The 72,089-nt window shown below is 40.3% G+C and overlaps 1 protein-coding gene across 3 annotated transcripts; it reads right to left on the bottom strand.

Annotated features, from left to right (window-relative positions):
• Positions 1-19,157: 19,157 nt before the first annotated feature.
• On the bottom strand, positions 19,158-47,593 carry CDC42EP3 (CDC42 effector protein 3). 3 transcript variants are annotated; one of them, XM_042895105.1, is made up of 3 exons: positions 32,072-32,319; positions 21,050-21,229; positions 19,158-20,968 (listed from the first exon to the last, which is right to left on the bottom strand). In XM_042895105.1, exon 3 carries the CDS (start codon positions 20,959-20,961, stop codon positions 20,200-20,202), a length of 762 nt encoding a protein of 253 aa, XP_042751039.1. In that variant the 5' UTR covers positions 20,962-20,968; positions 21,050-21,229; positions 32,072-32,319; the 3' UTR covers positions 19,158-20,199. The 3 variants fall into 3 exon arrangements, with proteins under 3 accessions (XP_042751039.1, XP_042751031.1, XP_042751025.1); XM_042895097.1 differs by lacking the exon at positions 32,072-32,319 and adding an exon at positions 47,515-47,593 and having other exon boundaries at positions 19,158-21,229; XM_042895091.1 differs by having other exon boundaries at positions 19,158-21,229; positions 32,072-32,318.
• Positions 47,594-72,089: the final 24,496 nt, after the last annotated feature.

Genomic DNA, 72,089 nt, shown 5'->3' with positions numbered 1-72,089 from the left:
ACCCAGAAACAGAATAGTTTTTGTCAGTGCTGATGGTAGATTGAACAGTTTTTAGTATCAAGACATATGCATGAGAAAACTCAATGGCTGAAGATTACTTCAGCACGTTTTAAGCAGGAAAAAAAAATTAACACCAAGGGAAATTGCTAGAGCAGTTCACCAGAGGTATGGAAAATTCAGCAGGTTTTGCACTCCTTAAATTTGAATTAGCTGTCTTTATAAGAATATGTTTTCTAGTGGAGTTTTTTGAGGAAAATTGCTACATAGGATAGGCAGGAAGTCAGGTCAGGCCAGGCCATTACGACCATCCTTTTTTACTACAAACCATGATTGCTTTTCTCATTAACTAGTAGGCCATGGATCAATAGCCTTCCAGAAAAGCAGAATATTTTCTAACAAAGCTGAATTGAAACCTGAAGCTGGAGTATTCCTTTCCTGATAACTCAGAGATGTAAATGTACTGAGACCCTTCAGAGAGCTGTGTGTTTGTAAGTCTATAGTTAACTTCATGGCAAATATCATATCACACAACTAGTGATTTTAGAGAAAATAAAGTACCCAGAGTAAGGCAAGTAGTATACAGTCACGCATCTTTGTTTTCCTATTTCATTTATCAGCCATTTACAAAGTTTATTTGGAAAATGTTTTTTTTTTTCAATATTGGCAATTTCCCCAATGAGCAATGAAACAGATGTCATTGATTTTAATTTCACTAAGTGTGCTCACTGTAATTATCCCCTACCAGAGTCTACATTTCAAAAAAAGAGATTAGAAACCTAACTTTAAAACAAAATTAAGTGTTGAATCACATTACCACCTGACTTGAATAGCTTCACTTGATATGGGATATTTATTTTCTTTAAAGCCCAGCTAACAATAAATGTTTTGAAGGATAATTTGGTAGAAAAGAAATAGAAGAAAAGAATAAGCTGCAAATGGCAATATGTAATGTAAGACTACAGGACTGCTTAGCAACAGTAATGCAGTTAAATCAATATTCTGGCATCAGTGCTATACATTTCAAGATGACAACTTTTGCTATTTTCCAGACTCCTTCACCTTATAGCTCCCATTAATTACATTCATTTGTCAGCTGGCAGTACAAACAGGGTACAAATGTTTAGTCTGCTGCTTGTGTTAATATCTAAGAGTTGCAGTAGACAGAAGGTTTCCAGAGCTCTGCCCTGTAACCATCTCATGAAGTTGTTTAGCTCTGATATTTGCTAGCACTACTAGCTTGTTTTCTTTTTTTCCAAATAGTAACAGATGAAAATATTTCAAGGTAACACTATCTTGATTGCATTTTTAACAAAACTGTTCTATAGCAAAGCAGAAATTCCACTTCGGTATCAGTTTTAGAGGTGTTTACATGCAAATTAAATTTTAGTATTCAGTTTTAGGGCCAGACTTACTTAGGTAGTGGCATATTTGCATAAGCCATCCTGTGTTCCCACATCATGAACAGCAGTGTGGGAAGAGGCAGAGGTAACGTTGTGTCTATAAAGCCTGCATGTTGTGTAGGACTTCTCAGGCAGAGACACAATAGAAGAAAGAGGTGAGAAGCATGCTGAGTGTTAATGCAGTGCTCTCACCAAGTGAAACAAACCCGATCCTAGGCACTGGATCATTCAGTCACTTGTCGGGGTGGAGAATGAGCCAGAGTATAAATATATATACGCAAAAGAGCATTGCATTAAGCCCGGCATTGAACCAGGCTTTCTCACTGCCATGTAAGCCAGCCAGCATCATGCATAATCAAAACTCTGTCTAGAGATAGCATATCATTCCTTTTCTGAAGTAATCATTTATTACCACATTGCAGCACAAGGCAACAACTAGGACCCTGTGTCAAAATTCCTATGCTTGCTTTGCTAGAAAGTACTCTCAGCCAATTTAATCACATTATTGGGACTCCTCAGACTGGAGTTGGTCTATGAGCAATAGCCTCAATTGCTCTTACTGTTGCTTCATGTAGAGCTTTTTTTTCTTTAAACCAGCTGAGAAGTTATGAATATATACAGGTAGCATTCAGCCCTGTTCATCAAAGGTTTTCCCAGAGCTCAACAGTGTGAATTTTTTTATTTATGCATGCTTCTCAGGCTTTTTTTGCACTGCAGCTGCAGAAAAGCTGTAATTCAATGACCCACTAATATTTTCCACATAAAAAGCCAGCAACGTATTGCATAATTCGTCATGTTGCAGTAGGCTGGCATGGATGTAACTGACAGATCTCAGATACCTGGTCTTCAGTGTTTTATGTATATGTTTATTTTTATCTATCATCAGTAGATTCATGTATTTGAAATTAAACACATGTAAATATGTGTAGGATTGTTGTTCAATACAGCTATAGGCTCTGTACGAAAAAAAGAATGTAAGTGGCCTCTGCTTTCTAGCCTTGTGGAAATACATACTTCACCTTGTTTGTAAGAACTACTATAGACAGCAGTAACACCAAGTTACTTGATGCTATTTGTTAATGGAATGTCCTGAAGATCTCTATCTTCTGTGTTGTTGCTTCCAGCTCTTGCTGAGGCAGCCTGCAGGTTTATACAGCTGAACTTTCCTCATTTATTTTATACAGATTCTTTTTGTCAATATAAACACAGATCAAAGCTAAAATGTTTTAAAACTGAAGCTAGAGACAAAAGACAGCAGCTGATCCTCATAGAGAGGGCTCCAGGTCAAAGAGACTGGGGAATTTTTTCCCTGTCTTTCAAAGGCTGTTGCTAAGGAGACTTCAGTGAGGCTGTGGGATGGGCCTGTTGATATACATGCAATATTTCTGCTCTTAAGGCAACAGAGAAGCACGAGCTGTGGAGTTTTTTCAGGACAGAGCATAGAAACCCATTTAGGATATCTTTTTCAATTACTACACTTGTTCCTACTGACAAAAGTTGGCAGCATCACCTTTTTTGCTCCTTCCTTCACAGTCATATTCATTGCAGATGGGAAGGAAATTGACAAGGAGATGAATCCTTCCTACCAGCAGAAATCTGAGGAAAGCACAAGCTTCTCAGAGGAATGCCTCTCTAGCTAGGCATGAACCTACCATTTCAGGTTCAGCAATTATAATTCTAAACTTGGCACCATCTGTATATTCTCTAGCAGTATTCTCTAACAATAACAGTAGTAGAGATGAACCTGGCTTGCTTTACCCAAATAGTGCTACCGCATTATTAAGTAGTGTCAATGGTATTTCTAAGTAATTGGCTTATTTTAGAGTTATGAATTACTATTTTTGCATTTAACCTTTCAGCATTCCCAGCTTTGATAATTTTGAGCTTCTTTGTAGTGACTTTTGTACCAGTAGATTTGACATTCACATCAGTTGTGCAACAGCAACAGGAAAACTGAGGTCACAAGTCCTCCGTTGTCCAATCTATTGTTTCCCTGTGATGATCTCTCTGCAAGATAAATTAATCTTGAAAGGCATTTCTTAAAAAGGAAGAGAGAGAAGTTTCCACTGAAAGATTATTAAAATCAAAAGGTCATTCAAATCTGATATACTTAAGGAGTTTTGCTGTTGTTACATTACTGTTTTGATTAAAGGTGTACTTTTTTTTACCAAAATAGTAACGTACAGGAAAGGCTGCTGGGTGAACACCCGTATGTAAATGCAAGACATTGAAATGGCTATTACAGCTCCTGTAATAAGAAGTTGTGTTTGGATAAGCACATTCAACTGCACTGAGGGAACTCAGTAAAACTAGCAGCAGTAAAACTAGTATAGATAGATCCCTCTAGAAATGGCTCATCTAGGGATAATAAACACTAAGTCCCTTTCCCCGTTCTCTGAACTTAACTTTACATAACAGTAGTACAGTGAAGACATCGGTGATCTTCATCTTACCAGACAAAGCAAAGGTGATAACAGTAGTATGTTGTATTTGTTAGTTGGCACCTGCTCTTTTAAATCAGTGATGTAAAGTGGCTTGCAATATATATTGGAATGTCATGGATCTTTCATGTTTAAGGAAAATCTAAGCACATTATGCAGGTGAACATCAAAAGAGGATCCAGGAAGTCTTATTTATTTCTTTTCAGTTAATTTAAGCTATTTTCTTTCATCGTAATCATGGAATAATTTGGGTTGGAAAGGACCTTAAAGATCACTTAGTTCCAATGCTCTTTCCATGAGTGGGAAACCCTTTCACTAGATCAGGTGCCCAGGGCTCCATCAAATCTGACCTTGAACACTCTCAAGGATGTGGCAATAACAGCTTCTCTGGGCAATCTGTTCCAGTGCCTCACCATCCTAGGAATGAAGAAATAATAACAGACACATTGATACTCGGTTATTCTTCAAAACTCAATCCACAGAGAAGTAAAAGTATGGCAAGAAAATGTAGAACCAATGTGCTTTATTTCAATCATCTATTTATAATTCTTTGTAGAGAGATTAAAGTACCTGCTCTAAATAACCAGTTATTTTTTAAACAAGTGTATTTATTTACATGTATTCATATTTACATCTTACATAAATTTACACCAGTTTATTACTTCTCTTAGAGAAATGTTGGCATTATTAATCTTTTCTCTAAACAGGAAACATAAGCTATTTGATTCCCTGTTGGTTTTTTTGCTTTGCTTCCTTGATTTTTTTCCTTTGCACTCTTGTAACTTGAGGGAAGGGAACAGAAATATTTAAGATGGAACAAAAAGGGTGCCAAACTGTGAAAAATGCACCTCCTCCTTACCACCTATATTCCTCCCTCTGAGGAGCAAATTCCAAAGTAGGCAGGTGAGTGAGAGCTGAAAAAGCCTCATTTCTTTCAGTGTGGATGTGGCCAGTTTCCCAAGCTCCAAAACTGCAGCAAGAGCCCCAGGAAAAACCCTTCAAATGACCTAATGTGACAAAGTTTGCATGTCTTTTGTCTCTTGAAAAACAAGAGGTAATTTTCTTCTTTCTTTTCTCGTTACTTTTTATTTTGGGGAAGATATAATCACGTTCTGCAGTACATTGTATTTTTATGGAGCATTGTTTCATAAAATCATCACCTCCTCAAGACTGAGTTAGGAGGGAAGAATGAAATTTCATTGTAATGTCACTTAGATCTATCACCAGTCAGCTCTGGTTTCTTCTCACTTAATTACTCATCTCATCCTAAACTATTTATATCTTAGAAATGCTTTATTTTTCCCACTCTGAAAGAATGCAACTGTAACAAATTGAAAACAAAAGGAAAAACACAAAGTTGCCTCAAAAAGACTGAGCATGGAGTTGTTCTTCTGAAAACCCTTGAGCTTCCTGATAAATTACGAATGCTTAGCATAGAACAAGGCCTAAATCATCAGAGATTAAACTGCAGACTTTTTTTTGCTGAACCTATTTCCTTTTTAAATGCTTATAGTGAAAGCACTGTTTTGTTCACAATGCATTAATTCTTAGTGCTTGTAAAAATTATTTTGGGAGGTATTATATTTTAAATACTAGTTTCCAGTACTTTTTCCACATTACTTCTTTGCTTGTGGGTCTGTGCCTGCAGCCAGTACTATATAACAATGGCTTCATTTCTTTCAAAGTTTCAAAGATACATTTCACATTCTGAGAGTGTTATTCAATTCCCTTAATATGGTAATACTAAATCAAATTGAACCATTAAGTTGTTTCCCACACATTTAAATTTCCTAACACCTTAGCTATTTTTGTATTCTAAATGTGTGGGGAGCATTCTTTGCTAACACATGATTTCAGCTAAGCTGTGACAGTTTTCAGCAGCCGAAGACTTCTTGCTCAGTTGTCACATAGTGCTATAATTCAGCTTCCCTGCAATAATATTTGCATTACAACCATTGAAATCCATTAAAAAATAAACCTTGTGCAAAATTTTTGTCTTTACTAAGAAGGATAGCAAACAGAAGCAGTGATACTACATCTTGTGCTTAATATGCTGGCTATCCTGGGCCCCAGGAAAGTCACTGGGCATTTTGCCATTGATTTAAATGACACCAGGACTTCACTTTGGTTTCAAAACAAGTTCTGGTTTGTTGTTGCTGTTTGTTTCTCCACTTCACAACAGCATGAGATTTTTTTATTTATTTTTTTTTTTCTCAGAAAACAAGGATCAACTCAATACAGCATATCCATACAATAGTTTTGTTGCCACTGTTTCTAGAACGGTGAGGGCCACCTCTGTGGGATGCATCCATTTCCCCACGTCCTGAAGAAGACTCTCATGGTGGTTTAGCTGTATCAGATTCCAGACTTACCAGACCCTTGGGACCCCATATATTATCAATATAGGGCGTGCTGGAAACTTCATGAAGAGATTTCAGCCACCGCAAATGCACAGTTCAGACCCTCTCTTTTACATCATGAGGATTTACTGGTGGCAGCATCTCTGTGCTTTGTAACAGAGCCGCAGAGAACTGACTGTTTGGCTGCAGGAGGGTATGTGGCAAGGCAGCATACAGTACTAACGGAGGGTGGATAGTAGTATTATTTGGGTCTTTGAGGTCTTCTCTTCAAATGCGCACAGCACAGTTCTCCAGCTTTGTGTCAAAAAATCAGCTGCTGGTTAGAACAGCCAGCTGGAAGTGATGGGGACAGAAAGATAGCCTTGTAGCAGGAGAGAAGTACTCAGGCAAAGCACCAAATTCACACACACGCTCAACAACTCTTGGATGCTTTCAAGTATTTCAGTGCTAATAGATATCCAAATAACGTCCGCTTATGCCTAAAACTGAACTTCCCTGTCAGAAGTAGGCCTGAACATAGTGACCTCTAAGTTCAAGAATTCAGGACAATGTTACTGTAACATTTATCCAGTAATAAATCCACACACAGCAGTGCAGCCTCTAACAGGTTCACAGAATAGGAGAGTTTCTTCTTATCAACAGTAGATGCACATTTCACTTACCTGCTTTGCTGCATGTAGCAGTTTCTCATTCCATGCAGGACAGATGGAATCCTTAATGCTGATCAAGACCCTAGACTCTAGCAGGCTCTTCCAGTACAAATTGTAAAGTTCAAGCTCTAGTGAAATCACTTTTTGGAAACTGCACAATCATCCACATACGGAAAGGTGGAACTTGAACTGAATATGTGCAGAAAAGAGCTGGAAGGGTCATTAAGGAATGAAAGGCCTTTTATGAGATTTAAATGGAGCAGTCTACCAAAACAAAGATGAGATGAATGCTGTCAACAAAGACACTGGTGAAGAAGGATAAACATTGGGAAGAAAAGTCATTTAGGGTAAGAAGCAACACTAGCAAAAGAGTACAAACAGACCTTTAATAGTTTTGGATTGGGAAAACAAGAAGATTGCTGCAAGAATGAAATGCTGGTGTTATAGAAGCAGCAGAGGAAGTAAATGCATTTAAGATGGACTTTGACATATCTGTAAAACAGACTGCATAATGTGACTAGCTGTGATCTGAGAGATTGGTCTTGATGTACTCAGTGCAGTTTTACCTTTTTAAGACCTAGTCTACAAACAAACTTGTACTGAAATAACTCCATCCATTGCCTCTCCAGCTGTGACTAGGACCTTAACTCAGCAGCTGCATTCCACAAGAACAATGAAATGAGTCCAGGCTCCCTCATGAGCAAGAGAGACAGGGACTTGGCTTTCCTACATTTGGAATGTGTTTCTTGCAGAACTAAGGATAATTTTCAGATCTCACTGCATTCATGACTATATATAAAAATAATTTTCTTGATTTCCTACAGCAAGATTTATGGGTGCATAGGCACATTCAGATTTCAATGATTTTTAACTTATTCCTTTAAATGGGGAAAGGAAGCAAGCAGGGAATAAGCGAGGTTGAGATTTTCATTTCTGCTATCTGATGATCATTTTTAATACTGCTTGTGAGAAACGTAAATTTAATTCAGGATTGTTCACCATTTCCTTAGAGCAGTTTCTTCTAAGATGTGTCCATTTTAGGAACTCAGAGAAGTTACTCCAGAGCTTCTTGAAGTTTTGCTGAGCCACGTTAATAAAGAACGTGGTAAAAAGAGAATTTGCCTTTATGGATGAGCAAGCTAATGAATGTTCCCAGAATTCCTTTTTGTTATACAACAAGCAGAGCCAGTACATAACTATTCAGACTCTTCTCGTTCCTCATATTCCCATTAAATTTATTCTGAGCATCTACTCATAAGAGATGAAAAGAATGTCTAAAAACGATGTATCTTCTTCCTGCCCTGCTGCCAAAGAGAGACTCAGAGGTGCAAACTGGGTTACAGCATCTCCACGCGACTCAGAGAGGCCTTCCTTGGCTGTGTGCACTTTCTTAATATGACTGACAGCTCCTCAGAGTTTTTAAATAGCCCAGCTAAAGTAAAGCATTAGGGCTTCGATCCATACAATCACATTTAGATTTGCTGATTTTAAATTCCTCACTGTATTTTGCCTGATGAGAAGAAACTTGATCTAGTACAGTAAATACTTGCAGGCAGACTATAAAAGTGACAGTTATCCTCTCTTTTAGCATACTCAGCTTGTGCGTAATCTTATTCAAAGATCTGATTTATTTATAAAACACAATAAAAAGAGAGATCTCTGGTGTAAAGCAGTTACTATAGGGAGGATTTGGGCCATTTGGATCTAGCACTGCAAATAAGAGAAGGGGAAAACAAACATATAAATGGGTGAGATCTGGAGTATTGTGTCCAGTTCTGGGCTCCTGAGTACAAAAAAGACAGGGATCTCTTGGAAAGAATCCAGTGAAGGGCAACAAAGATGGTGAAGGGCCTGGAGCATCTCCCCTATGAAGAAAGGCTGAGTGAACTGGGTTTGTTTAGCCTTGGGAAAAGAAGACTGAGAGGGGACCTGATTCAGGTCTATAAATATCTAAGGTATGGGGGGCAGAGTGGTGAGGCCAGACTGTTTTCAGCAGTGTTTAGAGACAGGACAAGGGGAAATGGCCAGAAACTGGAAAATAGGCAGTTCCACACAAATGTGCGCAAGAACTTCTTTACAGTGAGGTGACGGAGCACTGGAACAGGCTGCCCAGGGAGGTTGTGGAGTCTCCTTCTCTGGAGATGTTCAAAACCCACTTGGACACCTACTTGTGCAACCTGCTGTAGGGAACCTGCTTTGGCAGGGGGGTTGGACTCGATGATCTCTAGAGATCCCTTCCAACCCCTACAATTCTGTGATTCTATGAGATTGAAAAGATTTATGAGAGCATCTTGAAATTCCCTCAGGATAAACATGAAGAATAAGAAACCATAGAAAACAAGTGGTGAATATATGTTCAATAGATATCTGCTTGTTTCTGAAGAATACCAAATTATGTTGTTCCAGTGTAGTCCGGTTACATCTTATGGTTACACTTCAGATCTGTGGTCTAAAATGGGCTGAATGTGAAGATTTAGGGTCATGTATCAGTAGAAATTTAACTGGTATTTGTGTGAAGGATTTCCCAACTCATTTTTCATTTTTGCAGACATCTGTAACCTCTAGAATGATTACTAGGTGATGGCCAGAAGTAAGACTCTCGGTACTTTGCTGGAGCCTTTTTGCCTAGGGCTGGTAGGAAGAAGAAGGAGCCAAACCCAGAATTACTGGGGCATTACAAACTCACACATCCTCCTGTAGAGAATTCCATTTTCTGTTTGTTTTCTGACAACCACTTTGATCAAAAGAGAATTTTAACGTAAAAATTCTTTCATTCTACAGATACTAAACTCTACTACACTATAAAAATGGTCTGAAGATATATTGACAAGAAAGCTTCATGGAGTACCACGGACTTCACTTATCCTCAGGTCAGTTCTACAGTTTTCAGCTTATTGAACAGTTTTACGGTTCAGAAGTCCTAATTGGTGGTATGTAAATCTCTAGAATAATATATGTAAATTGTTGCAGTTATGTGGATGGATCTGAGATACCTCTTTGGTTCTTTCTTGCCTTTCCTTTGTCTAACCCACATATTATGGAGTATGCAAAACATATATAAAATCCTATTTAAAGCAACATCTTACACTGTGGGAAGAAGGAAACCTACAAAAACTGTTTCATTTTTTGTTTTTCAAGACATTCTTTTACAGCTGAAGTGATGAATTTTTGGTTTATTCAGTTAGAATATCTAAGCAGATTTTGCAGTGACACAGTTTTCTAACTGTGAAAAAAAATCTTACATTTTTGAACTCTCTTACATTATATGTACACTTGTAACTAGAAAAACACTTTAATTGTGCAGGAAAACAAGTTCAGAAGAAAGGTGGATTTAATTAGGAAATGTGATTGTATGAATCATTACATGCAGTTTTGAAATAAAATGTTGAGGTTCAATATTTCAGATTAATTCACATTGTTCCTACTTTGACTCCACCATGTACAGACTTTTAATATCCATAAAGAAAAAGATCTGGCTGATCTGAAAAGCTGGCATGTACCAGATAATAATTTTAATTTTGAATAACTTTGGTAGAAAATACAATGAATATCAATGAACAGGTACAGAAAGCAAATATCAGCACATACCAACATCCCTTGAGTGAAGACTAATGGAAGTTTGTCATATCAATAGATTTTCCCCTAAAAGGAAATAGTGTACCGAATCCAAAAAATAGCCATACACAAGTCCAATTTTACATATCTCTGCCTGATGATGACAAACTTTTTATGAGATAGTTTAAGTGATGTCTTTAAGACATTTCCTAAAAAGGAAGAGATAGAATTGTCCACAGAGGATTAATAGATGTGTTAAGAGATAATGAACAAACAGTCCAAAATTGGACTGCATAGTATTTAAGTGTTTGAACTTAGCACACATCTGAAACTCCAACACAGAGTCAAATTCAAGATGAATTTATACAACTTACTTCACCTGACTTCATACGCTGCAGTGTGGGACGCAACTTAGTGAACAATGAGCTTGGCTTTTTTTAATGTTTGCCAGACATTTGATGAAAGTAAATAACTAAGGAGCAGAAAAAGACCCTTGTATTACGTTTGTGTGCATCAAATGCAGAAAAGACTGTAGCATGAAAGGAAACTTGTTTTTAGACATGAGAATTTCCCCCCTCTCCTGAGGACATATAAATTCTTAGAAATGATGACACATTAGCATTGCTGGTTTATTTGTACAAGCGTGTGTATTTATGTTTTAATATGCCAGTGATGTTACAGATTGAGTTTTATTCTATATCAGAAAAGATAAATTACTCAGAGGATCAGCCACTAACTTATATTCTTCTCTCAGAATTGCCCACTGGCTTGATGTATCTTCCAAGATGACAAGTGCTATTAGGTTATGATTTAAGATAGTAAGAAAAATTTCAGTGACACCTTGCAAGGTGCATGGTAAAGAGGCAAACCTCACAATTCCAGTAGGGGAAAGATCTAGGACTATGCAGAAACTACTATGTGTTTGGGTTTCTGGCTGTCAGGGTGTGCTCTGGCAGCATCCTTTCTAAGACCAGAGTGAGACCCCAGCACACATCCATTTTCCATTGCTGTGCTCAGTTTTCATGAGGTAGAACTGAACATATGGCCCGAAGTTGTGCAAGGGGAGATTTAGATTGGATATAAGGAAGAATTTGTACAAGGAGAGCAGTGGTCAAATGCTGAAAAGATTTGCCCCAGGTAATGGTGGAGTCCCTATCCCTGGAAATATTTAATAGACATGTGGGCATGGCACTAAGGGACAGGGTTTGATGATGGGTCTTGAGAGGTCAGGTGGATGGTTGGACTTGATATTTATAGTCTTTTTCAACCTTGATGATTCTGTGATAGAAGCTAGACATGCTCTGGTTAGGTCTTTGAGTTCTTCCACGGGAGGAGCTTAGCCTCAGTTTGCACTGTGTCTCTATAGCTCAATGCTAACATAGTCTAATGAATGAGTCGCTAAGTAGAAAAACCTAGAGGCTTTTTAAGCTGATGTGAAGGCACTGAGATTTAATAATCAGAGGCACAGCCTCCTGCAGATTATGGGGCAGCTACATGCTGGGGTCTCTGAGCCATTACTTATTGTATGAGGTGCAAAGTAATCCACTTGTTGTGGCTCTTCCGCTGGGATGAAATGGTCTGCTAAAAGGTTGTGACTCCACATGCAGACTACCTAGAGTTTTTCTCCTTTAATTTAATAACAGTAGGAAAGGAAAATATCCTTTGATTACTGCCACATCAGGGAGCAATCCATAATATTCACAGGATAAAATATTTTCTATTGAAGTGCCATTAATTAAGGATGTCCGTTTCTCTTGCTTACTTGCTCATATTGCACCAGATACTTTGTGGCTGCAGGATGGTTTAATGTTACAAATACCACAAATGTTGAATGTCTCCTGCCTCACTTAGAGGGGCTTAACCAGATAGTTATTTCACGGTGGTCTGGACACACCTGTTCACACTTAACTGTATCTCCACAAATTTGACCCCTACCTGACATCTATCCTCCCAGGTCAGGGCACAGTGAATATCTCTCTGTTGCTGGCCACATGTTACATTATTTCTTGAACTGTGGTGGCAGCCAAGTTATTCTAACAGCTTTCCAAACTTAGGTTAAGTCAGTCCTTGATCAGCAGCACAGCTCCAAAAAGACAAACAATAACAAGCAAACAAATAAATGTGATGCCTTGGTGGTAATTCCTGAATATTAGACTTCCTAAAACTGTCACTATCTCATCTTGCTCTCTTTTCAAATTTGTGCATTTGTATTGCCTTATGATCAAGCATATTTCAAGTTGTGAGTGAATGCCAAAATTTTTTTTTCAAATGACAGTTTTACATGGGGGCTTAAAGAAAATGTGGTTTTATGGCATTTATCACTTAAAACAAAACAAAACAGTTGTTGAGCACAAGTATTTACAATATCATGTTGTATGTATGTATCACAGCACCCACAGTTCCATGTTACTCTACTTCTCAGATAACCCAACTAGTGCCTGTGAGGCTAAGCACTGTCCTCAGAACCACTGACCAGTTTCTTTTTCCATTTATGTAGACAGAACAGACAGGAGTTGATGAAAGTATGTTATTTTTTCTTATTCTAGGGAGGGCAGTCTCAGCTGTGGGGAAATTAAATGATTTGCCAAAGTTTATGCCCACAACTGAAGTTTGTGCCAGAGCAAAGAGAGTTTAGAAGATCATGTCAGTACTGTAGTCACAAATGAAACCTTTCCTTTCCTTCTTCTCCTGTTGGGTTGCTTGTCTGCTCTAGAACTGCTAAGGAAATCGGCCTTCATTTCACCAATGTAAGCACAGCTATGAGTGCTAGGAAGCATGTCACTTCCAGTATGAGAAATGGCACTCCGCATTTTGCATGTTTTTAGCATAGTTTGGATTTCCTCAACACTGCCAAACACTGCCACAGGATACAGATCTCAGTGTAGAACCCTGATTAACTTTAATATATTTATGGTTTACATTTAAAATTAATTTAATAAGCCAAATACAGTGAAAGCTCATGTATCCATGTGGATGCAGAAAGACAGCATGTGCAATCATCTTGTGAAGTTGCTGTCTCTATCCACATATTTTGAGCCTGGATAAACAACAAGCGATGTGAGACTTTTCTGAATTCATGAAGTGCTTGATAATTCAACGTGAAAGTAATGCTTCCTATGTTATTATCTTGGTCCCACAACAGCAGAGGTGGATGTTGATGGTATGGCAATAGAGGCTGTACCTTCCTGCCAATATCCTGTCACATTTTGTTGCTGTGCAACAGAGGGAGACTGACAAAATGGTGTTTGATATGGAAGTGTGTATGAAGCAGAGGAGTGTAATCAAATTCTTTCATATGGAGGTAACTGCACCTACTGACATTGGCATGTGTAGATAGTGAACTGTAGAAGCTGGGCAAGTAGCAATTGTGAAGCCTGCTAAGTGAGTTGCACCCTGATTCTCATCATCTGCCTAGAGTCAGACTTTTCTTTTAAGACCTGTGCAACTATGCCTTGGTTCTTCTCAGTGTCCTGTATTGCCTGAGAGCCCTCCAAGGTCAGCTCAGCGTGCTCAGACTCTATCAATGTTATGCAAGCTGCTCTTGTGCTGTAGCGATTCTCTCTTTCTGGCTCTACCATTGCCCTAATGCTTCTTCACCAACTTTTTAGGGGTGATGTACTTGGGCATTTCACTCCACAGATAGGCTCCCACCACCAACCACTCTTCACTGTAACAGTTAGTTCTGTATGCTTTGAAGATGAAATGGGACTCATTCAGCCTTAAGCAAATCCAAGTATGGTGAATAAGCCTGATAAACTTACAGAAGAGGGAAGGAAATCTGCTTGCTACTGATGGCTGTGGATGGGGACTGAAATGATTATGGGAATATTGACTCAGACCAGTGAGAATAAAAATCACAAAAGGTCAGACCAATGCCAAGGTCACACACGAGTATCCCACTAGTTACCACTCTGAATATCTGCAGTAAAATCAACCTATGTTACTCACTGAAGCAAGACATTTGGATGTTGAAGTTTACACAGCTTTGTTGAAGAGAAAAATCGATCCAGGACTATTCAGTACAAACACATCTCTGTGAACCAATCTGTGATCCAGATTCCTGTATGCAGAATGAATACTTTCAGAAATTTAATTCATGCGTCTCCTATCCTGTAGTCCTCCCAGGGCACTCACTCTAGAGTAACAGAACGTTGGCTAGATGGAGTTTGATATGCTCCAGTACGGCTCTTATGTTCCTGCAACACTGATCTGTGTCACTTCAGACCTAGAAGAATATCTCTTCCCCCAAGAGAAAGGGGGAAGCCAAGCTAAATATGACGCTGAAGCTGTGTTTGTAGACACACTGGACCTCTCAAAGGTCAATGGAATATCCATTACCCTGGGTGATATTTCTCACAAAATTACTTCATGACCTCAGATACAGCTCAGTTTTATAACCCCCGAGAGATTTGCTGAAATTTGACACAACTACTTGTAGGGCTGTGTGGAGGGACAGAAGTTTCCTGCATTTTTACAGCTTTCCTGCATTTCCATGACTGTGCTTCCATTTGCTTTTAAAATTCTGCTATGGGATTCAGGAGAGATAAGCCTGAGAAGAGAAGGATGGGGACACAAGGCCTTGGAAGTATGAAGTTGTTGGCTGGGTGAAACTTCTCTATGCCAGGTGGAAACCTGGTGTTGGTCAGACCATGACAAGCAGAACTACTTAGTGTGTGGCAAGAGGCACAAAGCCAGACTTCCCTGGTGGCAAAGCACCTAGGATTTGTAAGTGTGTCCAGAGGGAAAACAAAACAAAAGAAAAGTAAAACAGAACAACATGACTAATGGTAGAAATAATCACTCACGCACTGAGTACAGCTGTTATCTCCCGCTGCTTTACTGCGGTGAATCTTCTTTGGTGCCCAAGATATCTGTCCAGAAGGATAAATCAGCATTATTCCTCACATTCCCAGCAGCTGGCCTGTTCCTGAGTGCCTACTCCTGGGAATCCCAGATGGTCTGTTTGACTCCAGCTGAGATTACAACAAGTGGCACCCATGGTCTGTAACTTCTGAGTGCTTATTTTCCACAATAGCTCACTAGTTCTGGCTTGGGTCTGAGGCTGACTTGTCCTCACTGGTCACAAGTGAGCAAGCTAACTGGGATGTGTGGAAGAGGTTAGACTCATGGCAGAATGGCAAGAAGCAAGGAAAGGATCAAGTCCACTGATTTTTTTGAAAGTGCATGAGACAGTATCTTATAACACAATGTGGCTGTGACCTGTGAATATCTGGAGACTGACCTCCAAGCGCTTAGGGTTGAAAGGAGGCAAGAGGGAATGGGCAAAAATCCACTGGGCTAACTGCTGACACGTCATATCTAACTCATTAGTTTTTACCTAAACATAGCTACGTCTGCAAAATGTGGGGACAGGTTTCTTCTGGATAAGTACTTCTATTGATCAGCACTTTGTCTTTAAAGCTACAGCATTTTTAATAAGGCAGTAGGCGCCCTGGCATAGCATTAGCAATTTGCTAAATGGCTAAATGTCATTTGTCTTTTCTCTGCCTGATGGTTCCACCCAGTGTAGCAAATAAAGTCCCAAGGCTCCTTCGCTTGTACTCTGCCAAGATAGCATGTTAGATGGCTTCTGTGGCTATTTATGACTTACTGAAGACAAGGTTAAACTGCATCTTTCAAGACAAAAGCACTACCCACAGATATCTGCCAGACATGTCAGGGTCCTCATGTGGGATCCTGCCCCTACCCATAACCTCAGGGCCCCATTTTAGTGCAGCCCAGCGACACTGTGGGGGTGCAGGCTTCCACCTCTGCCACAGCTCCTGTGGCATCCTGACAGGAGGTTATAACAGAAGAGAGGTTCCTAGGTGTATAAATGTCTTAAGAAACAAAATAAACACAGTTCAGACTATTGACTGACCATCCACAAAGCTCAAGTCCTAGTTACTTAGAGCACAAACTAAGAAAGGGTTGTCTTAGACAATGATGAAAAGAAGTAGCCCAAGGAATGGTAGAGTCAGGCTGCAATAAAGTTGTGAAAATAATATTTTCTCAGGTGTAAATATCCTGGGAAATCTATTTCTCTCTGGAAATACTCTGGTGGATATTAGAATTCACAACTTAGTGGGAATTACGCTAACTTAAAGAAAATCAGTCCTTATTTAAAAAGCTATGACTATTAAGAAGTAAACAAAGTACTAGGTGGATTATTGATTTTCTAGCACTAGCAAAATTCCAACTAGAGAGAAACAGTGACCGATTCAGCCTTCCATTTGGACCCAGGAACCTCCTTAAAGAACACATAAAATGAAGGCACTCATAGGAACGGATGTTCTAATGTACTTTGTGCCTATATGAAAAGCAAATGCATGCAAGCATAACAGAGTTAGGTCACTGTTTATTTAATTGATTTGCTTACAGGAACTGGTATTTTCTTTCCTTGGAATAAAGTCTAATGTGCATCTTTCTTAGCTTTCCCTTGCATTACATGAACTTTATTTGGCCTTATTACGTGGGGTCCAACAACTTCCCTGCTAGGTTTGCACATCAAAAGCTGCTTCTGATTCTGGTCATGACCAACATTCTCAAAGAGACATCCATCTGAAATGTCCCTTCTCCCACCAACTCTAGTGGAATGAAAACCTCCTGAGCTGATCTGCCTTCTAGGAGTTAAGCCCTTCTGAAACTTGGCCTCAGATTATTTTTGTTGCTCACTGAGAACTTCCTGCACAACTTACAGAACATCCCTAACCCTGGTAGCTAGCTTCCTTGTTAACACCAAGAAATGCAAAAAGGAAAAAGAACTATGAGGGAAGTCACTCTTAAACAATATATTGTTTATCACTCTTGAGGCTTTTTTTTTTTTTTTTAATTTGTATTTGCTGCCCTTTTTTATCATGTTCACATCCTGCATGGTTATTTATAACTATTTGCTAGATATCCAAGTTGTTCTGTCCTGTACAAACTTTCTAGTCATATGGGTAAACAAGTGAAATGAATGGAGACCACCTCTTCATGAAAGTTCGAAGAGCAAGAATTCAAGCAAATATCAATAAGCAAATTTTTTCTAACATAAAAAGGCTTTGTCAGCGTGGGGAAGAAAGGAAGGCTGCTGTGGAAGTCATCAGTTTCTTGATGTACTTATACAGCAGACTTTGAAAAGAAACTCTGAACTGCATCAAACTCAGGTTTCCTGGAACCGTCAACAGGACGTTTCCTACTCTTCATTTGTGATTTGGTTTGGAGGTTTATTTTGCTTCTCATTTTCCTCTGAAAGGCAAAACTTCTCACAAACTAGAAATCCAAGGTTTCGAGCTGACAACCAGTGCTGTGACAGCCAAGATGCCAAATCAGATGACATAGTGCAGTATTTTACAGAAGATCACATCAGGATAGAAGCCATGTTTTGAAGTTGCATCTTCAAAACCTTTACAGGTATGGCTGAGCAGTTCTTATACATTCAGGAATGGAGCTCCTGAGGGTGCTGGCAGAAATGTGATATGAAAGATGAAATTGTTGCTAGTGTAAAATTTTTATTCTTGACTTGAGCACAGGCTCCTCTACAACACAGTGGCTCTTTTTGCCTGAAGTGGTGTTTTAAACTCAGACCACCCACCCTCACGGTAAGAGCTAAGGATTCACAAATTTAAAAGCGCAATCACATAGGAAGGATAGCACAGACTAAAAACTCTTGAAATGGTGAGACATTTTTCAGTGAACTAAGCCAGGAAAACAACATGACAAGGCAAAAACAACACAACTGCAACAACAGTTTTAAGAATCTGCTTCTACTTTCCAGGGAATACTTACATGAGGAGTCCTGCACAATACTGACTTTTCATTCAGTAAATACTTTGTGTTCTCCTCATGACAGCTGAAGCTGGTCTACACAGAAAATGTCTAATTCTGTACTTCACCCAAATTTCCTCTATGCTAACTGACAGATTTTTCCAATGAAAGTTTTGGCCTGAAGTCTCATTATGTTCTAAAACTGTAGATCCCATTAAAAACACATGGCCAAGCAGACTCTTGAACCTGCTCTTCAAAATACAAGATTACTACAGTGGCAGAAGCGCCATTCTTGTTCCATGAATGCACTGGAAATAAGATCCAGGCTTATACAAAGTAAATATGATGTTGAAGGCAATTAAGCATTACCTTATAAATAAAAGCAGTTCTTGGGCATTCTGTTTCTCAGTTCCTCATTTAAGAGAGTAACATGGAAGAAAGCGTGTCTCATCAATACACAATAATATATATAACTGCTTGACTGGAAAGAATAATGACTATCACGGGCAAAACTGCTCCTACAACACACTGAAGGAATGGAATTAGTTGGCCTTGCCTCCCTAGAAATTTTGATTATAGAGATGATATATATTAAATCCTCCATGATTTACACATTCTGATTGGAATGACACAGATGCAGGAAGATACAGATGCAAAGTAGTTATAAGTCCAGGATTGGTTTACAAGCCGTATCAGGATTTCAGCCTTCACTGAAATCTGCAGGATCTTCATTAACTTTGCTGTGACTAAAATAATACCAAAGCATTACTCTTTGGTCTCCTACTACCTAAAAAATCAGTTATCCCAAAAGTCCTACATGCCTGGAGTTTGCCCTTACTACCCCAGGAATTAAATTGGATTGGAGATGTCAAATTAATGGAGATATTTGAACTGATCTGCCCCTCACTCCCGTATTTTCACAACTCTACTGCAGTGTTTTAATACAGCAGAACACAAAGTTTTTTGTTTTTGTGAGGCTATGTACTGAATCACAAAGACATAGTAATTTAATTTGTTTTATTGTATTGCACAAGATATCTATGCAATCCATGTAGATACTGTATTAAAGGATCCATGTTTCCCAAAACATTGCCTGTTGCAGCACACATCACAAGCATTGTGAATAACCAGTGCCTTCTTGAAAAATCAAAGTTTTTGGTTGCAAGTTTAAGCATGTGTGGCAATAAATGAAGAAAAAAAGCAAGGAGTATCAATACATACTTGTTTTCAAACACACAAATATACAATTTTCAGAAGAGCACCAATAATGTCAAGCAATTATTTTGATGAGATACTGTATGTGTAGGCTCCACAATAAAAAGCCAAGATACACACAAAAATATATTTCAACTTCTAAAATAATTTAACCATCATATTTTGCATGTGTCACCTGTTTACAACACATCATTTCATATACAACATCAGGCCCAAAGCCTCAAACTGTGAAAATTCGTGCATACTCAGAACAGTTGATACTCTGAAGCTGAAAAAGCCTTCAACTGTTTACATCTGGATACAGAGCAGTATAAGACTGCAGAAATAGTTACTGTGAAGGTATAACAGAAACGATACTACGGAAAAATGAAGAACACAACCAAGACTCCAAGCACAAGGTTTTTGAAAGAGGCCTACATGTAAAGTGATGTTGCAATAATTTATAACAGTGAATAATTAATACCAATCTCCTTTCTGACACTTACAGAGTCTCATATGTTCAGAAGCCCATGGAAGTGAACTAACCAAATGTCATGATCAATATCATCCTCAAATTCTGTTTCTGAAGTTTCTGATCATTATACTGGTACTTAAAAACATTTTATACTTGCTGAAAACTGTTATTAAAATTTACCTTCTTGCTATGAGAATTTAGTGTCATAAAAATTATGAAAAACAATAGGTAAAAAAATAGTACTTTATGAATATTTTTAGAAAACCCGTCAAACAGCTGCAAATACAGCTGATTTTTAAGTGTCTCTTCTCTTGAACTGCATTTGTTTATTTTTATTTAAGTGAATCACTTATAAGAAAGCAAGGAGTACCAGCTCTAAGATTTATTCTTGTCCATTACATTGAGGACCTCATCCAAAAGTGAAGGTCCCAAGTCAAGTTGTAATGAGAGAAGAGAGCCTGCAAGATCTGAAAGGGATTCTTCTGACTTTGTCTTGGTTAGTTCACATGGAAGTCGGCTATCTTCAAGCAAATCAACTGTTTGCCAATCAGTGCATCGTTCAGAAAAGCTGGATGAGTTACTGTCTCTACCATTAATAAAATGTGATGAAGAACCATTTTGTTCCCATACATCATCTTTGTATGTTTCTCCATTCCCCGTCTGTTTACTTTTCTCCTGCAACTTCTCCTCAATTACTGGCTCACAGCTAAGCCGTGGGTTTCTTGATGACCTGACGGATTCTTGCTTTGAATTAAACGTCACTGGTGACAATAAAGGTAACATAAGAGCTTGAGAACCCCCAATGGCAGGAAGGGAAATAGCATTTTTGAGCACTGGTGATGGAGTTTCTGTGAACATGGATTCAGAAGTGCTGTTTGCCCTTAAGAATTCACTGTGGCCACCAGATTGGCTAACTCTAGTTTCTCCTTCATTTCCAGGCAATAATTCGTAGTTTCCCTGCAAAAAGGAGATGTCTCCAAAAACATCATGTTGTCCCTCTTTTCCAATATGTATCGTGTGACGAAAATCTCCAAGTGGTGGACTGATCATATCAGGAGACAAGATATCCCTTAGTTTGAATTTCTTCCCTTTCTTATTGTTAGCGGCTTTCAAGTAGATGGGTGTCTTGGCTGGCATCTTGTTTCTAGATAAAGAGGGAGTTGTGTTAAAAAAAAAAAATAAATAAAGGAGAAGTCCCTTACAAAGCCAGTTCTTCTCGGGAGACCTTCAGTATGAGCTATGTTACATCATCATCTTGTACCAATCTTGCACATCAAGTCCCCTTCTTCTAAGGTAGGGAACTTCAGGGTATGTGAATGTCTCCCGTTGGAGGATTCTGCAAGACGGAGCACAAGTTTCAAGCCGGTTAGCAACCAAACATCCAACTTCAAGAACTTGAGAAGACCTGCATGGGATACAAAATCAGGTTATCATTAATTTTTCATGGTTCATTCAGTCCTGTTTTCACACACACAAAAAAAAATTAGCAATGGTACTGACAGTTCCAGCCTGCAGATTAACATTATGATGTTTCTTCCCTTCATTAGGCAGGATAAAAGGGTTTAAGATTAACAACATCTAGCTAACCTTTCTCTGACTTTATAACTTGTTTTGAAGTCAGAGTTTCTTAGACACGGTTGCTGAGCACAGTCCATTTGGTAAACATCACTATCTGAATCCTTCTTCTCATTCTGACATTCAAAATGCTGGTCTTGAAGTGCAAATGCAGAAACTGATCTGTAACATTCAACAACATAAAGCTTTCGGTAGATGCAGGAAGACTAAAAAGTCACCCAAGCAATTTTATTTTTTTTTTTAATGGGAGTAGATCACCTTGGATTTGAGAACTTTTGATATTGTCATTTATAAATTGGAACAAACTGTCACAAATAGCTTTTCTGACAAATATGCTAATAAGGATAATTATAGACATCTGATGAAAGTATTGGTCCACATAGAATCATAGAATCACAGAATCACCAAGGTTGGAAAAGACCTAAAAGATCACCCAGTCCAACCGTTCACCTATTCCCAATAGCTCCTACTAAACCATGTCCCTCAACACAACATTCAGTCTTTCCTTGAACACCCCCAGGCTCGGTGATTCCACCACCTCCCTGGGCAGTCCATTCCAGTGCCTGACCACCCTTTCTGAAAAGTAATACTTCCTCATGTCCAGCCTGAATCTCCCCTGCCTTAGCTTGAAACCATTCCCCCTGGTCCTATCACTAATGACACGAGAGAAGAGGCCGACCCCCAGCTCACTACAACCTCCCTTCAGGAAGTTATAGAGAGCAATAAGGTCTCCCCTGAGCCTCCTCTTCTCCAGGCTGAACATTCCCAGCTCCTTCAGCCTCTCCTCATATGGCCTGTGTTCCAGACCCCTCACCAGCTTTGTTGCCCTCCTTTGAACACGTTCCAGGGCCTCAATATCTTTCTTGCAGTGAGGGGCCCAAAACTGGACACAGTACTCGAGGTGCGGCCTCACGAGTGCTGAATATAGGGGAACAATCACCTCTCTGCTCCTGCTTGCAACACTGTTTCTGATGCAAGCCAGGATGCCATTGGCCTTCTTGGCCACCTGGGCACACTGTCGGCTCATGTTCAGCCGAGCATCAATCAATACCCCCAGGTCCATTTCCTCTACGCAGTCCTCCAGCCACACCGCCCCAAGCCTGTAGCGTCGCCTGGGGTTGTTGTGGCCAAAGTGCAGGACCCGGCATTTGGCCTTGTTGAAACTCATCCCATTGGCTCCAGCCCAGCTCTCCAGCCTGTCCAGATCCCTCTGTAGGGCCTCGCTACCCCCAGGCAGATCCACACTTCCAGCCAATTTGGTGTCATCTGTGAATTTACTGAGGGTGCACTCGATGCCCTCATCCAGGTCATCAATAAAGATATTGAAGAGGACAGGCCCCAGCACCGACCCCTGGGGAACACCACTCACGACTGGTCGCCAGCTGGATTTGACTCCATTCACCACCACTCTCTGTGCCCGGCCCTCCAGCCAGCTCCTTACCCAGCCAAGAGTGTACCCATCCAAGCCTCTGGCTGCCAGCTTCTGCAGGAGAATGCTGTGGGAGACAGTGTCAAAGGCTTTGCTGAAGTCTAGGTAGACCACATCAACAGCCTTTCCTTCATCCACCAGATGGGTCACTAGATCATAGAAGGAGATCAGGTTGGTCAAACAGGACCTGCCCTTCATGAACCCATGCTGGCTAGGCCTGATCCCCCGGTCACCCTGCACATGCCGCATGATCTCCCTCAAGACGATCTGCTCCATAACCTTCCCTGGCACCGAGGTCAGGCTGACAGGCCTGTAGTTCCCCGGATCCTCCTTACGACCTTTCTTATAAATGGGAGTCACGTTGGCAAGCCTCCAGTCTTCTGGGACCTCACCAGTCAACAAGGAGCGCTGACAGATGATGGAAAGCGGCTCGGCTATCACCTCCGCCAGTTCCCTCAGCACTCTCGGGTGGATCTCATCTGGCCCCATCAACTTGTGACAGTCCAGCTGGAGCAGTAGGTCTCTGACTGTTTCTTTCAGAATCACAGGGGGGTTAGTGTGCTCCCCAACCGAGATTACCAGGTCAGAGAGAGGGGTATCCTGAGGATAACTGGTCTGACTTTTAAAGACAGACGTAAAGAAGGCATTCAGAACCTCCGCCTTTTCCTTATCCTCAGTGGTCACATTCCCAGCCTCATCCAGCAAAGAGTGGATATTCTCCTTTGTCCTCCTCTTACTGTTAATGTATTTATAAAAGAGTTTCTTATTCCTTTTCACACCAGCGGCTAGGTTAAATTCAAGCTGGGCTTTTGCCTTTCTGATTTCACCTCTACACATCCTAACAACTTCCCTGTATTCATTTTGAGTGGCCTGTCCCTCTTTCCACAGGCGGTAGATTCTCTTTTTCTCCCGGAGCCTCAGGAATAGCTCCCTATTCATCCACGCCGGTCTTCTTCCCCGCCGGCTCATTTTGCAGCTCAGGGGGACTGCCTGCTCCTGCGCCCTTAAGACTTCCTTCTTGAAGAGCAACCAGCTCTCTTGGACCCCTTTGCTCGCTAAGACTGAATGCCAGGGGACTCCCCCTATTAGTCCCCTGAACAATTCAAAGTCCGCCCTCCTGAAGTCCAAGGTAGCAGTATTACTATTCCCCCTCCAGGCTCCACCGTGAATCACGAAGTCTATCATTTCATGATCACTCTGTCCAAGACAGCCTCCAACCTCCACATCTCCCACCAAACCTTCCCTGTTTGTGAACAGCAGGTCTAGTGGGGCAGTTCCTCTCGTGGGCTCTCTGACCAGCTGTATCAGGAAGTTGTCCTCTACGCATTCCAGAAACCTCCTAGACTGCTTCCTGTGTGCTGTGCTGTACTCCCAGCATACGTCAGGGAAGTTAAAGTCCCCCATGAGGACAAGGGCAGGCGACTGTGCAGCTTGTGCCAGCTGCTTATAGAATACCTCGTCTGTTTCTTCATCTTGATTTGGGGGTCTATAACAGACGCCCACAATCCTCAGTTACAAATATCTGAACATGTTTTAGAAGGGATTGATTCTTGTGACCGTGGTCTTTAGACTGCAGGAATTCTACACAGCAATTAGTTTTAGACTGTAGCTCATGAGCTATGTAGGCCAACTGTTCTGCACATCAAATCATTTTAAAATAAAGTTTTCCTACTAGAATCTTGTCTCTGACAAGTCTGATAAAGCTGTCCAGAAGGGTTAATAGGCTATTGGGTCAATTGGTTATGGAAAAAAATACTCTTTACTAATGCTTTAATTTTGTGATTCTTTGCTCAGGAATCAATAAAAGATACTATAAGGATCTCAGAATAAAAGCATTTTTATCCTGGGCATCTTTGTACTCTTCCCAATTCAATCCAGAGAGCAGAGCATTACAGGCCATTCCTCACTAAAAGTCTCAGCCCCAAATTTCTTACTGTCCATTTCCATTCTAATTCTGTAAAGTAGCTTGCAGTTTTTTCCACAGAAACGCATCTCTCTCCCTGTGCAATATGTGAAGAGAAGCTATCTGTATTTTTCTTCATTTCGTGCATGCCCCAGCAGAGATATTCCTTCATCAAATTAAGTCCAGCAAGAATCATCAGTTCGAAAGCTTTGTACTGGCAATAAAGACAGATGGCCAAGAAGTATTTAAGCATTTTCACAAATCCTCTAACCTGAGTAATTAGTTCCTTCAGTTGGGTGCTTAACTCTGCATCACAAGGGGAGCTGGGAATCTTGCCAAGTTAGCATTTTGGTTTTTGATTTCCACAAAATATCTACTGCACTTCAGATAGGGCTGAAAATCACTTCACACAGAAGTACAACAGATATATACAGAAAATACTGTCATACAAAATAAGCCAAATGTTCTATGAATGCAGAGAACATTTGATACTTTTAAGCTCAATTTTGAAATGCTTGCAATCCTGCACAGCTTCCCTCTAAACAAAAAAATGCTAATTCATTAGGATCTACAGAATACTATGGGATTCCAATTACATACCAAAACTCCATCTACTTAACTCCCTTTTGCATCTTACAGTCTATACAGTCCTAAGTAAGATCTCTGCTTGTGCCATGCATCGTAGAACAGAACTGATCACTCAAATCAGCTACCTTTCAGATTTAAAAAAATGAAATAAAATAATAAAATAAAATCACCACACTGTTTCATCCCTCACCTTACCTTGGTTATCACTCTACCCTTGCAGCCAATTTAGGAACACAACATCCTCAACTCTACAGAGATTGTATGTGGTTGAAAGTGAAGCCTAGTAGTTACTAGTTTCAAAGTGAAAGACCAATTCTATATTTTATTCAAATTATAGTATAGAGGAAAAAAATGCAAACACACAAAAACCTGAAATAGAGCAAACTTTTGGTCATCCAGATAGCAGTTCTGGACTATAGTCCAGATAGTAAGTTCTTGCACTATCAGAAAATCCAGTAAGGGGCAGTGTAAAACCACAGTACCTCAGAGGATGCTGCAAGAGATTTCAGTGCCAGGAATTATAATCCCTCTTTACAGAGCAGCCTCTGCTCTTGGGAAGGCCTTGCCTTCCACATTGCGAATGAAGAGAGCATTAAAAACTGTACACTTACTGCAAGCAGCATTTGCTCTGCTAAAAACAAAAGTTACCTTTGCTGCAAATTTCATGAGTCATCCCATTGAAAATCCTGAGATTACAATTTGTAGACAAAAGATAACGGCTCTGTATTAAACAGAGGGCCTGATTTTCAACATACAGTATAACCTAGACATCAAAGAATCATAGAATGGCTTGGGTTGGAAGGGATCTCAAGGACCATCAAGTTCCAACCCCCCTGCCACAGGCAGGATTGCCAACTGCTAGATCAAGTACTAGATTAGGCTGCCCAGGGCCCCATCCAACCTGGTCTTGAACACCTTCAGGGATGGGGCATCCACAATCTCTCTGGACAACCTATACCAGCACCTCACCACCCATTCACAGGAGAGCAGCTCTAGCCCTTTGATCTTCATGGCCCTCTTCGGGACCCTCTCCAAAGCCTCGACATCCCTTGTGTACGGGAGCGGACACAGTACTCCAGATACGGCCTAAACAAGGCAAAGTAGAGGGAGACAATCATCTCCCTCACACTGCTGCCCACTCCTCTTCTGACACATCCCAGGCTACAATTGGCCTTCTGGGCTGCAAGACCACATTACTGGCTCATGCTAAGCTTTTCATCAACTAGGACCCCTAAATCCTTCTCAGCAGGGCGTCTCCCAAGGAGTTCATCTCCCAGCCTTTATACACATCCGGGATTACTTCCACCCAAGTGAAAAACCTTGCACTTTGCTTTGTTGAACTCATTAGGTTAACAAGGGCCCACTTTTTGAGTTTATCAAGGTCCCTCCAGATGGCATCCCTTCCTTCTGCTGTAACAACTACACCACTCAGTTTGGTGTAATCAACAAACTTGCTGAGGGTGCATTCGATCCCATCATCTCTGTCATTGACAAAGACAAAGAGTACTGGTCCCAGGACAGACCCCTGAAGGACACCAACTGTCACTGGCCTCCACCTGGGCATTGGTGAAGCTGTGCTGGCTGTTTTAGAAGAGCCTTTTTTTGATAAATTTCATCTCAGTAACTAAGTGACCACTTAACCAAACTGAAAAGCAGAATGAGAAGCTATCAGAAAACCAAATGCATAACTAAAAATCTACAGCCTTAGGACTGCCAGCCTACAGTAGAAGACTTCATTTAGGAGAATAATCTGAGAGGATTTTTCTACCAGTTTAGGAGATCTCTAGATCTCCTTCTTTGAACAAGATCTGAGCATGAGCTAAGACAGAAATTTCAGCCCAGTGAAAATTAGAGTTTTATTTTGGCTGTAACTCATTTGGCTGTAGCTCATTCTCATTCCTATCACTTCACACTCTCATATAAGTGTTTTGCTTGGTAACTAAGGCCAATATTGTCAGAGGCACTTCTCAAATTGCCTTGTGAACCTTCTGTCCACTCAGCAACTACCTTACCCACAGCCTGAAGTTTTCAATGGATGCCTCAGTCTATCCCACAGGCTATCAGTAACTATCTCAATATCTAAGCTTTAAACCAGAGACAAATTAGGGTCCTTGTGCAAAAATTTATTTGTGCACAAATCCCAAGAGACCTAGGTCTTTAGGCATGGTCCTAGGTGAATAAATGATAGAAATAAAATCCTGTTTCCACAGAGCAGGCCAAGAAGCAAGGTTTTCTGGGAAGCCTGTGGGCTTTCTTTAGGTCAGTCCCTATCAAGAATTCTGCCTTATGCATCATTGGCTAAAATCATTCAAAATTAACAGGAATCCATTTCCAAAACATCATTAAAAAAAACAGGGAATTATCACACAGAGCAAGTCACTAGGAGAAAAAAAGACAATATGTACATTATTTACATAACCAAATGAAAAGACAATGATACAGCAAAAGACAGAGATAAGCTATGCAGTAAGTTGGTGAAACTTTCCTATCTAATGAAATATCTGCAAGCATAGCCCTATAAGGCTTTAGAGGTTCATTCTGGAATTTAGCTACCAGTAGCTCTCACCAGCACAAACTGTTGAAACCCGCCTTGTCCATGCTGATACTTCCAATATGCCTGAAACTACATCAGTACAAACAATGTTATTTTAATAGAGGCTTGAAGTCATGCAGTCGTTGTGAGTAAAACTAGCACTACGAATAACTAAGTCTACAGATACAAGAAAATCAGCAGATCATGCACAAGAGAGCTTACCTCTCACATTCCTGTGGATGTAGGTGTCTATCAACTGGCAGCCTCTGCAAATGAGGCCACTAGTCCATCTACTTCTACATCAATTCATCAGTGAGCCTTTGCTTATACAACCACCACTTTCTGAGTAAGCATAACCAAATCAGGCAGTAACACTTCCTCTACAGATTGTTCATCTAAGTTTACTTGGTTTCTAGGAGGCCCAGCCTCTGAATTCATCTGTATTAAAATCAACCATCCTGATTGGATTAAAAGCCCTTACCCTTTTGTTGCTCCCTTCTTCAAAGAACTTGCACCCTTCTGATTAAAGCTACAGATTTAATTACTCCATAAAAACAATCATGCTAATCAGACTTCAGCACAACTAATCTTCTCCAACTGAATTCACCCTAGTTTCCTATTTTATCTCATTTTCACATATGCCTTTTAGAAAATGAAGGGCAAACACACACACAAAACCCACTCAAAACAAAACAACAAATGAAGAAGAACAATAAACAGAAAAATCCCCGTTCCTCCCAAACTTACAGGAACACAAGTCAAGAGGGACTCTACCATACACTTCATTCATGTCTCCATTTTCCTTCAAAGGTCTAAGTGGCCTGCTAATCCCTGATGTTCATTCTCTTTCCACTTAAAAGTCCCTACATGCGCAGACCGCCCACAGTAATTTACTCTGCATAGGCTAGTCTCCAGGGAAAAGGCATCAATTTGTAACCTAAACACTGTTTTTGTGTTTGTTTTTTAATACATATTCCGCAACTCCTTTAATCTTTCTTTTATACGTAGTTTTATACAACACAAACATCTCAATCTTCCAACACAAGACATGCTTTCTGGAACTAAGATCACTTCCCAACAATCTCTTTTTCTGGTCCTCCTCCCTCTCATTCATATCTTTCTTTAAATATGCCCCAAAGTAGACAATATTCAAACTGAGATCTCATCTTCTCTCTCAACAGCATATCTGCATTTTTCTTTTAGTATCATAACATAGTTGGCTTATGTTTAGTTTGTGGTCTACTAAAGACTATCCTCTTTAGTGAAGAACAGTTGCCTAGCCAGTTATTCTACATCTTCTTCATGACTACTGCCTCCGCAGCAAAGCCTTAAAACTCACTGCCTCGCATTCTATTAATTGCAAACACTGTAAGTTGTGAGGATAATTTTAAATTTTAATCTGGGCCTCTTCACTATGTGGGTTTATCAGCACCTACAGATATAATAAGCATACATTTGAATCATTCATAAAAACATCATGTTGCAACAGAGATAACTACAGCCCTAGAATTCCTCCTGCTATGTCTTTCCAGATTAATAGAGGTTAAAAACTCCAAGTTGCTACTTCTTGAAGTAGTTTGAATTTTGAAACAACTTTCTGCTTGGAGGTAACTAATAGGAGTGAGTAAGGAAACATGAATATACTGCATAATATAGATACGTTATTGAATGACAAGAAAAGTTTGGAAAACGTCAGCTATACATAACACAAACTGAGGAGAAATAAAATAATAAATAAAAACCAGAGGACTGTCAGCCATATTTCCTTCTGACTTTCTCAAGATAAGAAAATCATCTGAGGATACCTTTTCATCTCCCTTGCTATAAACACTTTTTCTCATGTGAATTGTATGGATAAATAATACACTAGCAATGAGCATTCCTGAAGGGGTGTTAGTTGTCCTTTAATGTAAGCACAGACAGGGACAGACTGAATACAGTGTCTTTTCCTCCAGGTATCTTCCATTTGTCTAGCACACCACAGCCACAAAAGTGCTTATGAATGAAAAGAACCCAAATTCCTGAAATTATTTTTGGTTGTTGACTGCCTTAAATCTTGACAACCTTTCCCTGCATAATATCTTGTCAAATGGATCAAGCTAGAGTAAATCATATTAACAAAGAAATACCTCCAACTATAAACCATTAAAGTACGTGTGCATTATACTGAAATGAAGCCAACCTAATTATAAATAATTGAAGGATAAAATTAACTGTGAAAACAAACAGCTGTACCAGCACAGCTAGAAGGGGCTGCTGAAGTCACCCAATTTGGAGCTGCTCTCTAATTTGAGCAACTGGCCCCAGACTCCAGTTATTATTTTGTTCTATATCAGCCTGTGAGATTACAAAGGCCTTTTATCAACCAGCAACCTTCACCCCTGTTAAGGTACTTGAATATTAACCAAGTCATTTCTCAGTAGTCTTTTTTGATCGAAGTGAACAGGGGGAATTCCTCATGTGGTGATGGTGGGGGAGTAATTTTAGGCCTTCAAATATTGCTTTCTCTCCTTTGAACCCTCTCCAATTTTCCAACAGCCTTTTCAGAGCAGATCAGAATTAGTGACAACGTTCTCATGCAGCATACACTCCCTCGCAGCACACACAAAGAAATAAAATAACTTCTTCCTTTCCATCATTTCTCCTCATTTATAAACAAGATCAAATTTCTGTGTCTATCTTCACCATCTTACAACAGGAATTTTCCAGTATTTACAAGCTCTTTGATAGTAGTACTGCACAACAAACCCTTTAAGATTTCTTCTGCTGATATAACAAAAAACAGTTCTCCAAGCAGAATGAATTTTATTACCAAAGTTAGCAATTTGTTACCAGAGTCATTTGTAGCTCCTATGTGAGTTACCCCATCCATTTTTTTAAGGATGGAGATAAGCATATATTCATCTAATCAACAAATCTGGCCAGCACAGCCAATGGTAGTGGCCATTTGTATGCCATTTGTACAGTAAGATTCTATTCTTTAGGGGAAAAAAAAGGCTTTCCAAGCTATTGTTCTCCAGAAAGTAAGCTGGATTTACGTTCTTCAGCATAAAATGCAAGGCCATAACTCAGAAAGAGAAAACATTCTATCTGAATGTACTCAATCACCTTCTTCATCAATACACATCCTTAGTCTCCATGATCTGCACATTTGAACTGCAATAATTTTATTTGCAGACTGCTCAAGAAAACACCATAAACCCCAGTGCTGTATAAGACTGTTGGATGATTTTAAATGAAATACATTCCTTTCTGATGCCAGTGTCCTCCTGACATTTACTCTAAGATTCTCAATGTGTTTAATATGTTCTTTGTTGACACTACAGAGAACTAAAGTTTTAACAATTTGGCTGTGAGGCAATACTGAGTCAAATGCCTTATACATTGTGTTGTTTTCTTTTTGTTTTCTTCTTTTTTTCTTTTTTTTCTTTTTTGGCAGTTGTGTTTTTGACCACTCATTAGAATGTTTTTAAAAATATCCATTAAAAAAGTACCCAGCCTTTTTGGCCCAGGCTGTTTGGCCACAGCCTTCTTCTAGGTTTGAAAACTTCACATCTTTTCTAGAACAATAAAAACCTCTTGTCTTTTCTTCTCTAGAGACAAACATTTAAAGAGCTCACTGGATTCTGCTGGTCTGCTCCATAGACTGAAGCAGCTCTCTATTATATTCTTCTTAGCTTTGCTAGCTGGTACATTCATACGCGTGGATTTAATACTATATAGTTCAACTTTATTGTTGGCTTTCAAAAATTGGGCGACCATTCCAATTTAGGCATAGGTACATGTCTATACAAAGTCCTAAATGCTTCTTAACTCATGCAGTCTGTGAAGGTGGGGTTATGTTATATCAGCCAGGTTGTACACTGAAGCATGGTCACCTTTCCTCCTATAAAGCCAGCACATAGAATGAGCAAACAGCCAGGGATCATAAACTCACAGGCCACAAGACAAAGAGGCTTAAAAATCTTGTCCATGAGTTCCCTTAGCACTATAAAAAAATTGCCAAAAAGGTACAAAAAAACCCACACCTCTAGAACCAAGCCCATCTGCCACCTAAAAGATTGGATAACCACTCTGGCTGAAATTTCACCAGTGAAGAGAGAGGAAGGTTTAGTCTTTACACAGAGAAGCTCCCTGATGCACAAGACATGTTCACCTGAGTGCTGTTAGAAGAATCAGAAGGAGCAGGACTGCCCCTTTGTAATTCTGAGCAGCTTACCTACATAGCTTTCTCCTTTAACACAGAGGGTGCAGTTCTCCAGCCAAGCTCAGCTCTCAAAGCTGGTTTAAGAAGTTTCCGCCCTTGTTTCCTCTCTGTTTGTTTCCAGATCCGCACTGCAGTTCCTTGTACTCTCAGCATGCAGGCAGATCTACAGCCACACTGCAAACTGGGCACAGCAGCAGTTCTCCCCACTGACTCAGTTTACAGTAAAGGCTTGCAAACAGCTGCAGTGTGACTGCTGGTAACACTTCCAGAGAGAGTTCAAGCCCAATATAACTTACTGTCAAAGACATTCTCCTCCCACCATCCGCGTGCACACACTTGACCCCTTATAAGCCAGCTCGGATCACTGAACTGGATGAAAACTAACTAGGAAAGGGGTTTAAGATCACCTGGCTGTGAATGGGACTGCTACTTCCAGCTGCAGCAAGTCATTTGAGCTGCTCAGAGAGAAAAGGGTTCCGGCAGAAGGGACAAGCAATTCTTAACCAACACTTCCGAAAGACAAAATGTCCATGGATTTTTTTTTACTCACTTCTGATGCAAAAATGACTTGCTACTTCCACTAGTGTCTATCTTCGGGTTCCTAAAACTGGCATAATCTAAAAACAAAGTTTTTTTCAAGATATTTTTAATAGTTTATTATTACTATTGCTTTTTTAAATAGATCTCTAACATTTCCTTAACTGGCAGCTCCTGACAAAAGGCAACCTAAAAATAATACCATCTTACACGATCCCATTCAACCCAACTCCAGCCCTTTACCCACCTCTCCTCCAATTCTCAAATGCTCTTCATCTCTAAGGTAAATATTCTTTATCGTCTCCTTGAAACACACAAGTGACACAGGCATATTACAGTCACCAGTTCTGTTTTTATTCAATTTCTCAAGTGTTTCACTTGAAGTATTTACCATCTTAAAACAGCTGATAAACTCATTTAAACCAAACTTGAGGGCCAGAGAACCCTCTATATACAAAGGTTAATTATGAAGTAGAGGTACAGAACTACAGAGGAAATTTGCACAGGACATACTTGTTGCACTGCATTGGAAAGGATGCATTCTCTGCTCTGTTGCAGTTCTGCCTTCTCCAAGGAGCAGAATGGCCATCAAGATGAGATCAAAGAGCATGGGGATAGGACAGAAGGAAGGAAGGAAATTATTCAATGAATTCATTACAAAAGCTTTCAGTAAATTTCTTATTTGGTCTAAATCATGCTCTTCTTAAGGAATGGGGGTGAAATCACAGAGTTAATAAGACTTTAAAAACTGGTCATCCGTATGCAGTGCAAAGTAGATTGTTAACACAGGTAAACTAAGTGATTTTGTTTTACTGCCCTTACAAGAAACATAAGGGAAAATGTGGAAATTACTTTACTACAAGCTTAAACTATACTTCTAACAGAAAAAAAATGCTACTATTTGAAGGCAGTTTCAGCGGAGGTAAGAGTAAGTAACAACCAAAATACACATTATATTCTGTCTCTGTTCTGCAGCATGTCAGCAACGCCTGTGACTTGCCCCAGCTGATAGGGCTGCATCACATTGGACAGCAGCTCAGTGTTCCCCATTTCCTCTTCACATCTCTTTTTGACATGTGCTCAGTTCTGTCAACTTGAGTTGCTTATACTATATCGATTCGACTTTTTTCCTGAAATATATCAGATAGCATTGGACTGCATTCACTTTCTGTGCCAACAGTTGTATTTCACATACTGCACTTAAAACCAGGCAGAGTTAAGCAAGTCTAATTTGAAAGAACTGAATATACTCAGTACTTCTTTTTTCCAAGTTTGGAAGCACTACAGAGATATACTGGCAGAATATTCAGAGTGGCACTGTGCCAGTTCAGTTTGACTGATTAGCAGCTGATATTTCTTTCAAACTGTAAACCCCACATATCTAATTAAGCTGATGGAAATACTGCTGTCCCAGGTCCCAGGAAAACCACCTTCTTGACACTTGGGGTTTTAGCTCAGCCAGTACTCTGCTACTTTCTCCCCATTACTGCAGCTATATTTCCAAAGATAAGCACGTGTGTATGACACAGCTTAAGCCAAATGGCATATGAGATGACAGCATCTGTACACAGAGATTGGACCTTGAGCTTGCACGTGCAGGCAGCATGACAGAATAATTAAAGGGTCAGAAAAAGATGCTGAATCCAATGAACTCAATCAGACCTAATGTACTGCAACTCCTGTTCTTTAGCAGCTTTTTGAAAAGGCATTTTGCACACGTTCTTGTTCTCTGTGCTCTCTGCAGGGGCTCCAGCTCAGGATTTTGCCCTGAGACTGTAAAAGAACATAAATCCCTGTGTTTAAAGGTCAATATTTCAAAGTGCTCCAAAATGCACATTTTGTTTTCAGAAGTAATGTCAAGGGAAAGAGTATTGGCGGCAAAAGAAAACTTCTAGTAGGCAGTCACATTAGAGTAATGTAATCATGACTCACGCTCCTCACCCATTTCCTGACTAGGGTTGTGCATGATCAAAAGAACATCAGCCACAGTAATGCTGCCTCTTGTTAATGTTAGCTAGCCTGAAAGCATTACAGGCTACCAGCAAACAAACTCATTGCAGAATATCCTATTTAAAGCCTGGCATAAATTGACAATGACAAATGCAGTGGTGTAATACCATACTCAACGAAAACAACAACTTGCCCTTGGTGAAAATAGCAAGTTACGACTTTTTATGATGAGTTCTCCTATCTAAATAAAATCTCACACACTTTAAAAGACTGTAAATCACTGAGATGCAAAGGGAGAGGAACACCCAGTTGTTTGTTAGTCTGTAAGGAAATACATGAAGCACAGACCTTTTGAAGAAGATCATAGTAAACTTCTCTAAAACTAATCTCTCACCAGAAAGATTGGAAAAGAGCACACACGCTGGGCCTAAGCAGTTTTCACTGTCCAAGAGAGACGCTGCAAGAGGCAATTTCTGTCTCAAGGTTCAGTTGTGTTCAGCAGGAGTAAAGTGTGTGCTTAATTATGCAAATTGATGTTCATTTGTATAAAGAGCTCTTCAGCTGAAAACAAATTTCAGATCCTTCTTGGGATGTTGGTCACATTTAATTTGTTCGACACCCACATTAATGAAAAACCAAAAATTAATCAGATGCTTCAACAGAAACTGGGCTAGACTTCAGGTAATGCAGATGATGACACCTGCAGTCCTCATCGCCAAGCAGGGGATGAGTTCACACTTCTCCCTCCCTCCTACCCTCAGGGGAGAGGTTCACTCTCCTCTACAAGTGCCAACTAACTGCTAACTATGCTCAGCAGCAGCCTCCATGTTCCTCATGCAGCCTCCTACAAGGGATATCAAAGGCAAGAGAAAGCCTGAAGCTGACCATTAATTATATCACCCATTGCCCATACCACTGTCCGTACAATTTACAGTGACCAACAGGAGCATTCCACATCCAGCACACTGAGAAGACTTATACTGCATTTCTGATAGCCAAATTCCACCTGAAATAAATAACTTGACTTTCATTAGAGCCTCAGCTTGCCTCTCACAAGCAGCATTTTAGGAGAAACAATCACACAAGGCAGAAGGTACACTTAAGTCTGGCTAAATGAACACCAGCTAACTACACTAGGCCTATACTTTATCTAGGTGCACTAATTACTTCATGGTTGAGAGAAACTAATTCTGAAACCAACCAGGCACACATTAAGGCCTTTACATGGCATTGCAACACTTGCTGCAAGACTGTTACAACTCTGCTTGGTCATCATACATTTTATTTACACACCTGTAACAACAAAGAAATGAGGTGCTGCAATCCCTGTGGGCATGGATGCACCTCTCCCTTGACCCAAGCGTGAGTTGTTACCACATGCTCTGAGTAGCTCCTGTACCAATTCACATACCTGGGATGGAAGGCACTGGGGTGTAGGCAGACTAATAAAATAATGTTATTCTGAGACCTACTTCACCACGTAAAGGGCACATTTATTTGCTTAATCCTTTAATAGGTAGGTGAGATGAACTCCTGCTTTTACTGACAGCTATTTGAAAGACGTTTCTAATGGCTCCTGCAAGCTCCAGGGAGTCAAAAGTCAAGTCATGGGAGGAGTGACATATCGTTCAGTATGGTTTACTATCCAACTGACATTTAAGGAAATGTGACACATGGTAGAGCCCAGGACAGACACCCACAGAACTAACAACAACTTCTGCTCAAACACTGAAGGGAAAAAAACAAACACCAAGCCTCAGAAAATAAAAGCAATGTAAAGACAGTGAGAACCCAAGCCACAGCCCTGGTATTCCTGATGTGTTTACAGTAGGCAAGTGGAGCACAAATTGAGATTAATTTCTTGGTCCTGAGAGCTAATAGAAATCATATCCAGGCATAATATCCCCCATTTCATACTGTAATAATGCAACAGGATTGTCTTAATTTAAGGCACAGCATAGCTTTCTCTTATAAAAGACCAAGCTGTTTCTTATGACAGAAATAGCCTCTGCAGAAACACAGGGAACCTACAGTCTTTAGCTATTAAAATTACTACTGAAGTTTTATATGCCTGTTTTTTTCTGTTGCCTCCTCTACCACCATTATTCAGTATTTTCTACTCTAATGGATTAACCATTTTTTGCCAAAATCTCTGTAAACATTCAGTTTTGAAGTTAAAGATGAGTAATTTCTCTATATTATGAGAAAATACTCCTTTCCACTTGAGTCAATATACAGCTTTACAGCTATTCAGAACCCATTTAACTGCGTACATGGCCTTTGAGTGAATAGCAACAGAATTTTCCTTGTTCAGAACTCAATGAAGCTTTAGAGAAATATGATTTTCTTTTTGTGTTATTTAAATCCGGTCAGAACACAAAACATGCTAAATATAGGTTATCCTACAGTAACTCAAATTTATATATGTCCTGAAACAGAAATCCTGCCACAGGAATTTTAAGCTTTTGCCATTCCTGAAAAGACCATAATTTGTTCACTTTAGAGAATGAAAGTAGAAACAATTTAGGATGCAAAGTGAAGAGAGACCGAAAGAACCATGAAAAAAATAAAGAAATATTTACACTAGTAAACCAAAAGTCCAGATTCAACTGATTACCAGCTTGCTGTATAAGAGCCAACTTTCATTAGTGTCCAGGCTCCCAGTTTAATCTCTGCAGCCATGATTAGGAAAGCTCACACCTTCCCAGGTGTTCCACCCTGTCCGCAACGGGGCAGGCAGTATCAGCCAGCATACCAACACAGGATGAAAGGGCATTACCTCTCGAAACAAAATTACGATATTTTTGTTTATAAAATTGAGAACGGCTGAAAATTCAGACAGATATTTAACCTACCTTGAATTTTGGTTGTTAAACTCCTGGTGACTTATTTTCCAACAATATGAACTAAATGTTGATTTAGAACTTGACCACGCCTAATAAATAATGAAATTCCCTTCACACCTCTTGCTATTTACCTTTCTCATGTAGAAGAAGATACGGAAAGCTTTCCTGTGTGTTTTTCCAGACACCAAAATATTCTTCCTGGACTATCCACTGAAAGGTTGCCATTTACTCCTTGTTCAGACTTACCACTCATATCCTCAGAAGAACATGGGAAGAGTTTACCAACATAATAAACATCTTGGTTCACATGCTTCATTTAGAAAGAAACAACTCCTCACCCTAGGAAGTGCAATGAACTCCCATTCCTGTTCCTTCTGCTAACACATTCCCTAACTAAGTGCAAGAAGCAACCATGAAACTAAAGTAACTTTTTGAAACACACTACCATATAGCAGCCACTGATTACTCTTTTCAGATCGCTTAAAAGTACAATCAGGTTTACTCTTTGAGAAACTTTATTCCCATCTTCTCTCTCTGTTACCAGTAATTAAATGATCGTAATTATTACAGGCAGTAACTACTTTAAATCAAATCAGAATTAGGGCTTTTGTTTCACTAAACAGATTAGAAGATGACAAAAACGATACAACTGCAATGGAAGAAGGACAGTTTGTACAACACCCAACAAAGGCATCTCCTCTTCTAGCCAATGGGATCTCAGAGCAGGTCAAATACGATTTCTTACACACCAATTTAATGTGCCTGACTTTGTTGAAATTTTTACCTATCTGTACATAGTAAAGAGTGATGACAGTCACAGTCACACTGAGGATGTTCCATATAGAAGTTGTGGCATATCTTTCTATTATGAGATATGACTTGTGTAGGCATTCTACTCGGCAGAAGGACTTTCAACCTACCTTCCCAATGGAAGCTTTTTTAAATCTTTAACTTTAATTTATCCATTGCAGTTGGAGAATTACTCTAAAATGACCTGCACTGGAAGACTGAGGATCATAGGGAGGAGAGGAAATGAGAGGAAAAATGTGATTTGCTGATATGTGATCATCAGCATGGCCCATGAACATCAGAAAGCTGCTCAACCTTTAACAGTAGCCAAATTCACACATTCAAGTTTAAAATTTTAACTAAATCACACAGGCCACACTTTTATGATGGAAGATATGTGCTCAGAAACAGTAACAAAGTTTTGCAGGCCAGGACAGACAAGCAGCTGAAGCAGATCTTCTTTTGCTGCGGTCAAAAGGTCTATTGCAACCCCTCACTGCATAACAGAGCAATGACAAGGGAGAGGAAAATTCTGTATTTGGCCATTATTATGTCTGTTCCTGGTAGCCAACATTCCAGGAGGATGTCACTAAAGAAAAGAGCCATGACTCTAGATAATTTACAGAAACAGACCCACGGAAAATTGAATCTGCTCAGCTACTTTGAAAAGGAATTGATGAGTTGATCATGGGCTGTAACTAACTCATATGGAATAAAAACATAATAAGAGAGTACATCCAGCTCCCAGCCACTGAATTATGCTATTATGTATGTTTGCTAGCATGTAGCTAGAGAAAGCAAAGGAAGAAAGAAAATGTATCTTCTCTGAACAATAAGAATGTTTTACCAGGGCTTGTAGTGGATTCTCTTTTTATTTATTAATTCATTTATTAACTTTAACATTTTTTTCCCCACAAACAAACTGCTCATGGTCTAGTTCAAACAGTTCAGGGGCCACATTGACACAGAACGTGGTAACTATTCAGGAAAGGTCTATGGCTTGTGATGGACACGTTCCCTACTGTCTGTTAGGGCTTTTAACATTGAAGGTATGAATAGTATTTTCCCTTTATGAAATATGTGACCTTTCTCTTAAGGATTAAATATTTTGGAAAGTACTTGTATCTAGAAAAAGCCATACTAATTTTCTTAGAGCCCTTTTGTCCACAAATTATGTTTTCTTGGCCATAAAGATAATTATGAAGGCTGAAAGGGTAAATTTCCTAAAAGTTATCAAAATAGAGTACTCATCAAAACTGCTGTGCTTGGAAAGTTCTAATCTTTCAGCAGAAAATAGTAAGAAAACAAACAAACAAACAAAAAAAACCCAACTGTGTTTGACACTGCTTTCAAATCCTGCACAGAAAATTGAATAAATTATTTCCTGTCGAATTGTCACAAACAGTTTGAGTTCTACAAGCTTTAAAAGCTGTTTCTCCTCTGATGCAAGCAGAAGGGTGCCCATTTCACAACTTAGCCTATTCAACGTGAACAAGGAAAATGTAACATTTTAAAAGATCAACTTTCAAAAAAAAAAAAAGAACTCAAATTCATGATTAAGTGAATTCATTCTATGTCCAATATTAAATACTCAGTTCTGGAGAAAAGAACAACAAAAGATAAGATGCAGCTTCATTTACTTTCAATCAAGAGAAAGTGAGTTAACATTTGAATTTTAATACACTAGAAATACCTCTTATTTTCAAGCCTGATTGAAATTCATGAGGTTCACCTGGGCTCAGCTCTAAAGCTTGCCCAGCTCCCTCTGTAGACACCCCTTCTCTTCAGCATGTTGACTGCACCACAGAGCAGCCAGAGACCAGAAATTCAGAAAGTCTGGCAATCAGTGATCGCAACAGAAAAGAAGAACCATCAGCCCAAAGTGAGAAAGGTCAGAACCTGTGTATAAGAACTAAGAAAGCAAAACCAGGAGACAACATACAGTGGAAGCGAGGAAGAGATTGACTGTCATGCACAGATACGCAAAGAAGGTTTGATACAGGAAAATCAAGTAGAATTGAGCAATATAAGTTAATTCCATGTTTAGAGTGCTTATTTGGGCACTGAAACTCGTTTTCTTACAATTTTTTCAGTTTCATGAAGATAAAATCTTTGTATTTTCAGAAACCATGTGAATGCACTTAAAAGATTTGCACTTTAGTGGGTACGCTTCTCACCACTGGCAGTGTCAAAAAACTTCCAACACTTCTGTCATCAATCCATTACTTGCCACTCCTGTTTCTTTCTCCTCTGTATATCCCAATAATCCAGCTCTTATTCAACACCACAAAATACATCGTATACAATGGATTTTCTTCTGCCAAACTAGAGGCATTGTTGTAGTCCCAGGGTAAAAAAAAACTACAACTAAAAATGAAGTTAATTATCAGACAAAAACATGAAAGCCGCATGGAGCATTTGCTACTTGATTATCACTTTCACTTGGAGAAGTAATGTTTCTTCTTATCTATCTCATAAATTCCTTTAGGAACTCCTACAGATTCCTAACCTACTTGGGCTCTTCCTATTGTAACTTTTCTTCCTCAGGACCAGAAATAACTATTTTTAAGAGAACTGTACAGGCCACTCTGCCATAAAACAGATGCCTTTGTTTTCTTTGCTGTTGACTTTAGTGGATCTTATCTAAAAGATTCTGGAGACTGAGATGGGTTTTCACCCTGCCTGAGGGTATATGCAGACAAAAACAGCTGTACAGAAAAACAGAAACAGCCTCCCTCCTCAACTAAAACCATACAGTGCAAGTAGAAAAGGACACACAGGAAGAGAGGAGCTGCCATACAAATTACTGGCCTACTCTGTCAACAGTCTTGTCCCTAACAATCAATTTGCTGTGTTGTCTTCTCTGTACTACTAATTATTTCTCATATCACTAAGAAGCAAAGAGTAGACGTGGTAACATTAACAATCCAACCTATTCAATTCAGTTTTTTCTCAAACTGATTAGATGCCAGAATTCTCTTAATTCTAGGCAAGAAGTAAAATCTGAGCAATGTATTACTAGAAATCCATATTTTTGTGGCAACAGGAGTTCTAATGACATGCCAGGTGTATTGTACATTATAAACTGTGCACACATAAAACAACAGCTCACAAGAGACAACTGATCAGTTGTGGCATTTTTTGGAACAGGGAATGCCATTCATTTTGTAACTGTTGTAAGCAACACCTCTCCTCCCCTTTCCATCTTTCACCCCAAAATGTTTGCTTGGACTGCAGTAAAATACAATTCCATATGTCCACATATCCTCTGTGTGGGCACACTGCTCCATTCTCCATACTCCCATCTGTTTTTTCAATATCCAAGCAGAAAAATGCTGCTCACAGAAAATGCAAGCAGTGCCCCCAGACACACTGCATCTTACCTTCAGTGGCTATTTTTCCAAGGTCATGTGCCTGAGAGAAATGAGCAAGCAAAGGACCAGCTTAAACTTAACGAAGGGCAACAATCTCTTGCACCTGAAGAAAGAACATGTGAGCTGCATCTGACACGCAGGTCCATCAATAGCACTATTCTTTTATTTCCCCATTTCACTCACCATGTAGCTCTCTGCTACTGTTTACGTCTTTCCTGAGTTGGGGTAACCCCTAACATTCTTCCTAGGAGCCATGCATCCTCAAAAGAAGGGAGACAACAAATCCACATAGCCACATACCATTCCACAAATGAACAAATCATGCAAAAGCTGAAGAAAAGTGCCTTTGCGCCTCAGTGCTGGGCAAAAACAGCATGGCTGGCCTTCACAATAAACTGCAAAAGGCAGAATCTGCACTTTCTTTTTCTACCTCTCTCACTGTGACACGTGCAGCTTTTGGCATCAGTGATGCTTTTGCATTATTTTTTACATTTACAGAAATAGTACTCTCAAAAAATGAGTCTTACTAATGCTTTAAAATGTTACACAGCATGAAAATCAAAATTGATTAAGCTATATTTTGATATCTGAACCATAAGAAGATGGACCTAACAGATCTCTCAGGATAATTTTTAAACAAGAGATTATGCTTTAGTTCCCAGAAGGCAGCTTAATCAAATCCAAAAATAAAGACTGAAAATTAATACTGATGGCCATTCCCCAACAGAATTCTTAATTAAAAACAATGTCAGAATATCTGAATAAGGTGCTTTTCCTTAAAAGTGGTCCATAACATTGAAGACAGTATTTGTGGTGTACATCTCAAGCAGAGGAAAGAGAAAAAGCAGAACAAAAGATTCACCTCAAGCCCCATTACAACTTGGACTAATGTTTGGCCAAACTTCAGATCTAATTTATCCAAATCTGATGAGTAAATAGAATTAAAAGTTAAACCTAATCAAAGTATACACCAAATCAGATTAACTGAGACAAAAAGATAAAGTTGTGGTTTCTAGAATATACTTAACATCGTCATGAAAAAGATGTATATGTAACTGCTCACACTCTATTTAGGTCTTAACTAGAGCTGGAAATAAATATACAAGAAAGAAGGTATGGAATCACTTCCTAATCACAATGGATTCAAGAATATAATTTTAAAGGTTAGATCCACTAAGTATTAGAATCAAGAGGAACATTAAAAATTGTTCTGCTGTTGCAAGGGTTTTTTAAGGTTCTAACTTGAAGTATTGTTTTTTTAAAATGTAAAAGCTCTCTTAATGAAAAGAATCCATTAGTGCTGCTAAGCACTTCATGAAAATAAATATGGGGAAAATTAAACAGAAAGACAAGAATGTAAATGTGGGAAAGGAAAAAAAAAAAAAGACAAAACAGCAACTTTGGCACTGTCTTCTTGTACTTACTTGGTATTATTGTACCACTCAAGCATTAAAAAAAAAAGAAGTCTACTAAATGTCTATTATACTGGAACTGACTCAGTCATACAGCTTGAGAGAACTATGCTCTTAAAACTCAAGGGGGTGCTTTATTAGAACTGGAGGAATAGAGTCAAAGGGAAAGGTAGGAAATCCAAAGATTATGTTACTTGTGCAACCACTAGTTGAATCTTTCACATCTACATTGGAACACTGTCCAGCACAACCAAAACGGCTATGACAGAGCAGAACCTTCAGCCTTAGTTCATCATTTCAGATGCATCCTTTCTTTTGCTACTTCTCACCTCATTCATCCCATGTACTGTCTGAGGCAAGAGGGCTAGAAAAGCCCTCATGTATCTATCATCATATTCCCCAGATATTTTTTTTTGTTTTAGGTATACTTGCTTTTGCCATCATTAGCAAGCTTTTCACATTGGCTTTTTGGATTTGTTTCACTTCACTGTTACACTATGAAGGTTTTTTTACCAGGGAAAAAATAATTTTCAGACGAGGAGTTTGCTCGTTGGCTATTTTTATGATAGCTTCTAATATTTTAGAGAAGGAAAAAAAACCCAAAACATTTGGAATAAAGACTCAACACCTGTTTCCTTTGTTTAAGGCACGATACAAATATTCGGATACACAAAAATTTCTACAGCGCAACAGTGAGAACCAGACTTGAAACATCTGGTATTTCAAAGGAACAGATTAAATAATAATAAATTAAAAATACACCAAACACTACATTTTAGACTTCCCCAGCAAAGACAAGAAAGCTTTATTTTTAGACACTTCTCTAAAAAATAACTTTAAAAAGTAAAAATTACCTTTTAACTACATCTAGACAACCTCGCAGAGATGTGACTAAGCAAGTCGTACTAAGAAGTGTTTCAGTGACCACACCTTGTCATCTGCACTTGTATCTCTACAGAAGACCAGCTGCTGTTTGCACATAACTACAGAGAAGTTCACTTAGATCATTATGAATAAGCCCCAGCACAGTAACTCACTACATCATCCCATTTCACTTCTTATCTAACTTGTTCCACCTTGACTTTTATGATGGAAATCGAAGCAGTGCATAAAACTGGATAAGCTTTCCTCTACTATTCAATGAGCAACATTAACACAACATTTACAAAGTTAAGTTATAAGCTGTTGAACCACACAAGGTGAAGACTGAAGCCCTTTATGTGGCACCTTGGCACCAATGAGATACGACTCATCATGTTTTAAAAGTATTGTGCAACTTGCATAATTTCAAATATAACAATATTTCAAATTAGATTTGCTAAACATACTTTCAATAAAATAGTCTCACAAAAAGAACTGCTATGGTCATGAAGATAAGTTTTTAACTATAACTTTCACATTTTCAGAGCTTCAGGTATTAAACTGCACTACTCTAATATGGGCATGGCCATAAGCCTGTACATGGCTTATCTCTCACATCAAAAAACAAAAACCACCCCACAAAAAAGAATGAAACACACTCAACAGTTCAGTAAGCTCTCAGAAGAAAAAACGTCCAGTCGATTATAAAAATTATTGATTAACTGTGCTTCTGTGCACTTAACTAGTGACTGAATCATAAAACAAACATTTCTTCCCACACCTGACTATTCCATAAATGTCAATGAAACCCAAGTGATGGTGTAAATATACCCTTGTCAACTTGGCCAACACTGTCTACTTGTAATCGTCTCACATCATCTTGGCAGAGTGATTTATGAAGCTCTGTGTCTTGATTTAACCCTTAAACTATGAAGAAGTTGGTTCCAACCACTCCTACTACATTCTTCCCACTGCAGTCACCATGATGGATCAATATCATTGCTAAAAGAATGCTGAATACTGTAAAATACTGTATGTAAGAATTATATTCATGAATGTCATCCAGAACTCTCTTATTTAGCACAGCACTGGAAACATATCTTCTCTTCAGCATGAGCTTTACCTGGGCTCTTTCTCACTTGCAGCATCTAGTTCTGTCATTCAGCTTCACACAAAAGCCTCCCCTGGTTGGTGGCGCTTCACATCCACTCTCAATAGTCTACCCAGCGATATCCATCAGAACCAGCTGCATGCTTTCACTGGCTAGCAACTGGGCTGCTTTGCAGTGAGAAGAAATCCTTTAAAAACAGTCTAACCATCTAACCATCTAACACCTGCATACCGTGCTCTTCTTATCCATATTAAAATTCAGGCCCAAGTTTATGTGGAAAAACACCTTTCTATCACACACCAAAACCATCAAGGTATACCTTCAGTCAAATGCCCCTCTGTGAGTGCTATACTGGTGGGGCTGTGTTATGGATAGCCCTCCCAGTCAGTTTCCTTGTACTGCTGGGAGGGACAGCCAGATAGCTCTTCTGAGATAGCTTCAATCTTGACAAAAGATATTGACTCTGCTGTGATTGCGATAAGAAAAAAAAAAAAGTAGAGAAGTGAGCTTTTTGTTTGTTTTTCCAAAGTTACATTTGTGTGCATTTGCAAAAATGCATGCATTTGCATGCAAAAGCCAAAAGAAGCACTACGTGACTTGGATCTACTGCAACTCTTGTCTGTGAGGGTGAGGAACATGAGCACCTCCGAACCCCCAGGACACCGTGCCAGGAGAAGCAGAGAGAACCTGAAGGCAAGTTCTACACGCAGAAGGAAATTTCTTCTTAAATACCAGCACAGTTCCCTCCCCTACCTTAAACTATTTCTCAAGACTTGGGCAGAGGACCAGAATTTCTTCTAAAGGAGTCACCTAGCTTAGAAGATTACAAACCGAAACAGCATACGTAATTATGAAAAGCTGAGAACAAGACATGTTTTGCCATGAAACATGTCTTTCTCTGGTTACAGCAAAGCTTCTATCAGTGGCTTGGAACAGTTTGAAACACCTCTTTGAAGTCAGTGTGACAGCAGTCAAACGGCGCAGTGCAGAGCCACGCTGCCCCAGGGAACGCGTGGCTCCAGGCTGCCTGTCGGGCGATACCATCTCTTTCCTTTCCAAAGGCACCCAGGCCACCACCTGGCGATGCTGGCTGGCTTGATGCATCACTGAAGAAGGCAGGACTACAGGGGGAGGTAGTTTCAGCAGCCTGATTTTCACTCCTAGGAGTGCACAAGGTGCTGCTGAGAGAACAGGAGTTGGGATTATCTTTCATCTAAGGAGGAGATGGGCCCCATTGTTTCCTTTGCAGATACTGCTGGCTTATGCTGAGGCCAGGAAAAAAATTGCTCCTTTCAGTATTCCACCGACTGGAGAACCTGCTCAGTTCCTCTCCCCTGCACGCTGTAATAAAAAACAAATGTTCAAAGCAAGGAATGCCTTGAATATAGGAATTTTTTGTTACTTTTCTGAACACTTCTACTGAAAGACTATCTTTAACATGCCAAAGAGCTGAAGTGAAGCTTAATGCTAACACTACCATAGGCTGGACCCTTTCAGAACAAAACACTTTAAAAATAAATCCTGGCAACAGCAATCACCTGCTGATAGGCGCTTTTATGTTCAGCCAGCTGCTGAGATGCCACATCTGTCACTTCTTGCTCCCAGTATCGCGCTTTCCTTTTCTGTAGGGAAGGAGAAAATTCTGTTCCTGGCACTGTGCTGAGCATCACGATGCCTTTTTTGGTAGCTCTGTCATTCCTCCAAACATCTGAGCCACCGCACACGGATTTCAGCATTTCTGCTGCTGCCTGCCTCACCAACTGCTCATTTTTTGATGCTCATACCTTAAAGCATCTGTTTCCCCTGAATCACGTTACATATTCATGATCAATACATAACTGAAAATACCAGTCAGTATATAAGCAATTTCACTCCTGGGCACTCTCCCCGCACCCAAATGCTTCTCAAAGGAAAAGATCCAGATCATGTTCGTTTCATTAAACAATCTCATAATAAGCCTTCTTCCTATTTTTAAAGCATAACAACAGTCTACGGTGACGCAAGTCCTAAATTAATTGCTTCCTCTACTTCACTCTCTTTTACATTTCTATCGACGACGAAACGAGCCCCTCTCCTCAATCCGCTGCTCACAGCTCCCCACCGGCGGCCGAACCCCCACCGCCCCGCACCTCCCGCCCGGGACTCTTTGTCTGCGGATAGCCGGAGCCGCTCCCGCTCAGGTGCACACGGACGGACGTATGGAGGGACGGACGGACGGAGGGATGGAGGGCCGGGGGGATGCGCGGCCTCACCCTGCACAAAACGCAGACGCGGTGCGGGGCTGCGCCACCGACACAGGACGGGAAATAGGGACCGGAGAAGCCCGCAGCGGAGACAATGTGAACCCATTATCGGGGGACGAACGTAAGATCTGAATTACGGTGATGCAGAAACACCCCGAGCCATCAAGCAGAACTGCACCCCAACACGAGGATTCATTGATAAATGCCTCCGAAATGCCTCCCCTCCCTAACTCTCCCTCCCGGCTCGCTGCGGGGCCGCCGCCGCCCGCAGGGGAGGCCACCCCGGTTCGGAGCTCCGCACCGGCAGCCGCCCGCCCCGCTCCCCGACTCACGGCTCTGCCGGCGGCTGCCGCCGCTCCTCGCTTCTCGCTCCTCGCCGCGGAGCCGGGCGGGCAGCGGGGCCGCCCCTCCGTGACCGGCACCTCCGAGCGCCCGTCAGCGCGCGGCCGGACGGCGGCGGATCCCCGAGTCCCGGGGGCGCGGCGCGGGGCCGCGAGCGGCAGCGGGAGCCGCAGGAGGCGGCGCTGCCGGCGGGGAGGGCGGGCTGCAGGGAAATCCCGGCGCGGCAGCCGCGGGGCGGGCCGTGCGCGAGGAGCTCGCTGCGAGGAGCTCGCCCTGGCGGTCGCGAGAGCCCAAAGGCCGGCGGAAGGACCCCGGCCCGTCGCGCAGGCTCTTGCTGGCGGCCGGCGGGTCGTCACGTGGGGAGCCCGTGCGTCCTAAGGCGTTGATAACATTTTTACACGCTCTTCGGATGGAGAGCCGAGGTCGTCGCCCTCCCGCAAGCCTGCTCTTCCCAGGTGCCCGTGGGCAGGTACCTGCCCTGCTCCTGGCGGTGCTGCTGACGGGTCGATTTTGGAAAGGTCGTCTTTGGCAGGGTCCCAAAGCATCGAGTGTGCGTTTGTGGAAGCGTCTGATGTGGTATTCGCCTGATTTCAGCTGGGGCATTTTTCTGAGCATTTGAATAATTTTCATTATGTATGGCATTTCTAAGTAAGCATGAACTGTAGATGCATTGTATGTAATTGTATGCATAGTTAAAAATATGTTTACATACTCGCACCTGGGTGAGAGAATATTTCCTTTTACTTTCTTTGCACTGTTAGCATTGGAGTACATCAATGCTAATGCACCTGACCACAGGACAAGCACATTTTCTTTTATGTAGATGCAGTGTCAGGATGCACAGAACATTTCCATGCTAGGCGTGTGCCTCAGCCTGCAGCACCCTTACACACAGTGGTGTCTGTGGGCGTGAAGCTATCTGAACCTTGGAATCACAGAGTGGTTTGGGTTGAAAGGGATCTTAAAGCCCACCCAGTTCCAGCCCCTGCCATGGGCAGGAACACCACCACCAGATCAGGCTGCCCAGGGCCCCATCCAGCCTAGCTTAGAGCACCTCCAGGGACAGGGCATCCTCAACTTCTTGACTTTTTTAGGAAATAATGTCCTTGCAGATGAAATCTGAAATACTTTAAACTCCCTGAAAGTCCTTTTGTGTACCCTACAAAGGGTAGGAAGGCCCTTCAGAGGGATCTAGATAAGCTGGATCACTGGGCTGAGGTGAATGGGATGAGATTCAACAAGACCAACTGTCGGGTCCTGCACTTTGGCCACAGTAACCCCATGCAGTGCAATATGATTGGGTCTGAGTAGCTGGATGACTGTGAAGAGGAAAGGACATGGGGGTGTTGGTTGATGTTTGGCTGAACGTGAGCTGACAGTGTGCCCAGGTGGCCTTGAGGGCCAACACATCCTGGCCTGTATTTGAAATAGTGTGGCCAGCAGGAGCAGGAAGGTGATCATCCCCTTGTACTCAGCACTGGTGAGGCCGCACCTCAAGTATTGTGTTCAGTTTTGGGCCCCTCACTACAAGAAAGACATTGAGGCCCTGGAACGTGTCCAGAGAAGGGCAATGAAACTGGTGATGGGTCTGGAGCACAAGTGTTATGAGGAGCGGCTGAGGGAGCTGGGATTGTTCAGTCTGGAGAGGAGGAGGCTCAGGGGAGACCTCATTGCTCTCTACAACCTCCTGAAGGGAGGTTGTGATGAGGAGGGGTTTGGCCTCTTCTCCCAAGCAACAAACAGGACCCGAGGAAATGGCTGCAAGCTGCACCAGAGGAGGTTTAGATTAGACATGAGGAAGAACTTTTTCTCTCAGAGAGTGGTCAGGCACTGGAATGGCTGCCCAGGGAGGTGGTGGAGTCGCTGTCCCTGGCGGTGTTCAAGAGGAGTATGGAAGAGAAGCTACAAGATCTGGTTTAGTGGTAGCAACGGTAGTGGGAGGATAATCGGACTAGATGATCTTGTAGGTCCTTTCCAACCTTGTGATTCTATGATTCTTTTAGCCATCCCATTCACAGCACTTGATTTTTCAAAAAGCCAGGCCCTCTATCAGTCAATCGGTTGCTGCCTGTGGGAAGGCTTTGGGCTCACAGCCCGGCCCCGGCCCACAGCAGGGCTCTGTGGGGCTCCTCCGGTACCGATGGCATGGGCAGGGAATGCACAGTTCCAGTAATTCTTAATTGCTGTTGCAAGAGCCAAAGTAAATTTGAGAGCAGCCCAGAGGCTGCTCCTACTTTATGCAGAAGGACATTCAGAGAAAACAGCTATTATAAAGTTTGTGTAAGCAAAAGAAAAAAAGAATTCTATAATAACTGCTGGCTTCTTTGGACACATTTCCAACTGAGCAATTATTCAATTATTTATTCTGCATGAATGCATTCCACTCTACCTTTAATCTACCGACTCTATTCTTGAGACTGCTTTTTCATTTAGGAACCTAATTTAAGTGGTTTAGAGCTTTTGAAAAGGGACACTTGAGGGATGACATTGCTCATGTTTCTTTTCAGTTCAGAAGGGAAATGTGTGTGGGCACGCATGTGTGTGGCTTCATGTGCCGGAGCTGACGGCAATCTGCACAGCCGTTTCTGAGGACAAAACACTCGCATTCATCTGCCATAATAACAGGCTGTTGGCACTGTACAGCTAAAACTCTTGTCCCAGCTATGTCACACATCCTTGCCTCTTCTGTATACTTTCTTTGCTTCTTCTTTTTTTGGGTTTCAAACTTCTGCATGTAAGTATACTGTGCCACGGCTGTTTTAATTCATGTTTCTCTCTTCCACTCTTCTGCTGTGGCCTCCTGTTCCTCTGGCCTGCAGCACCTGTTCCAGCTTTTCTTCTTTGTTTTACTGTTGTCTTCTGACCTCTGAGATTAGTACCTGTGCTTTGTGCCACTGTGGTGAGAAGAGAACCAGCTTCTCTCTAGTCCTAAAAGCCTATTCTGCCCAAAGCTGCAGTAATGCCACTTTGGTTGTGTCACTGTGTTTACCTTGTTCAATCCCTTGTTAGTCACTCTGAGGTTGCATGCAAAGCCAACGCTGCACAAGGAGTATCTTCTTTAACCTGCACCAAGTTTACAGCCATAGATCACAATGATAATGCTTCATAGAATCACAGAATCTCCCAAATTGAAAGAGACCCACAAGGATCATGGAGTCCAACTCCTGGCTCACTATAAGACCACACAAAATTCAAACCCTATATTGGAGAGCACTGTCCAAACATTTCTTGAACTCCTACAGCTTGGGGCACTGCCCTGAGGAGCTTGTTCAAGGGCTCGACCACCTTCTGATGAAGAACCTTTTCCTGATACCCAACCCGAATTTTGTTTTATTATGAAGGAACAAAGAATGTATTAATAGGAACGTGTTCTGAATACAAATAAATACAGTTACTGTTTTGAGGCAGTAACAGATCAGAGAAAAGTTTCAGTTTCTCTGCAGAAAAAAATGCCAATCCATTCCTTGGCTTCCTGTGTTACAGGAAACCCTGGAGGACAGAGCTGTGCATGCCAGAGGGGGAACCACAGTTCCTACAAGATCCTGAACTCTGAATGTCTTTGAATTCTTAGCAGTTAAAGAATCAACATCGTTAATAACATGCAGATTTTGAACTGATCGTGGAAAGTGATGGAATCTTCACCACTTGGTCTCCTGCCACCACAGACTTATGCTAGCTCTCCTATCATTTCAAACTGTCATTAGGAGCTAAAACTGGAGTTTAAAGCATACTCTTAAAGTTCCTAAATGACAGACATGCTTGAATACTTGAATACTTAAGTCCCTGTGATATCCAGAGGGTGTAAGTATTAAATATCTGTTTAAGTGCTTGCTGAATGTGGATGACTTTTATTTGTCATAATATTGCATTTATTTATACATGGCATTTTTGTGCTTCTTTCAGCTGGAACTAGATGATGAATTCAGTGAGGATGGCTAAGTAGAGGCTCTTATACTTTGAAATCGTCTGTTCAAAAGCCATAGTTTGGGAATAAAGTTTTATGATTTGTAAAGTACGCACTGTTAACATGAACTCTGGAAGCTAAGAAGTTAAACTGTTTAGCACAACGACTCTATGTGCTGCAATCACAAACAAAAAATTTGTAAAACCTTTTTCAAAATCCATCTAATGCAATTCCTAGTGTTCTTGAAGATTAGTTTCTGAAATACCATTACTAAGTAGTGTTTAGCAATCATATATAGGAATTTTTGTCTCATTTTTAATAATCTGTGCAGGTTACCAATATGCACATATCCAAACATACACCATTTTCAGTAATTTGCTTTACAGAGATATACAACTGTGGGGTCTGAGGAGCTTCAGGGTCAACTCCACGTTATGCCCTTTTGCAGGATTAAGCACACTTAGCTTTTAAAACCAGAAATCCATGGACCTCTCAATTCTCTTTTCCAGGGGGGATGCAGCCCCCTCCGCCACCTTTTGCAGTTCCCTATTGATCCCCTGACTGTGAGCAGGCTGGGAAACCATGCACCCATGCTGTTTCTTTGTGTCCTATGTGTCTGTCCTCTGTTCCTAAAATCATCCACCGATGGAAACCACACAACCTCCCACAATACCTCCACAGTGTCATCTCTTTACTGTCATTATTGTTTTCCATTTTCCCAACAGCTGAACACCTGAGTACTTTCCTTGCTGCAAAGGAGCATCATCTTATAATAATCCTACTTGGAGGCTTTTTTTCTCTCTAACTTTATGCTTTTTCTTCACTGATTTCTCTTACCAAGTCAAAACAACAATCAGGGATATGCAGTGCATCTTCTTTTCTTGGAAATTATTATGAAGCATTGGAAAGAAACAGTACGATCTGACTGAAAGAAAAATCTTCTGCAACTTGTTTGCCACAGATTATTTCTATAACTGTCACTTTGGGAATTTCTATAAATAAAATCACTATCGCTCTTCTGAGAAGTGAACGTTTTCTACCATTTTTTAAACAATGAAAAAATACAGATCTGTTTTTCATCTAAATTCTTTATATATTTGAAATCACTTGTAGAAAAAAGTCCAAAGAAATGTGGTTAGCTTTGACGAAAAGAAGCCTCCCAGTGGGATATTTAACAGAATACCTAGAAAACAGCGTTGAAAGACTTATAATATTTGGATCCCATTTTTTAGCCTCTCGTTCTGTGACCTCTGATCTCCAGAGGACCTTACTTCACTTTGACTTATTATCCTCTGCGGTGATAACACTTTGGGCACAAGGGAGAAAGAAGGACTAATTGACCTTCCGCTTGAGCAAGGCTTTTGCGTGACCTTTTACATATTAATGATGGATGTCTGACTTGCAGCTTTTTTGGTATTCCAACACTGCACAAGTTTTGGCTTTCCTACCCTGCCTTTTCCTCCCGCCTTATGAAAATCCCCGTGTGCAGGCACGTGCACGTGCAGGCAGCAGCCTTCCCCCAGATATTCACAGGCTGCCCAGCAGTGCCTGGGGCAGCGCGTGGGGTGAGGCAATGATTCAGCTGGTGAAAGGAGATGGCAGTTCATGTCCTGCCCCAAATAGCTTTTCTTTCTTTTGTCCTCTCCCTGGGTCCTCCAAATCCAGGCCGCTTTTCTCTGCAGATCTCCCTGGGAAGAAGAGGACAAAAGTCCCCCTGTAGTTGGAGGGAGGGGATGCAAACAGGTCTCTAGTGCCAGATGGAGCCCGATGGCTGCAATCACTGACAGCTTCAGATAGGCAATTAGTCAGTTTTTTAATAAAAGGAAGACAATGGCTGTTTGAAACTTAGAAGGGAAGAGTAAAACACGTCACTAGAAACAATATTGTAGTAGTTCATATAAATGTAATAAGTGGATAAGGTATAGAATGAATACGAATTTCAGTAGAAACTGCTCATTTCTCAAAGAGTGAAAAAACAGTGACAATTCTGCAAATATTATCTTTCTTAATAGAAAAATAGGCACTTTGCTTTCAGCATTTAGGGACTGCTTCTGAAACTGCTGAGTGCTCATGCCTCCCATTAACTGTTGTGGGAGTTGAGAGCAGCTGGCACCCCGAGGAATCAGGCACTTTGGTGGTTTTAATTTAGTCTGACAATAACGTTGAATAAAAATATTCTTGGGGATAGCCCGCAATTATATAGTATGAGCTCATTCCTTCATTATAAAATGTGAGGTGAAACCATTCATAACTGCCGGCCAATATTACAACAGGCAATTCCAGTTTTTCTTTGCATGGGAAAAGCACTAGTAAGCTTTAATGAGTTTCAAAAATAGCTGCCACATCAGAAAATTGTAATTGTGCTTGTTTTTCTAATGTGAATACCTGTTCAGCAGACGTCGCTTGAACAATGGAATCCAAATAGACCAGGGTATGTAAAATAGCTACTTCTATTTGTCAGCTGCACACCCATTGTTTTCAGTCAGAGCCTGCAGAGCAGCTTCAGCTGTACATTCCTAGGAAGTGAATAATATCAGTTGAGATTATGCTACAGTACCACATCTATTACAAGCACATTATAAAGATTGAATATAACCTAATTAGGAAATGCTGAAGTCTGCTGGGTGTGGGCTGGTAAAGAGTCTTTTTATATGACCTGAAAATGAGAGTTTACAGAGGATAAAACAAAAGGTAACACTGCAGATTTCAGCCCCTGAATCCAGATATTGCATATGCATCTCACATTCCTCATACCGTTACCACTAAGCTAAACAATCACTCTCCGAGTTTGACTTCCATGCAACTCTTTTGTAAACACTTTGTGAATCCAGCAGCAGGACAAGCCAAATTTGGTCACAGTCTTATTTTCAATCCAGATGAGAATTAGAACTACCTTCTGGCTTTCAGTGCTGGAAGGATGAGGCTGGGGAAGGAGTCAGCCAGAGGTTCTCCCAAGAAGCAGTAGCTCTGTGTGCCCTCAAAGAAAGTTGTACTTCCTTGGCACTGCCTGTGGAAGAGCCCCTGGCCCTCACCGTAAACCCCACTGGATTGCAAAAGTAAGAGAAGACCAGTTGTCCCCTTTGGGTTCTCGCATACTCTCTCTCGTATTAATTCAACAGCAAAAGATAGCAAATACCTTAAGACCATAGTGTTCTACCTTGATAATGGGACAGTTCCATCCCAAATGTAGCTTCTCAGCTTTGTTCTCAGCTTTGGATTTGGATAGGATGTATCTAAGGGAATGGAAGGTATATATTTCCTCACAGATTTCTCAAGGGCCTTATTTTTCCTTCATGGACAAGTGAAAGGGCAAGCTTTTCCAATAACACCACAGGACTTACCTCTTCTAATAGGTCTGACATCCCTTCTGATCTGCAGGACAAAACTGTGTCACTGCTTGCAGCCTTACCACAGCATCACTGGTCAATGTTATAGGATTTCACAGCCATAAAAGCCTCTATCAGCTGCGTCTGTCTACACGTTGTTGTTAGCCAGGCATGCTGCTGGCTAATAAGAAGTCACTGACAAAATGCCTTCAGACATTTCTCTTGTCTTGCATTTACCACCTGGTTCCAAACTGTTGCAGTAATGCCAACAGCTGGAACAGATCAGTGCTCCAAGCTGGATTCATGCCCTACCACTGCTGGAATAGGGGCTGCAGAGAGAAAACTTCAGCATGCCAAGCTGAAAGCAGTTTACTATGTTTACAGGACAAAGTCACATCTGTACAGGTACTCACAAAGGACAGACCAGTTTTCCCACAGCACACCACAGAATGGTGCAATTGACTATGCCGTTAGCACCAGTAAATATCACCTCAGATGTCATGGTATGCCACATTACTGAATACAGTAGCAGGATAGATACACTGGAGATTATCTGTGTCATTCATGTGCTTAGAGCTAAGTTAAAAACCAGTAATTACCTGTTTTCTTTGCCACAAGGATCTTTCTGAGACCACATGCCCATTGGAAAGAAAGAAGTGATTCATCTCATTCTGTGTTGGTCTTCACACAGTGCCTTGTTTAAACACTATGGAATTGATTCACAGCTGATTTTACTGTATGGCAGAAGTAACTGTTAAGATCAAAGGCATAATGCTGGTGTGAAGTCCCCATTAGGCATCTCACTTAAAGACTACATAGACACTACACTTCGTAGTGTAGTGGAGCTACGAGATATGGTTTAGTGGAGCTACGAGATACGATTTAGTGGAGCTACGAGATACGGTTTAGTAGCTTGTGGTACTGATAGGAATGGGAGGGTGGTTGGACTAGATGATCTTGCAGGTCGTTTCCAACCTTGCAATTCTGTGATTCTGTGATAGAAGGTTATACTTTGTGCACTTCCCTATATCTTGTTTCTATATCCACACAGCTCCTACCCTGTGCCAGGATCATATCTGCCACTGCTATGCATTCCCCCAACATTAGGGAGTTGCCCCTTCTTACAGATTTGATTAGCTATGCCTATGCTCTGCATTAATATGAACATTTAAAATGCAGAATTTGTAAAATCCCACAGCCCCAAACACCAACCTCCCCAACATTTTAAAGGCCTGTTTTTTGTTGTTGGTTTTTGTATTGTTTTGTTTTGTTTAGCTTGAACACTGTACCCAGATCAGTTAAGATCTTAACTAAGAAGCTAATTACTACCCTGCTTTTAAGCCGTAGTTTTTAACATGTGGCCCATGGGCCTCTGGGTGCCACTTCTAAGGTGTTTGTAAGTAAGAAAAGCACGTGCATTATCAGTAGGTTTGCATTCACACAGGAAAATTTTTAGAAGCCTGGAGAATGAGAAATATTGAAATATACAATCCAGAGAATGCAAACTTACACCTTTTTGCTACACATGGAAAAGATTTAGCTGCTTATTTAAGGTTGAAAAGTATTAGTGGGAACGAAATATATGGAAGGCTTAAAAATAATTAGACTGATAGCATCTGAAGTACATTCCATAAGATACCCAGTGATTTGCAGAAAAATGTCTGAAAGCCTAGTAACAAATATTAATGATATACGTTTTAATTTTCATAGTATTCACATCAATTACAGTAGTGTTTATACCAGTACTCCTGTTACATAATTAGATGACCTGACATCTGGCTAAACAACCAACATATTGCATGTCATTAAAACACTGATCAAATTGCATAGGATAATAATTTGACAGTAGTGGAAAACTTCATTTGCTTATAATAAATAGCTGTGGATTTTTTCCCCAGAGAAAAATATTTTCATCTGAAGGATGTAACCTTCATTAACTCCTTCCTTCTTCTCCTCACCTTCCCACACATATATAAATATGTTGTCATCCTAGAAGATTATTTGGGAAACAAGTGGACTAATCTTTTGAAATGTGGTAACCGCCTACAAACTGACAATTAATTAAAGGCAAAAAGTGCCCTACTGGTGTAAATAAATCCTAGAATAGAAAAACCCTTAGGAATTTTACATGCTTCTAGGAATTTTACATGCAATAAATTTGTCCAGAACCAGGCCCTTGAATCCTTTGTGTCTTTTGACACTGAATAATATTTTAAATCTCATTCTGTTTTAGCTAAATTATGCTTTTTGAGTAACCTTTTAAGCAAACTGGTGTGACTGGAACATATTTTAGATAAGAAGGTCATCAGTCTGTATGTATTGAATGTGTCTGTGCTGAATGACATAATTTGTGTTTCTTAAGTATTCACAATACTTGGAGTTTTTTTATTTGGATTCTGGTATACTTGAAGTTGGTTTTTATTTAATTTTATTATTTTTAATCTAGTTTACTATAGATGATTTACACTTACACTGATGTCCACAGAGGCAACTGGAGCAGAACAAATGCAGTCAGTTAGTAACATCTACCAGTTGACTAGAAGCACACTGAGAGTTTTTGTTATAAGATTTCCACTACTTTCAGCAAGCAGTGCTGAAAGTGCTAAGAACAGCTCCTTCTGTTTGGCCTAATCTTTCAAAATGCAACAAAAAGGTGTGAGTTACCCTAGCCAGGTTATGAGTTAGTATCTTCTGATGATGGAATTAATAAAAATGCCTAAAAGTTTGTCACAACCCCTCCTGTAAATGCAGACAATGTGAAGTCTAGTAAACCACACTGGATTTGAGCTAGCACGTAATAAAGGGGCAGAAATGCACACCACTTTATATCAGTTTCTTATTCAGCCTTTCTGACTTCCAGTTGTCTTCCCAAGACTGTAAAAAGTAAGTCTGAAAGAAATAGAAAAATTTGCAATTGCTTTCATATATCTACTTTTTCTCCATTTCAACCTAACTTAAGATCAGGAGTGCCCTTTTTTTCCATCAAGTTTAAGTTTCTTATATAAATAGTCCACAAAGATTATTCAGTCTTCATTTTCATGTTCTGAAGCTCACAGTACTATTGAAGCCACAGCAGCCTTAAGCTAGACGATCAGTGCTCAACTCAGATGTCCAACGCTGTGTGAACATCTGCGCATAAAGAGATGACTTTGCAATTTATTCCATTTTCAACTGGACTCTGAAGCGGTGAGCTTATTTTATGCTGTACAGGCTCTCATATGTTAAAAAAAGTTTTGGTTTCATGGAATGATATCATAGGAAGACTCTCTCATGGTATGCCCGACTATGGGAAAATAAATAAAAGATGTGTCATCAAAATGTGCCAGAGCAGCTTACCGTAAATTCTCTAGTGGATTCCATCAATAAAGGAAAGAGCCTTACTCAGAGTTTGCTCACAATTGACCAGTTCCTGAAGTCTCTAACAAAGATTTCCTTAGGCTCTGACCAGGCAGGGTGTGTGAAGAGATGCAGAAGCAATTCTTCCTGAAGGGACTCTTGTTTGGAAAGTGTCCAGTGCTCGGGATAAGGGAGGAAAGTTTCAGCTGGGAGGAGACAGAGGAAGGAATCTGATTTCTGCATGTCAGTGTTTTCATATTTACCTCTGCTTGGCCTTGCTTGCCATTGTGTAGTGTTTGTTTTAAAAGCGATTCAGAATTTATGGAGTCTTTCAGGAGGATGTCCAGTAACCTGTGATTCATGACATCCTGCAGAAGTTGCATGCTGGTTAATAATACCCTCTCTGTATGGAACTGCGTTTCTGAGCTGTGAAACATCACAAGTGCTGACAAATCATTCCAACCTAATTCTCTTGAAAACCTGTTTCGTGATGTACAGCCCTTTGGAGCATAGGCTGACCCCCAACAGCTTCCAGAGCACTTGGTGGCTGGCTGACAGGCATCACAGAGCCCAGCCCTGCACACACACCAGCCCCTGCAAGGTGTTGGTATTAAAGAGCTTACACACAATGATGCTGCATTATCTGAATAACTGTTGGATTATTTAAACTGCAAGCTTCCAGATTACAGGTTTGGTCTGCAAAACCCCATCAGCATGGCCCTGTTCCCTGCTGTGGAGCAGCCCCAGGGGCCTAGGCCAGGCCAGGTTATCTTACAGCCCACCCAAGTCCAAAGGAAAGTTTGCTGGCTTCGAAGAGCTCTCTGCCTGGCAACAGGCCTAATGAGATTTACAAGTTTGGAGTTTTTGGCTAGCATACTATTTAGATCTGAATTTAAATTACGCTGTAATTCAAATTATTTATTTTACCGATAGTATTAAAAAATTAACATTATTAACACCTAGGGTAATACATATAGAAGTATGCAGTCTCTTAAAGTGAAGTGGAAATAAATATGTAGGAAGAAAAGTGGCATTAAAAGCAAGTTACAATAATACTGCTGCCTACAGACAATTAGGGTTCAGGGTTTGTTTTTGGCTCCCAAGGAACTTGCTAGCACTGATCTGCTGAGGTTTGGCAAAGTGTGCCCTTAACAGAAAATCCTGTCTGGACTTCCAACTGACTTACAAGAACATAGTGACAATGACTTTTGCACTTAGGGAGATTTCTTTTCTGCAAAGTAAGAAGGTGGCCATTTCACTGTCCTCAACAGGAATCACCTGAAAGACAAATATTGACCTGGGAGATAAATGCCCATCTGTGCTGAATTACCTCACACCTAAATAACTATTTCCAGGGGGTGGGGATGCAGTAGTTGAGACCGAAGCAGGATCAAGAAACGCTGAACTTCCACATTCCATTTCTCTTTTTGGCGTTATATTGCCATTTTCTGTAAATAGATGTGGCTTAAGCTGACTGGTACAGGATATTGTAAATTGAAATGCTTCCTTAAAAACACAATGCTTGCACAGGTGCAGTGAGATACAGGATGATAGTTATTCAGTGACGCTCATCCTCACAAATATATGTCTCTTGATCCATGTGGCCAAAAGAAACCTTTTCAGCCACCTTTTTTCTTGTCATTGAGAAGTGTAAGATGTTAAGAGTGTTTTCAAACAGGATGACAAAGCTACATCCTGCATGGATTTGAAAGGAATAGATTGCAAAGAGCCTGCAGTAGCCCATAATATCCTTCCTGCTTGGTTGGACCTATCACTGCTGATCTCAATACGGGGAAGTCCCAAATAAATAGGAGCTTTCAGCTTCCCCACTTGTGCTGCATTCCTGATTGGTATCTAAGCCCCTATTATTTGCTGGCCAATGGGGAGGGAAACGCATCATCGATTAGCTCATGGTAGGTTTGAATCAAGGAATGTGAGTATGTGAAATTGCAGCACAGTTAGATCACCATACGCTGACGGCTGCTAAGAATCAACCTTGCCCTGTTGTTTTTTGAGAATATGTCCCATTTCCTATGGAACAGGGGTATTTCTGGTGCAGCAGATAGGCGCAGGCTGTGCTGAGGCTAAGGGCATGGGCCTGCTCTTGTGTGCATGCCATGCTCCTCCTGACTGTGCCAGGACCTGACCCTCACCATGAGTAGCTCTCTTCTGGGCTTCAGCAGGCAGCATGCCTCTGCCTTTCTGCCCAGTGCAAATCTAGGAAGCGATGGGCAGCCCACATTCAGGAATCAAATGTGTTTCCGGGTCCACCCCCAGGCCCTCAGACTTGTTCCACAGTGACATTTTGGACTGATCGTGACTGCCACCCATCTCCATGTTCAAAGTATGCAAGCCACACCTCAGAGCTCTTTTACATCACACCTAAAAAGCTCCTTCCATGGTGCGTCCAGTAGAGACGACCCTCTAGGGCTCAGCCTTACTTCCCTTCCAGCAACATGAGCTGTAATTAGGGGCAGGTCAGCAAAGTGAGGTGGCTGGGAGGCAGGACTGGGGCATTGCCTGACAGCCCCAGAAGCTCCTTGCTCTGGCAGTTCTGAGCAGTCCAGGACCCACTTTGGGTACTGGTGTCCTTCTGGCTCTGGGAAGAGCAGTGCAAGGAGCACATTGCGTGACATGCTGCCTGCGGGGGTGGCAGAAATATGTCATCCCCTCAGCTGCCATGGGGCTCAGCTGCAGTCACCCTGAGGGGAAAGCTGGAGCTGCATCTGTGGCTAATTGCGGGGATTTATATGCCTTCTCTTAACTATCTCCATGGTGGCACAGTTGCTGTGCAACTCTTATCAGAGCTGCTCACTCCTACTTATAGTTCACGTGTATCCTTTGCTTTCACAGTTTTTGTTTTTCCAAGTTTCCAAGAGGATTCCATGTGGTTTCTTGGGACAAGAGACTCCATCAGCCACTGTGTCTTTTGCTAATATTATTTTTGACAACAACTGAACAGTGACTGTTAGTATTCATTTCCATAATGTAGGTCTCATAAAGAAAGTGGCGTAATCAAATAATACCTCATTTTGTGTTGCTTATTTGATGGAAGGGAGGAGTTGAGATAATTTGCCACTTCATCATCCTCCTAATTAAAAGTCTGATGCTTTTACCTAGAACGCCCATTTGTTACTATTAGGGTGGTACAATGCCAGGTCAAATTCTGACAAAGTACAAGTCTTTTAATGGTCGGATTCTGCTGTTGTTGAGAGTAGTGCAAATCAGAAGAAAACTCCACTGATTTTAAGGTAGCTGTGATGCTAAATTGTCAGCAAAACTGAATCTTATTTATAAGAAAAGATGTAATGTTGATGTCTGCCTTATGTTTGTGGATGGTTTCGTTTGAAGAGGTACAAAACCAAAGCTTAGGATTATTGAATTCCTACTTCCCAAAGCGTATACAGTATCCAGATTTTCCTCTAATTTACATTTGGATAACTTCATGGATTTGTGGATAAAAAGAAAATGAAAGAATCTGCACTAAGTAGAAAACTTTGGATTTTATTTGTTTAAAAGCTATGTCTTAATATAACAAACTTAGCTAAGGAACTGACATGAAAATCAACTTTTAAATGAAGACAAATGCACTTTAATAGTATTCTTTGTAAAATATCCTGAATCTGGTTGTATATCATAGGAAGCTATTCATTATTTTTAGCAATGATCAAGTGGTTCTAGATAAAAGGCTTAACACTGGACTTTGAAGGTACTGTTGTTTTCATTAGTTGGGGAGATGAACTGGATCAGACCTGATGAGTCATTGCATGAGCGTGCAGGAATGTTGATCCAGCTGCATATCGGGATTCTCAGGTGCGCATTTCTTGTTCAGAATTAATAGGGAAGCATTACACATTCAATAGATTCTTACTGGATGGAGACTGTTTTCTCCTATGAGGAAGGACATGTTAGCCAAACTCCTCATGGCAGCAGCATACAATACATACTGCTGATGGAAATACAATGATTTCTGATCTGCTTTGACTTTTATCTTAGTTCCTTTTTTTTGTAGTCCAAAGATAGTAATGCAACAGTGAGCAGGACTCAGTCTTAAAGAGCTGTTTTTGCCATTTTTACCTCTAACTTACAGTGAAAGAGAAAGTTAATGTCTTGGAAAGGGAGGTAGCCAAAGTTTAGGAACTTCTCACCTACAGAAGTTTGCAGAGAGCATATGCAAAAGATATGAGCTATTGTTACTATTATTTTTATATGGAAATGTTTAGACTTGGATCCAGTGAGCTCTGCAAAGGTCTCTGCCTACAACATCCAGAAACACTTCTAGTGAAAATTATTGCAGATTATGTTTCATTTTAAACTCCGTGCATCGTTTAAGTGTTTCATATTTTTGTCATGTGTCTTGTAAGTTGTTTGGTATTCATTCAGAACAATTGCTAAGATAATTTCTAAGGTGTCTTATCCTGCTGCTGCTAAGGTTTCTTGTACGTTCTAAGCGAGAAGAATTATTGTTGTATGTCTTTAGTGAGATTTTTTGACCTAGGCAACAGAAATACATGAACTGCAATCAAGGAAAATAATGCAATGAATCTGAATTGAATTTGATCCAGTTCTAGTCATTAGTAGCTGATATAAGACAGGCTTTTGATTTCATGATTTAATTAGTTAGTAGGGAGACACGCTTCTGCAGAAAATCATTTTAACTTTATATTTACATGCTTTCCAATTGCAATAGTATGCATTAGCAGCTGTGTTTGATAGAACAGAACTGCCATTTCTGGCATGTCCTCTGGCTTCTTGCTTGCTTTTTCTCAGCATTTTCCTTTCTCTTGCATGGAAGTCTTGCCTGGACAAATTTTGATCACTTTCTATACTCGTCTGGAGATTTCAGCCTTCATAGAGACAGTTCTTTGTGAAAAGTCAGGCCCTGTTTTGCATATAGAATCATAGAATCACCAAGGTTGGAAAAGACCTCCAAGATTAATTAGTCCAACCATCCACCTATCACCAGTATTTCCCACCAAACCATGTCCCTCAGTACAACATCTGGATGTTTCTAGAACACAATGCAGTGTACTGACACGTGAGCTGACTGTTTAGGACCTGCTGTGTATAAAGGAGTCCTAGAGAAGCAGAGTATGGATACATGGTAGTGAGCAGGGATGTATATATACCCCACGCACATGATGCCTGCTTCTACAGCAAGCATGGGATAGGCCCCGCATGCACTATGCAGCCACATCAGACTTGTAAAAGCAGTTTGACACAGATAGGGAAAATCAGATTCAACTCGTGAGCTGGTTACTGGGCATAACCACTCTGTGGTTGGGCAGTATGTCTGGGAAATCCTGGAGATATGTGTGATGTTACCACACAGGGATGAAGCATCTGTGGCAGAGTTTGGCTGGTTCTTTGCTCATTGTGTGAGAACACCTACGTAAGCAACTCTAACTCCATACTTGCAGTGTTCATTAGCCTTGGCTTTCCTCAGTGCTTCCTTAAAGCCTTTGGCCCAACTTTTGCATTGTGTTTTTTCATTTTCACAGAACTGCTAGAGATTTTGAACTCTGCTACCTTCTGTGGTTTAATATATCTGTGAATACATTTTAGATATTTTAATTATATTCGGAATTTCAAAGAAATCCTGATTGTCTCCTGTGACAACATCAGTCATTCCTCAGCTCACTAAGCACATGAATGTATATACCTCTAAAGTGTAGCCGAAATGTTGAGGTATAGTTCCTTTCTCAACTGACTCATTTTAGATGGAATTTAGCATAATCAGACACTATATATTTTTAGATTTACGTAATTATATAAGCACTGCTAAGACTACAAATAAAGCCTTATATCATTATGAAACAGTAATAACAGTCCAAGAAAAACTCCAGCTTACCAGAAGAACATTCACTTATGGAAGGAAAGATAAATATTTCTAAGACTCACATCATAATTTTAGCCATATCTGAAAGAATATTTTTTTCTTTTCCAGTTTATCTTCTAGCTTTGTTAATTAGAAGTTATGGTTCTTGCCCAGAGGAACTCTGGTTTCCACGTAGCTATAATTTCAGTGCATGCATGGAATGCAGCCCTCTATGCAGAATGAGCATGCTGCCCTGTGGCTTTCTTATGGCTGGAGATGTGCTTGTCTTATCAGTGAGCTACAGGTGAAAAAAAAATCACTGCATCCTTCACTCTTACTGATGGACGGGATGGATTTGTACATAGGTAGGGCTAGTGGTATTGTTTACACATAAGTGTGTAAAAAATATGTTTCCCTGTTAATGATAGTTGGATTGGTGCTTTTGATTCATTAACATTTTCATTCTAATTTTTCAGTCAAGAAGGGGTTCCCTATCCATTCTTTTCCTGAAATAATATAATATAGGATTGAATTTTAATATTAAGAGAAAGGAATCATCTTTTTCCAAGATGATAAATTGTAAAGAATTTAGCTAGATTGCCTGACTGGAATGTTTTCTTTAGAATAATGAGTGGATTTATAAAACCTCCAGCTCCCCCCACCCCCATCTGTAAAAGCAGTCAGAATAACGGGTAGATCATACCGATTACAATTCTACCAGGAGCCGTTTTTGCTATGCAGTTTATTTTGTGCAAGTGCAAAATTCAGGCATCCAAAAACAATAAGACAATTTCTCCCCAGAAAATGAGATTTTAAGTAATAAGAATGTTGATACTTTTTTCATTCCTTGATGTTATAAACATTTGGCGTGACCTTCTACCTAGTCTCTGTCTATTGCTCTAAAAACAGCCTGTGATATTGTATTTCATTTGCCTTAAAAAAACTCTGTGTCCCAGGAAACTCAGCAGATCTCTGTAACATAATCAGTTTCCATGCACTTTTACCCAAATAAAAAATACATATTTAAATAAGAATCATTTGATATGTGCATTAAATTTATCAGTGCGGGTTTTCTTATAAATATGCCAATGTCTGTTTATACAATATGCATATTACTATAAATACTTAACGCTGTAAGCTAGGTACTTTATTTCTTCATTTAGCCTTGCCAGTGCCAGCTTTTTACAAAAGTGGAATCAAGCCTTCAGGTCACCCCAGAAATGACAGTAGTAGAAAATAAATAAAAGTTTACTCTTTTTTTCATTTTTTCTTTAATATTAATATTATATTTTTTTCATGTTTTCTCTTTTTTTCTCTTTTTTTGTGAGGGTCTTCATAACTTATTTAATAGTTTTATGTTTTCATGCCTTTTGCAGAACAGGAACTTATTTATTCCATGAAATATAGTAAATATGTTTCATGGATATAAATATGCAGTGACAGGCTATGTTGATGGCTCTGTTTCAGTTGTAACTCCATTTAAAGTGCTCATGATTTCTATGCTGATAACTACATAAAATGATTCTGAAAGTGATGTAGAGAGAAAGATCTAGCAACCAGGCTACAAAGGGCTTGAGAAACTGTTACAAAATCAGTCTTTTCTTCAAATCAGTGTCTTTTTTCTTTGTCATTTTAGGTATAGATTCCAGATTTTTCCACGTATTTAAAATACACAGAAGAAATCTGAATGAATAGTGAAATGCAAAGAAGGATTAAAAAGCAAAATGTTATTTCTTCTATTTCCAGTTCATTGCATCTCGAATGAAGAATAAACTGTGCTTAGAATGGAATTAAGCAGAGGGGTCGTCTAGGATATCTCATACTGTGTATAAATCAGAAACACAGGCACTTGCAATGCTTTGTGTTATGTGTAAACACAGTAAACAGTTTGGAAAAAAGTAACTTTTTTGAAAAGTGACTCAAAAGTAGATGTGAAAATCATTGCCCAGTCTATGACTTTGCAATAAGTTCTATACCTGAAGCAAATTTGCTCTGGTATAGTCTGTGTGTTTCAGGCATATTTTGTGTGAATTATGAACAAAGATGTGCTTGAACAACTGGATACATTCTTCTTCTGATAAATCAAAATCAGTGCAAGTTTCAGTAATAACAGCAGCAGCATTGAGTTTTGTCCCCTGTCCTCCACTCCCTCACTGAAAATTCAGGACCTGATTCCAGGCTGGCTGGAGCCAGCACAAGGATTTCCATGCTGAACTAAGACTTGCATTAGGATTGCAGCACCTAAGTGAGTCATTCAAACTGTCCTTACACTCCCTTCTTTCCCCTGTGGGGATGCACATTTATGTAATTATCAGTAAATGAGTTTTATGATCATCTTCAGAAATTCCTTCTCCTTGCAACAGATTTCTTCTTTCACTAATCTTAACCCTATACCTATATTTCAAATATATGTACGTGTGTACATATGTATATACACATATATATATATCATTATATACCAAGGGCTTTTAAGCAGCAGTAACATAAGATTTGTTTAGTCCTTGTACTGAGTACTGTTAGACCTTGGCATGTACTGAAATCAGAACTCCTGACTGAACCTTGCAAAACTCCCAAATCAGACATTGCATCTCTGGCAGAATAGATGCTTACTCTGTATTTACCAGTTAAGTGAAGGTGATTCTGATAATAAGTAAAACATATCTTGTAACTGAAGCTGTCTAATGATGTCTTTCAGCATTTTCAAAGAGCCCTGTGATATCTGCAGCTCAGCTACTTTCCTATATTTGATTCAGATCTTTTCAGCTCTATGTGGATAAATGTTTTAGGGTGTTGCTGCTGTTTTTCCTGCTGCATCGTATCTTCCTCAAAAAAGTGATTACTGATTAATACTTAACATTTTTTTTTTTTTTTTATTAGAAGCACACTTTATTGTTAATTGATTATTTGGTCATTATTAACTGATCATCAATTATCAACTTATTTATCCTCATCATACCTCTCTGACATTGTAGTGACTTCCCTTGTATGGATGGAGAAATTTGAGTGGGTGAGATTTACCTGATAGCAGATTCTGATTCAGTGATGAAGTTCAGACCTCAAATTCTTCAACACATTGTCTTCAAATTGGCAGTTAATAATTTGATAAATGTATATAACTGAGTAAATGTGAATAAAAATTTAGCCAGTCTTCACTATAGAGGATATTTTTTAATTAGTCAGTTACTGATTGAATTTGATCTGCCTGATCCTAAAGCCTGCAGTTTGGATATACATGGCTGTTTGGATTTTCACATTACTTACAGTTTACATGATTGCTTCCACCAAGAGAAGATAAATTGCTTCCTAAATAGAATTGCTGAAGTTCATTTTACGTTCAGTACGCACTTACAGACAATTGGAAGTGATACCATGAGTAATCTGGGTCTTTGGACATGAATATCTCATACCCTAATCTCAGGTTACAGTGCCGTCATGCACCTTATAAAACAGATGGATCACACTGTGTTGTCCCAGAAGTCCCTGAAAAACAGAAAATATGAAAGCAAAACCCACCTTGTCTCCATAGCACAATCTTACATCTGCTTTTCCCAGGTGATGACACCCCTTGCCGCAGACACAACAGCTTCACAGGCAGTGTGGGACACTTTGGAAACCAATGCCAAGGCACAGTCTTGAGTGCTAAGCTCTTACTGCTTGCCTCTTCTCTTTGTTGGGGAGAATTTCCAGCTCAGATCAGTAACAGTGGACAGGATAGACTTCACACAAGCCATCTCGATATTGGTAAATAGTATTTTTTCCTTTCTTCTCTGAAAATTACCTCTGGGCTACTGCCTTCCTTTTGCCCTCACTTAATCTTGAGTCCTTTGCGCAGGATGTGTCCAGCTGGCCATTTCTGTGCTGATAGGAGAGCTTGTATACCTCTTCAGGCACAATCTACAGCATTAGGTATTGACCAAAACTTTCCTTCATCTATGTGACTACTCCTGCTCTTGTCACAGGCCCAGCTCTGAGGAACTGCCATTTGTTTTGTTCACACAGCCCCATGGCTGTGGCTGGACTGAAGGCAGAGTTTCTGTAGTTCAAACCATCACAACACAAGCCCTGTATGAGAAATTATTTCAGCCCTTTTTATGTTTACTTTCCAGGTTTTTTATATCCAGCAGCTTAAGCATAACTGAAGCATTTTTCCTAAGAACATCAAGCTGAGCTGGAGAGGTACCTCCGATTCACAGCCTGTGGCTGTGGCTATATGGTAAGGACAGGCAGGGAAGGAAAGGAGAATATATTCAGATGGAAAAAGCTAGTGTGGAGCTGCCTTCCCCTCTCAGCTTTGGCTGGTCGGCATTTTTCACTGAGTTTGGCCTGGGATTGTGAGGCAGGAACCTCTGACCTAATCACTCGTCAGCTTTATTTGACCACACTCAGTCTCCTTCTTCAGAAAACATGATTACTGGGTCCTAAACACTTCCTAGAGTCTTTCATCTTTCTTCTATTTAATTAATGCTAATTTCCTTGATGGTACTTCTAAAGTACAGTTGGAGCCTGGATGTAGATTATAGAGCACTTTACAATGTCAGCACTAAATCAGACAGAGACGATGAAGCAAATAAATATGAATTTCCTGAGACTTGTGAAGGGTAAAATTTTATCCTGCAGTGCATTAGTGCCCTTGAGATTGTGTAACGCTATAAGTCATGGAGTTATCATGACAGTTTGTTACCTGGAAATCCTCTTCCTTTATTCCATATACTTGCTTCATTTTTGTAGACAAATCAGTTTGACACATGTTAACCTGAAACAATAACTTTTGCCTTTCATAGAGTTTTCAGGGTAATTTTTCCCAAAGAGCAAAGGGTAACATAAACTTGTTGAGAGAAATGAAGAGGGACTGAAACCATCTTCAAGAGTCTTATTTTGAGCCCAATGCCTATCTGAGACAGAAGTGAAGATCATTTTAAAACTAAGAAGCTCATTCAACTTATATTGTAGCAAGTAGTATATCACTGAATCCATGCCAAGATAATTGCTCTCCATTTTAGTGATATTTACCTTCTGTAAGAAAGGTATATGGATTATTTTTTAATGTAATGTTTGACTCAGCAATATGACTCAAGCCAGATCATGCAGCCAGCATTGTTCCACATACTGCTGGGAAGACATATGGATATATATGACCACTTGCACACTTTATAAGGTGTGTTTGTGGGTGTACATGCATAAGTATGATTGAAATTTGAAGATCAAGTTCTAAAGCTGTGTCCTAAATACTCCAAAAGCCAGACACTCTGGCTCACTCTGAAACTCCAGTAGCCATTGCACTGCATTGTCTGATCACTTCCAGTGGAAAGCTGATGTGAAATACTGGCTTGGTTTATTAGTATATTCTTATCACTTCTGACTGATTATTGAGGGATCTAACCAGGGAATTCCTACCAGGGATTTCTCAGCTCTGCTATTCTAAATAGCATCTGTTTGATGGCAATGCAGGCAATCCGGTACAGTTTATAATGACTCAGATTACAATTGTAATTCTCAGTTACAGGATTGGCTCAATTTCTGTGTATCTCTTGTTACTGACAAATACCTCAGTAGATCTTCCTAGCTAAAGTACAATACCTTCTAAAATTCATTCTAGGAACTAAAAAAAAAAACAATGAACAGATATATCCTTTGCTCTGAAATAATACCAACTTCCTCATGTTTTTACCTGATTTTTTTACATAAATTATAAAATAAGATGATCAGAGCACGGGTATATAAATTTATGAAAAATTATATGGTGAGCTTTCTCCAGAAATGTATTTCTGAGCCACTAAAAATGACAATCATTTCATTTTTAAAAATAAGAGCTTAGTGTTGGTGACAACAGTGCCCCAAACCTCAATTATTTTCACTGTAGATTATGACATGCACATTTTACAAAACCTATGTGTTGTTTAGTTTTAGATCCTCCTCCCTTTTGATGAAATACAGTAGCTGGCACTTGTACTGAAAAATTCATTAAGTATTTCCATATTGGCTTCCAGCTTGTCTGGTGCTTTTACATGGCTGAATATAGTGCATCTTTGTGCTTTACTAATGGTCTTAGCTTCAGGACAAGTCCAGGTTTTATGCCACTGCAAAATTTTCTTACAAACTGTGGCAGAAACAAAAACTTGCAAAAACAGAAGACCATTTTTGATGAAGTTGAGTCACTTTCCTTAGACAAAAGCTGAAAGAAAAATTTCTTCCATTTAAAGAAAGAATTAAATATTTGTTTTAAGTCCTAGACATTTTAGCAGTTGCAAAATTGAAAAGAATGTGGAAGGTTGTTAACCTTTTTGGCTACACAGACCTCCTTTTGACTGTAGGATGGCAGGTAACACTATGAATACGGCAGATGCAGAACTACACAGAAGGGTTACTAGATGTGGAAGGTGTAGCCAAACCACTGTCAAGCACTAGTGGAGCCTTTTCAAGAAAGCTACAGGCTCCAGGGATGGGCAATGTGCCATCCCAATCACTCCAGAGTGATTCTGGAGATCTGGAGGCTGTGTGCTGTGTGTCTCAACATTAAATACCCTTACTGCCCTGGCATCCAGGAGTCCTCTAAAACAGCAGTGCAAATGCATCTCTGAGGCTTGAGTAAGGCCTCTCCATATTTCACAGTGTGTTCAGAGCATGTGGAGGAGAAGAAAAGCAGCTGTGCACAGCTCTGTGTACAGGCAAAGGTTGTTTAATTCTTTCTCATGCAGGGGAGGATGTGGCTCTGTCATTTTAATTCTCATTTGTACAGATTAACATGTCTTTTGAATTGAAAGCAATTTGAGAAACTGCTTAGGAACTGCCATTTTTTAGAGATCTTTAAATTACAAAAAAAGTTTCAAAGGAGATCTGCCTGATACTGTCACCCCTGAAGCGGAAAGGAATAAGCATGTGCTTTGGTTTCAGCTGCAGTATGTCGTAAACCAAGGTAATGTCTTAAACCACTGGTAAAATTTTGTGAATTGTGATACTGAACCAGTGGGTAAGTTGTTACTGAAGTAATGACATTACTTCCTCTGTGCCATCTCCCTTGGCTCTGGCAGCCAGGCACAGAAGAATTTTCTGACATTAACATCTCAATTTGCCAAATGGGACCATATCCTAAATGACAACAGGAAGATCTCATGGAACCGAGCATTTTATTGGCAGCACTTCTGGCATCCATCATTTAAGAAAGACTGTAAGCTGCAAGTACCGAGGACAAGAGGAGAGAAAGGCAGACAGATTGGTCTCTTGAATCATATTTGTGAAATTCAGTACAATAAGAGGCAAGGAAGGAGTCACTAATTTAAACTGACTCAAACAGATTCACCTTATTTTTGTTTGTCACCACCTCAAATCTGTGCTATTTCAAATATGCTCTTCCCCACACAATCATCTCAAACTAAAATCTATCCTCCTACCTCAAAGTTTCTAGGCTTCAAATAGAGAAGACTGATGTTCTCTGTTCTTTGGAAGAAAAACCCGAAGGTCTCCTTCAACTCATACAAGATGAAAACTTACAGACTGACTGTTCCTAGCCTTGACCAGGTCACAAAATGAAGGTCAGACAAAAATGGGAGATCACATCCTAAGTGTTAGTTTAATAGAGGGAAGGCTTTTCAAGGGGAGAGGAAGAAAGTTATTTTTGCTTGCTTGTTTTGAAGTAAAATGTTGCCTAGTTACTTTGTAACATTCCAAAGGGGAGAGGATGTGACCAACATGGATTCCAGCAGGAACAGGAAAGTAATTGTCCCCCTGTGCTCAGCACTGGTGAGGCTGCACCTCGAGTACTTTGCCCAGTTTTTGGCTCCTCACCGCAAGAAAGACATTGAGGCCCTGGAGCGACAACAAAACTGGCGAGGGGTCTGGAGCACAGGGCTTATGAAGAGCGGCTGAAGGAGCTGGGATTGTTCAGTCTGGAGGAGGCTCAGGGGAGACCTTACTGCTCTCTATAACTACCTGAAGGGAGGTTGTAGTGAGCTGAGGATCGGCCTCTTCTCTCGTGTAACTAGTGATAGAACTAGAGGGAATGGCTTTAAGCTGCACCAGGGGAGATTTAGGCTGGATGTTAGGAAATACTACTTCTCTGAAAGAGTGGTCAGGCACTGGAATGGGCTGCACAGGAAGGTGGTGGAGTCATCAACCCTGGAGGTGTTCAAGGTGCGTTTGGACGATGTGCTGAGGGACATGGTTTAGTGAGAATTATTGGTGATT

This window comes from Lagopus leucura, unplaced genomic scaffold (assembly GCF_019238085.1).
Source record: "Lagopus leucura isolate 7727_CA_CO unplaced genomic scaffold, USGS_WTPT01 Super-Scaffold_73, whole genome shotgun sequence".
Taxonomy (NCBI): Eukaryota; Metazoa; Chordata; class Aves; order Galliformes; family Phasianidae; genus Lagopus; species Lagopus leucura.
Note: the sequence above shows the minus strand (reverse complement) of the source record. Positions and strands in the feature narration are given on the sequence as shown.

Coding starts and splice junctions, on each gene's coding strand:
- CDC42EP3 (XM_042895097.1), bottom strand. CDS start 20,961: ATGCCAGCCAAGACACCCATCTACTTGAAAGCCGCTAACAATAAGAAA.